Genomic DNA, 72,089 nt, shown 5'->3' on the forward strand with positions numbered 1-72,089 from the left:
ATGCCAGTAGCCCGAGCCTAAATCCAACGAAGAGAAGAATTTAGCGCCTTGCAAGCTGTCTAGAGCGTCGTCAATGCGCGGTAGAGGGTAGACGTCTTTGCGCGTTATCTTATTAAGACGGCGATAATCGACGCATAACCGAATGGAACCATCTTTTTTTGTGACGAGAACCACCGGTGATGCACACGGGCTATTGGAAGGTCGAACGACGCCGCGCTGAAGCATGTCGTCCACGTGCTCACTGATCACCTGACGCTCCTTAGCGAATACGCGGTACGGGCACTGCCGCAATGGTGCGTTGGAGCCAGTGTCGATGTGGTGGCTGACAGTTGACGAGCGACCCAGAGTGGCTGAGCGACATCAAAAGAAGAGCGGAACTGGGCAAGCAGGTGAAGAAGCTGGGAGCGCTGCTCGTAAGTAAGGTCATCGCCAATGAAAGGTGTGACTAAGTCAGGCGATGGCGGAGCAGACGTGGAAAGCGCACAGAAGTCGGTGAGCTATGCATACGAAGAATCCGGCACGTCGGTTATAAAGATGTCATCAAGAGGCTGAACACGGCCAAGTGCTTCGCCGCAAAGAGCCATCAGGCCTGTAGGAAGCGGATTGCAGACAACGATGGCGGTGAAATCGGCTGAAATATCAAGCGCGGCGAAAGGGAGGGGAACGTCTTTGCGGGTCATGAAGAGTTCTGAAAGAGTGAAGAGGACCGCGCCTTCAGAGACAGCGCCACAGAAGACGGGAACAACGACAGACGAGTACGGCGGTATGGCGATGTCTTCTCGAAGAACTTGCTTAGCGGGAAGAGAAGCGGCGCCGACGAGGGGCACGTCACACAGAGGCGATAACTCGACTTCAGCAAGTGCTCAATTTATGATGGCGTTGCTTCGCGAAAGAAAGTCCCACCGAAGTATCACCTCCTGGGAACAGGACTGCAGAACCACAAACTCCACAATACCGAGAACTCCCTGAATAACAACTCTAGCTGTGCATGCTGCAGAAGGCTGAACTGGCTGGGTGCTTGCTGGGCAAAGAGAAAACCCAGAAAGTGGCGTCGTAACTTTTCGTAATGCGCGAGAGAGGTGGTCCTTTAGGACAGACATGGCTGCTCCAGTATAACTTAGCGCAATGGTTGTTACGCCGTCAACAGTAAGGTCGACAACGTTCGAAGGCGACAATGGAGGACTTGTAGAGATCGATGTCGACGCAGTTCTTGCCTCCTGAACTGCGGCGCTTAGTTTTCCTTTGGCGAGGGTGAAGGGCCCTGACGCATGGGGGACAACCAGCGGCGACCCGGGGAAAGTGAACGACGTGTAAGGACCGGGCGCTCGGCTAGTGGCCTGTTCGACTGCCGACTAAAATAAGTGTCGTGGAAAGGCTGCTCCTCGGCGTAGGGAGCCCGCTGCACAAATTCATCAGAGCGCAGCATGCGGCGGCGGCAGAGTCATACAATATGGCCGGGAATACCACAGGCATAACATGTGGGCCTGCTGTCTTGCGTGCGCCAAGGTTTAGTAAAGGCAGGAGCAGGTCGATGAACGGGATTATGAACGGGTGGTAGTGGCCGTGGATGTAGCGCAACGGGTGGTTGACGAGGGGGCTGCGCGGCGACGGATGCGTAAGTAGCGCGGCGGCAGGGTACTGCTGATGCTGCATTGGTAGAGCCTCAGCAACTTGGTCTTCAATAACCCGCCGGAGCGTAGCAGCGAGCTGTGTAGGAGGCTGTTGCGGCAGTGGCTCCTGCTGAAGTAGCTCAGTGAAGGGGTAGCAGAGAAAGCTGACGTGCAACTTCTTCCCGCACGAAAGCTTGGATTTGTGTGAGCAAGAGGGAGCGATCAGAGAAGGCTGTCATGGAAGAGAGGGCCTCGTCAGCCACTGAGGGACGGCTGGTCAACTCGTGCTGCCTCCTAAACTCGTCGTAGCTTTGGCACAAGTTTATGAGCTCTGCTACGGAGCGCGGACTCTTCTCGATCAACATTTGGAAAATGTCGTCGGTGATGCCCTTCAAAATGTGCTTCACTTTGTCATTTTCGGGCATAGAAGCATCCACACGTTTGCATGGGTCGAGAACCTCTTCGATATACCAGGTGAATGTTTCACCGTGTTGTTGCGTTCGCTCTCGTAACCACTGCTCGGCAGTGGTTACGAAAACTGCAGTGAAACTGGTCTTGAACGCGGACCAGGACTGAAAGTCAGCTTCGCGATTTTTAAACCACAGGTGAGCCACTCCCGGAAGGTAGAATATGACGGCATTTAACTTGGCGGTATCATCCCATCGATTGTGCAAGCTCACCCGTTCGTACGTAGCCAAGTAGTCATTGACGTCCTTTTCATCTGTACTGCTGGAAACCGCTAGATGGCGTTTCGGGACAGCGCCAGAGCAGGAAATGGGGGGTGGCGGCGAAATCGGCTGGGGAGAGTCAGGCATGACGGGAGGCAGAGTCCGAGACCGGAGTTCCCGGGTGTAGATGTTCTTGAATACCCCGCACCTCCACGAATTGTAATGGGTGCACTGAACACTTCCGAGGGTAACGTCTCTTCGTAACCGAGGAGGCAGGTGACGCAGAGAAGGAACAGCTGGTTGGCCGAACGGCTCACACTCGTGCTAAGCACTGGCGATCCGGCTGACCCACTGGTTGAACAGCAGGCATAGAAGAGACGATCTGGCTGGCCTTGTTCTTGTGCCCTTCTTCTTCATTACAAGGTAAAAAGCTCTATCCTTACTTCAAGTCAGACCTCTCTGAGACGTATGCTAACATGCTCTACGAGCTTTCCGAAGGAATTAATTTTTATTGTCACATGAGCAAAAACGAGTGATCATGCTCTTTTCTGCTGTCTTGCTGGCGCCACGGCAAACTGCTTCGATGTCTGTCGATGAAAAGGGTATTCAATATCTTGAGCCATTATTTTCAAAATGATAGCGCAGTGTTCGCCCTGTGTACAAGCGATGCCTTTGATTTCAATGTTATTCAGCCTTCTGTATTGCTGCATGTCTTCATTCCTCTTGGCGAACGCTTCACTTTCGGTCCTCACATCTTTGTTTTAATTTAGCAATGCATCGACAGTCGTCCGCGCTTTATCATATTGTTTATTCATGTAACTCGCACTCTCACCCAGAGACGTAAGGTTACCAAGACCGTGGTCATGAACCTGCTTTGCAATTTTAAAAGAAAGGTTTTGAACAATGTTATCAAATATATTATTCCGCAGTTATTCAAGCTGCTCAAATTTTTTAGCCAGTTCAGCAATTCAGGACATGTGTAAAGCATTGGCCATAAGCGAAGAAACACTACTGACCAGTAGCCGCAGGTAGATGCACAAAATGGCAGCAGTCGAGAGCTACGTTCATTCGTTTTGTCTCCCTGAAGCAAGGCAACGCAGGCACAGTGGCTCCAAGCGGGAGGCGCAGTAGGGAGCACGTGCAAACAGGAGTGCAGCTGCACGCGGAAGAAGGCTACAGTGGAAAGGCAGATATTTGGAAAATACGTGCTAATTCCGGCAAACGCTGCTCCGAAGTACTGCTACGCAGTAAGCTATAAGCCACAATAAGATTTTAGGTGAAAAAGGCGAGGCGAGTCAAAAGAAAGCGCAAATGACGTCGGTGAAAAAAGCCCTAGTATTGACATTGCAGATGCGTGAGGGCGAGGGCTCTGCACCCCCCCCCCCGACACCCCCTCCCCCCGCTGGTATCTTCGGAGGATTGTCAAGCTCCAAAGTCCCCCTGGCCATCCCCCGTATTCAGTGCCTATGTAGTTGGACATCGTTGTACGCTCTGAAATCAGATGTATCGGGGTGTAAGCGGATTATATGAAGCTTATCGTGGTGCTGATAAGTAGTAATGATGTCGGCGACAGTTGTGGAATTCGGCACTACAAGAGAATTTAATGGTAGAACACGAAGAAGGGTTTCTTCTTGCAACGCTGAAAATGCCCCGCAAAGGTAGAAACCGTGGATAACCACAGAATACCTTAAAATGATTAAAAAGACAGCAGTCCTTTATAACTCGTTTATCCAAACCTGGACAGCGCATGATCTTGCGGAAGGTAAAACATTCCGAAACCAAACTGCATGGTTTCTTCGTCAGGCGAAATAAGGATATATGGAAAAACTGTTCAATAATGAATTATTAGGGAGGGGCGATCTTGTTTAGCAATAGATTAAACCAAATTATCATTCGAGGTACAACTGCTAATGGTGTGTTTGAACATTCCGTTGACAAAGAATACGGGAGTGGTTAAAGCCGCAGGTAGACAAATTCAATAATTACTTTGTGTATCTGGTTGATGCAAATGTTGATCTCATCAATGCGAAATGCCTTCACTTACGGGTTGTTTTCAGTGCCTTCTTGTCACCATGCAATTCGAATGAAACCAGGAAACCGAACTGCTATATTCCATTATTAGCGAATAATCACGACGAAATGGTGGTAAAGCCTTGGGGCTTTACGTAACCGTAAGTCTCTTCACGTCCATGACCTCGAAATTTTACCAGTTAAACAGATAGCTGATGTAATCAGTCTTGTGTTGAAATATATTTTTCATTGTTTCAACGAAGGTGCAGTATTCTCCACAAGAAAGCAAATTGCTATAGCCACGGTTATAATAAATAAGGAGACAAAAATAATCTATTAAGTGGTCGCCCTCTCTGCATTATACCTGTCTTTTTCCAAGTGTTTCGAAATGATAGTAGGTAGAGGAATGTCTCGAGTTGGTAAACAACATAACATATTACCTCCCAGTCAACATGGTTTCTGGAAAAATCTTTTCACGGAAACCGCGCTTCTGGCCCAAAAGCAGCTAATGGTAGCGTCCTTAGAGTAGAAACTTGTCTTTTTTGGCATATTGATTGATTTTCCTAGAGCGTTTGACCGCATCTATAACAAAATGTCAGCAAGGCTCGACAACTTTGGTTTTCGAGGAAAGCTCCTTCAAATAATTCTGTCTTACTTAACTTCAAGAGTACAACAGATAAAAATAAATGATTCAGCAGATTTTAGCCTCTTCGGGCGTTATGCAAGGTAGTATTTCGGGACCACCTTTTTTCCTCATTTGTGTTAATGACATCACCTGCAAAGCCAGTTTCTCACTTTTGGTAGTAATACACATGACATGTCTTTACTCTTCAGAGTCGCACATTTTACAGATCTTGAGCAACTAGCGTCCCATTATTAACACTGTCTTGTAGGGTGGTGTAGATACAATTGTTTAAAAATCATCACTGAAGAAACCAAAACCGCGCTTCTCAGGTTTCGCAACAAGCTGCCTTACTCTCCGCCACTTCATGGATGGGTACGTCACTGATCCATACAGATTCATCAGTCGAGTAGTCTAGGTGTCATCTTCAATGGAAATTTATTATGGAATGATCACGTCGAATTAGTCGTGAATAAACTTTCAAAGGTCGCTATTTTCTGTCTACTGAATTACTTCATGCCGAAGCGTAATAAAGGGCCCCTCACCTCGCACAAAACATAGGCTATACGCCATAAGTGTCCATACGCTCTAGGGAGCGTTCTGCGGCAATTTTTTTCTTTCAAATTAGCTCAACAGTAGCTGAAAGAGAATATTTGAGTGCAGCAAATCCAGTATTTTATTAGGCGAGCTTCACCGCAAACATTGAACCTCGCTCCACTGGCCTGTTTAGCGTCTGCCAGCGAAAGTCCGTCCCTGCGTTTTCTGATGCCGGAGTTCGAAGTTCGTATAATGCATACGTCACAGGCATCGCCTTCATTCCTTTCTTCACCTTAGTTTTTGTGGCGCGATGCATTTCCGCTGGCGAAATGCATCGGCGAATGGCGGCGTAGCGTACGAGCGGTTGCGATTGTCTCTGTTCGCGCAGCGCGTGATATTGCGCGCTGTGCACAAGGAGACCTGACTAGCGGTATAAGTCAGTGCTACAAGAAATCGGAGGTAGGCATAAGCATATCAAAGGGTATGATGGCGCGCTGGTACGCGGTAGAAAATGACACAGTGTCAGTGTCTACGCGCACGACTGCACGACGTGGAAACAAACAGAGGAAACGGAAGTACATCTTTTTACTGCGGTGCGAAGTAAAGCCAAAACACGCAGACATTCGGTTTGTGTGTTATATATTTCTGTAAGCTTATTTTGTGTATTCAAGCAGCATATTACAGAAATAACATATGTTGCCTTGAATAATTATCGAATTGACGTGTGACCACGAGCGCCGTCACTGCACAAACCCACGTACGTGGGCGCACTAGCACGTGTACGTCACTCTCCTGCGTGGAGCGCGGCGGCCGCGAGGTGAAGAAAAACCACGTTCGCTTTGAAATTTCCGATCTCTCTGTGGCACGTAGCGATGCAATTCTTTGCACAGACGATCGTTATCGCGCATTGCATGCTCTGCGCTTGTCAGCTCAAACGGGATGACCTAGTGAGGGACCCTTTAGGCAAATGTTGTATAATACACACTTTTTCCTGTTGGTAATTATTCCTTTCCAGCTTCGCGTTCCAGAAATTTTTTTTTTCTAATATCAAGCGCTGGAAATGGCAGGAAACTCTCAAGAGCAGCAATCTCCACATTCAACTCCAGGCTGTCCAGAGGGCCACCGACATTATGGCGGGACTTGATCTCCCGGTTCCATCGTGGGCGGAGCCACCGACTTCATCTTTGGGAGCGTTCGCTTTTGGCTCCCCAAGATCTCAGTCCCGCAGGACTCAAATAAAGTTCTTGTCATGTCTTGTCAAGCGATGTCATCTCCTTTAAAAATAGGTGTTGGAAACACTGTGAAGGTTGCGCGGATAGAACACCTTGATCCGATCTTTGAGCCAAATCGTAAAACCCCCTTCCCCGGTTGTGCGAAACGTTGCTCCTCTGACAGTATAAATCATGTGTTATGAAAAAGCAATTGTTTGACGTTGCAGCTGCCTGCATTTAAACGTAAACAGCCTATGTACACAACACAAAGAAATTTGAAATCGTCTGTACCTCAGACCTTTTGAAATAATTGTTGTCAAATGCTGCGCAATACTCTCCCGCATTTATTAAACAGGGAATCTGAATCAAAGTATCTATAGCTGAACAATGTCAACTTTTTTATCTTGTGTTTGTTTTGCCAATGTCTTTTTTTTCCTGAAAGTGCTTTCACGCTGTTTTTGTTTCTATGTTCTCGTGCAGCATTGCCAAGCCTCTGTAGTGTGTGTCGGCCTCGCCTCGCCTTCTCGCCGGCTTTTTGGCAGTGCATCCAACCTTCTTATGAAGGTAAATAAATATATTGTATTCCAATAAAGTGAGAACTCTTCTTTCTCCCTTTCTCGCTCAGTGATACGTGCTGTCATGAATACTTAAATGACGGCTGGTAAGGGTAGGTATAGAGCTTCTTCACGTATTCTCCTCGCGGCGCACTTTTACACTGCAGGCAGTCTGCGGCTGACTAGTCTGCAAAGGAGCTGCCGAAGGGGCTCACCCGCTCACGGGCTCTCTTGGAAAGACAGAGGTGTCACACGCACGATGGTACCAGGGCCGGCATCACGGCGAGAACCGCCAGGAGCGGGACCGGCACACCCAGCAGCAGCTGGAGGATCGCGGACACGGACGCCCATAGTGTCACCGCCGACCACCGGAGTGGCCTCGCAGCAAGCAACCGGATTTCAAATGCCGGCGATCCCGGGCTGCCCCCCGGGTCTGGAATACCTCACGCAGATCGACCAACTTATCGTCCGCCAGTCTGTAAATCTCGTCAATAGTACGTGTAGCTCTCCACTGTGGACGATTCGCGGGCCAGACATAGAGTTGACAAAAAAGGGCGCTAAATAACAGCACGTGAGGTAAGGACGGACAACCACCATGGCTAACCACGAAGTGGTCATTGTTTCAACAGCATATGTAGCTATACCACTTCGCAAGAAAAACACGGGAACACGGGAAGGGAGCATGAGTAGACGGAAAACATGAATGTAAACACTCCGATATGAACGATATTTCCTTCGGAAGGAGCGAAATCGCAAGGAAAGTTCACGCACACAAACCGACTCAACTGAATGTTGATGGCTTCAGAGATTATCCGGTGTGTGCTCGTCATTAGTTTGGCAGCATGACGCAATATTAAAGAAGTAAGGTGGTTAACACGCACATTCAACGCATTGCAATGACAAGTGGCTGTTTTTATCGCCTTATTTGAGTGTTCGCGGATACGGTCTTTCGCGCAACGCCTCGCTTGTTCGATATAAAGATGTTCTCATGAAAGAAGAATCCGGTAAACGACGTTCCAACGGCACTTAAAAACTTCTGTCTATGCTTTTCTCCGCAACTCTTTTTATTGTCGGTCCTAAGATTGGCATTTTGTGACTGTCAACCAAGATTGTTTGGGGAAGTGAACAACACCCTAACGCCTCAACTCTTGAATTATAACTCATTTAATTGGATCTCTGGAGTTCATATCCGTGGCTTTGTTTTTTATTTACTCCTTTGTTACTTGGAAACGCTTACCTATTGGTGGCCTTAGTGCCTTGCCTTCCAAATGAATTGCAACTTCTGAAATCAGCCTGGTTGGCGATCACAGCTGTGAATTTTTGAAGTTTTACTACGATGGAAGCATATACCTCGCGGTGGTTTACTTGCTTCCGTTTGGTGCTACGGTCGCATTTCGAAAAGAACTTTAGCAAAACGGAAAATTCGGTGAAATTGTATACCATGGCTTGGAGGACCTTTTAGCTTCACCTTTAAGAGTGGAAAGCGATAGCACTCACAGATACATGACTGCTTCTCAGGCTTCCCGGCAAGGACACTAATGCAACCACAATGTTTATCGGGAAACGCTGTCGGCGAACGCTATGCACGAAGGCGAGCTTTCTGGTAGAAGAGCGACATTTTGGCGTTGGCAGATCCAGGAGAATTTGAACAGCCACGCCAGGAGAATGAAAAAAATTTTTTGTTGGGCGCTTTTGATATTAGGTCTTAGAGGTTTTGGCATAAAGGGCATGCGTTGTCGGTGTTTTCTTCCAATACACTTCTTTGTGGAATGCCATTCTCAGTATTCAGGATAATAACTTTGTCTAGAGTGCAAGACAAGGTATGAGCAAAATTAGTGATACAACAGAATGGCAATATAACCAGCATATAGCGCATGTCATAAAGGACGGAAATGTAAAAATGTTTAGCATGATTTTTCTCTAAGGACAACTGCAACTACGCCGACGCCAGATTTCCAGAAAGACGAGGCACTTAACGCTATCCAAAAGTGTCTTTTTTTTCTTATTTTTAGCTGTGGCTGTACGCAAAAGCATGGTCTCCGGCTATTTATTCCTTCTTGCCTTCTTCAAATGCAAAAATGTTTTTAAGTCCTAAACTACAGAAAATACATTTATGTCAAGCGTTGACACGGGTCCCGAATGCTACTGATCACTTCACCTGTGTGTCCGCTAGGTTACAATCACATGACGGTGATTAGAAAGTTGGCAGTTCGGATGCAAAGAGAAATTGGTCGCGCGGTACATGCCAACTCTAGTAACATTGCGCTAGTTTTGTGCATGAAGCCGGTAACCCGCTAATCCGTAGGTAGAAATCACAATAACGGTACTCCAGAACTCTAATACACATTTCGGATGTGTACACGCTAACCAATGAGATATCGCGCAATCTTCGCACTTGAGAACCTGTTACACTTTGCGAGACTACTACTTTGGCAGTGGTAGAGGCTGTGCGCCTGTTTCACAGGGCACAAGAGGCAACGCTCATATCGTAACGATGTTGTTTGCCGCATAGAGCACGTTTTGTTCTTGAGGAGATCGCGGTGCGCACGGTGAGAGCTTGCTCTTATCGCGCAAATCAAAGAACGGAAGCATTGGCTGAAATTTGCTGATTAGACTTGTTTCGCCCAAAGGGTTTCCGACACAAGATGAAATGCACGAGTGCAAACACCAGGTATCGCAAGCATATATTGTAGCAATGCAGCGGGCGCTTACTAGACATGAGGCAAAGGAAGACGGGCATCTGGGCTTCGCCCGAGCTGGTTTTCATATTTGTCTCTGGCTGCACTGCTCTAGTAAATATAATGTAAATGTTTCCTTTGTGTGTGTCTGTCCAAACATATTTCGTTGGAGGTTTGCGATTCCTGTTATCTGCACGGAGCTCCGCAACGGTCGCTACATCGAGCGCGTTGCCATGCCTCCCGCAGAGGAGACTCCGTCAGCATCGGCTACGACTGGTTACATTAATGCAGTCCTGACGCTTTCCCACGCTCGCGACAAAGGTCTCTTTTCCGGCTTTCACGTCGAAAAGTGGATAACGCTTTAAGAACGCGCTAGCACTAATAACCGGTGGGATCCAAACATCATGCTCGCTAACGTCGTTTTTTACCTCAGTGGCACCCTTCGTGTGTGATACCGAGCACACGAAAACAAGTGAACAAGCTTGAACATTTCCAAATATAAATTCGCGAATTAGGTTACCCATTTGGTCGCGCAGTCAACGCGAAAGAGGCCCTTGTGACGCGTGTTCAGAACCCCACAGAGCCGTATTTCTTGTATATTTCTTGAACTTATTGATTGGCCAAATATGTCATCATCATGCCGCTCCTCTGCTGAATTTATTATCTTAACACTAGATTACAAGCTAACCCAGACAGTCGATCAACACACCCGTGGCCCCAACCTCCTGGATTTAGTATTAAGTACCACACCTGATACCACCGGGCCTCTTGCTTACATTGATGGCATCAGCGATGACAAAATTCTTCAATTGGACATTATTATTCCACAAGCATGCTATCGGGCTCAGAGTGCTAGTATTAGATATTACCATAGAGCCGACTATAAAAATATTACTGCTGAATTGGCTTTCTTTCTTAGTGAAGAGTTTCTACCTTGCTTTAATTCAAGATCGGTAAACGACAGCAGGGAACTTTTTAAGCAAAAATTAACAGGTCTGGTAGAAAATTACGAGCGAAAAATTGTTATAGCAAATGACAGACCACTCCCAAACCTTGGCTGCGGATGTGCACTTCTGCCGCAGCCGCCACGGGGACGTAATCTTTTTGGGCGATGGAAGCTGGTCAATAAACCCACATGTGCTACTTGAATGTATCAATCTTGTCGGATTTCTGACTCTCGTTACGTGAATAACGAGAAGGGGGTTCCCCGAGGGGACCAATATTCTTTAATGATAGTATAAGAGGCGAACAATCAAAGACACCAAGGACAACACAGAAAATTACTTCTACTTACTAATTGAATTAAAAACAGATAAATCTTTAGAATTGAAAGTGGGTAACGAAACAACTACCACTCGATTCATTACCTTTATTTTGGCTCCGAAACTTTCTCTACTTGCGGCAACAGGTCACTGTTGCTGATATCCACTCATCGCTTATTTCTGACGTTACTCCTGGCGTACCACAAGGCAGTGTCCTTTGTCTTCTTCTTTTCTTAATTTTCATTATTGGCCTTCCGCAAAACATATAATCGCACACAAGGCTTTTCGCAGACGATTGCATTTTATATCGTACGATAAAAACATCTGATGACCATTTAGTATTACGGAACGACCTTAACCTTGTCTGTTCCTGGTGCAGTACATGGCAGATGACCCTTAACTCAGACAAATGCAAAGTTATGTTCTTCTCGCGAAAATAACCGAATTCTCGCTTTTTTAGGCCCTAAATAACACCGTCATACCTCCGACATTGTCCTACAAGTACCTTGGCATTGAACTTACAACTCATCTTTCCTTGAGTACTCGCATAACAGCTATCTGCGCAGGAGCTTCAAAAACTCTGGGTTATCTTCGACGGAACTTGCGTAAATCCGCTGCTACCGTTCCTAAATTAGCATATCATACTTTTGTTCGCCCACAGTTAGAATTTGCGTCATCAGTATGGTCACCACATCAAAATTATTTAGTTGATATGCTAGAATCAATTCAAGACAGAGCATCGCGCATCTTCACAAGCAACTACGACAGAACTTGCAGCGTAACTAAGATTAAAGCAGATATCTCACTCCAGCCACGTGAAACTCGTCGCACGATAATTTTTCTTTGCCTTTTCCATAGATACGTTCATAGTAATCGACCTCATGTGCGGCCGCTTGAAGTATCAGCGCGCGCTTCACGTCGCCTTAACAATAGCCACTGTTTCAAGCGGATATTAGGCCATAGACAGTCATTTAACGCATCAGCACTGCCTCGTGCGATAACCGTATGGAACAGCCTTCCTGATTACATTGCGTGTTTAACAAATCGTGATACCTTTGGGAAGAATTCCAAAACTTCCTGTAGAAACATTGTATAAGGATGTTATTGAACTGCTTTCCTTCACTGTTTTTCACACTTGTATCGTTGTATTTTTTGTGTGTATGAGTATATTACTAGGTTTACGCTGTCTAAATCTTAGCCAAGACAAACATGTTCTTGAACTTTGCTTTACTTATCTTGTGAGTGCCTGTATTGATATTTATATTGTTTACTCTTGTTGAAACACTTACTTTGTGTCCCCCCTTACCCAATGCCCTTAAATGGGCGTGTAAGGTACAATAAATAAACCTACATGACGTCTGAGCTTTTTACCCCAAAGCTAACGACAAGACGTCTGTAACAATGTGGCGCACATATTGAAGGGTATCGCAGACGACATCTCCAATTTACAGGTTCCCTGCAAAGTTTCTACTATTGACTCCATCATCAAAGAATGTCGCCGCATCGAACAAGCTAAGAGCCGACATAGCACGCCACACATCGTGCGCCTGCCAAATAACGCTGTCACGTCGACTGGTGAGGAGCATGCTCATCGTCCTACGTACCCTGCATGCAGCCCTTCCCTCACGGCCCTCCTCGTCGCCGACAATTTTTTACCACCAAATCCCGCAACGCGTCCCACTGGCGCATCTATGACAACAGGCCCATCTGCTTCCACCGCTGCCGCATTAGCAAGATCGCTCGTCAATGCTGCCACCATTTTCTAAGCCCCTGTCCGGCATATAGCAGTGTCAATTTCTATACCTCTGCACCTGATGCTCCCGATGCTTCCTGCCAGAATCATACTGCTTCTGACGCCTCTCCTCCGAATAATCACTGTGGCCGATCGGCGTCATCCCGACGTGGTCAGTCTCCTTCGACCCAGCCCCTTTGATTCTTTGTCGTCATACATTTGTCCCCACATCCGCCCAGAAAACTAGCAAATGCAGCTTCAAGAAGTGATGATGCAATGTCGATCTGGTCCTCCAATCCACTTCTTAATTTGTACATGAACCAGAACCTTCTTGAAGTTGATGTCGAAGCCGTTGATGACACTGCGCTGATCTACAAAGGTGCCCACCTCTCCAACATGAGTCGTACAGGCCACGTACGTACAGGCCACGTACGCATCGCAAGCCGCCACACTGCTGTCCTTTTTACCATAATTTTCCATTGCCCGCAAAACCTCATTCTCTGTGTTGCTTTCCTTTTCTGCGCATTCGGCTTTCGCTGACTGCTCCCGCTGCTCCCTGCGCCTAGAACTATTCTTTCGGATACTTGTGGTGCAACCGCCATCCGCTTAAGTCCCACTAGCTTTGTTAGACGGCCGCCCAAATAGTTATCATACATCGAAGTGCCGACTTCTCCGTGTGTTGCTGATCTGTAGTATCTCGATGATCATCTGCCAGACATTCCACTGAACTATGTGGTCACCGTACCTCACACAGTTCTGACTATCACGGCTAACGGCGTTTGCATTCCTGTCGTAAACTCTCGTCTAGAAAAGCAAATTTGACACCCGGAATTTGCTTCGGCCAGCTTCAGCCCCGAGATTACCATCATGTGGCGCCGTTCACAGCCCTCATTTCGTCTGAGCCTGCCAGGTTTCTTAAGTCTGCCTCTTATACTGATGCCAATATAGAGAAAATGCTTGCGATGGGCATTTTACTTGCAAAAGGCGAGGACCTTTAGCATGTTTTGTTTTCCTACAGGGATATCATCGCCTTTGACAATTGTCCCTTACGCCAGCTGCTTGCTGTCAAGCATCGTTGTTATACTCGCGATGCTGTTCAATGTTACGGTATACCATATTGAGTATCTGTCGGAACGCCCGTTAATCGAAACTGGATTAACCAAATGCTTGGAAAGAACATCATTGAATCCTATTAGAGCCCATGCGCGTCACCGGTAGTGTTGGTTCAGAACAAGGATGGGACATGGCAATTCTGTGTGTATTACCGCCCTCTGAACAAAGCCACCAAGGAAGGAGTCTACCCGCTGCCACGAATATACGACGCCTTTTACTGTAGCTACCGTGCCAGCTAATTCTCCTCTATTGCCCTTCAATCGGCATAGCGGCACATCGGCGTCGACGATATGGACGGAGTAAATACCGAATTTATAACACATGATGCTCTTTTCCTGATCAATTTATGCTCTTTAAGATTAGGTAATGCGCCAGCCACATTCAGCCTATGACAGACTCCTTGCTTCAGCGTTTGGGCGACGTAATTGGGTTTTAACCAACAATATACACTCACGTTGAACGTCTCTCAGCCATACTTGGCGTTTTTCTTAAGGCGAGGCTGCAACACTTCTCATCGAAATGCCGTTTCGGCCGCAGCCAAATCGCGGTTTTCGGCTATCTTGTCGGTGCTTCTTGAGTACAACCTGACGCAGACAAAATTCATGCCATCCAAAACATTCCGGTATCGAATCGCTCCCGATCATCACTCACTTCGATTCTAAAGCCCCAACCTAATTGCGTACGGACGCTAGTGGTCATTGTGTATGCGCTCTCCTAGCCCAGCGACAGCACGGCCACAATCGCACGATCGGTTAGGCCAGCCGTCTCATCTCACCAGTAGAGCGCAACTGTTGTGTTACTGAACGGGACTGCCTTGGTGTTGTTGGTGCAGTTGCCGAGTTCCGTTCTTACCTTTACAGCCGCCCGTTTTCCGTGGTAACCAACAGTGATGCTCTCTGCTCGTTTTCCTCCCTCAAGGATTCCACGAGTCGGCTTGGTCGCTGATCTTGGGAGCTCCAAGAGTTTTCATGCTCTGTGATTCACAAGTCCCAACGCCTGAACCAAGACGCGGATATTTTGTTTGTTAAGCCATCGACTGCTCTGGCGTTCCTGGCATCAAAAATGCCGTTTGTTTTCTTTGTGTCACAGCTCCTCCGATTCTTATGAACAACGTCGCGATGCCTCACTCAAGCGCTGACCCAATGTTTTGAACACGTGGCCGACGACACTTCCTTACGCCTCTAGGCTCTCCGGGATAGTACTGTGTACCGTCGTAATGTTCATCCCGTAGGTCCCAATACCTTCCTCTGCATCCCTATGCACCTCTGTACGACCGTTCTTAAGGAACGTTATGACGTGCCCACCGCTGCACATCTCGGAGTGTCTCGAACTTAGGACAGACCACGTCACCGCTTTTTTCTGACCCCGTCTTACACTTTTCTGTGCGACGATATTTCGCCGCATGTGAGCCATGTCAACGCCACTCGAAGGCGTCCTGCTTCACGCTACACTGTAAAAAAATCCAGGCTTATATAAGCGTTCGTTTGCAGTGTTCTTACACGCCTAATCTAAGCATGATATTTTTCCACGCTTGCCAATAACGCCTGGGTCACGCTTAGTAGGCGTGATAAGGACTCCTGTTCTCACGGTTATTAGGGCGTGACGAATCTCCACGGTGAGGAGGCTGCCCGAGGGGGAAAGGGGATGGGGTGATGAGCATGCCGCATGCTCCCTCGCTCCTTCGCTCTATGGGTTGAAGCTACGAAGACACACCGGCTTATGTCGGTTTGGGCACTTCGGCTGCTTCTATGAAGGGAGCTTTGCTCACCAAGCTCTTCGCAGTCATCTTTAACTTCTGCTTCGCCGTTGCAGAGTGTGGCGACCCAAGACGCTATCACAGTGGCAGCATGCCGGCGAAGTAGAAACTGAGTGTGCTGCTGTGAGATTGCGGAAGACGCTTCCGCCGGTGACACAGAAACTAATCCACTAAGAAGGGGCTTCGCTAAGCCCTGGCACATTTCAACAACGCCAAGGAATGTAAAACGTAAGCAATCCACTTGGTACGCCCTTGCACAAAAAGACGAATGCCCTCTGAACCGTGCTTGTAGCGCCCGCGTTAAAACATAGAAAGCCTTGTGCAGGATAGGGACGTCAGGACAAAATTTACCACATTAAAATCATCCTTCTAGTGCATTCTTTCTCCAATTGTCGGTCCAAAATACATAATCAAATTCTTTTTCACCGGCCGCATTTTATAACAAAGGCGAATTTTCTGGGGACCGAAGAAAATATGACGCACATATTTCTCCCTGGTCAAATATTTTATTCATAACATTGATTTCCAAAAAATGTAATACAATGAAACACTGATGTTTGAAAACAAATCTTACAGAGTTATAGCATTTTCAGATCGCTAAGAAAGCTTAAGCCTTTATATGAGCTCAGTTAAATGAGCTATGCAGTGAACAAATGCTTTAATCTTGTTTGCGCCCATGATACTTCTTTGTTTGTTCTTAGCTTGATAGTTGTTTGCACAAAAAGTGGCCATTTACTGCCGGATATTCTATATAATACATAAAATAAAGGCATAGGCACATCACTAGTGCCATTTCTAGGGACGTGTTGTCACTGATTTCAATTCTCTCCTGCTCGCAGCCGCAGATACTAAGCCTTGCTTACCACAGGCACTGGCAGGTGTTATAAGCTCTCTTAGCGCTATCTGAAAAAAAAATGTCTTAATACCCAAAGCATAATACTTTAGAGGTGAAAATATGTTTCTTTTAGACAAAATTTGGTAACGAAGACCGCTTGCTCTTTCACTGCTTTAATGCTGATTGAACTATATCTGAGATTTCTCCGACTGACTGGTCTTAAGATGTTGCAGTTTGGAAGTTTTTTGAAGTAGGCGATATGAAGAAGAGAGTGAACTCACCGCGGTAATGACGGCATGCATTGCAAGCCTGGGTCACTAGCACGCTTCTAAAGTGAAGTATTAACGTTCAGACAATTTTAGTACTTTTTATATGATCAGAAGGAACTATTTCAATTTTTTTTCATTTTAATCAATCTTAATTCCGAACTTGCGTTCGCTTTCAAATGCAACCTGAAAAACAAGCCTACAAAGTGCAAAACGCATTTCTCTGAGACATATAACAGTAGATAACTTTATTCCATCATGCTCTCCACAAAAATAAAGTTATAAAATTTGAGCGCATCTGGCAACGCATTAGTTGAAGCGTTTTAATACCCAATAAAAATTCGGTAGAAGAACGTAGTTACGCCTAATTGCCAGCCCAATGGAGATGGAAATTTTGACAGGAATGACATTCTACGTGAACTTATCAAATATGAGCTCTCACTGCAGTCTTAAATATGTTTGCAGCTGAAAATCAAGCGCTGCAATGGCCAGAGTATATTCATGTTCATTGAATACTGTCACACTTCCTATACTTAAAGCCCAAAATGTAAAATATGCGGAGCTGCACTAGACAGATATCAAAATTCAGAGTGCAATTTAGGTTGAAAATTAAGTTGCACATGTAGTCGCAACCTCACATGCGGCGCTTCTGAGATGAAGGTTACTATCAGTCGACAAATAGCTGACAAAATTACGAATTTTCACTTTATAGGCAGCCGTATAATATGAGCAGCATATGTGACAACTAGGCGGCGTACAGGGCAAAATATATTGCTGCGCCACCGGCAGAGTTCCAAATCATGAGAAGAAGCGCGGTGCAAAATGCATAATGACAACTCCCAGCTAACCACCCTTGGCGGAGGCGAAATGGCAGCGGGCAAGAAGAGAACCATGAGCTAGCGAATATAAAATAGAAACACAAAAGATTTGGTACTTCACACAAAACTGAACAATTCAGAGGCATTCTACAGTCCTTAGCTGAAACTTTTTAAAAAAGCACGAGGCTGACTACTCCCTATTTAGATCAAGGCTACTGCTCGCGTAAAAGGTTCCCGCTTTCCAATAAAGTCACCATTACGGCAAGTTTTGCACATCCTACAAGCACATAGCTTAAATCAAATGAGAAATAGGCAGTTAGCCGCCATTAAATGAAAGCGAATCTTTACTAATGTTCTTTCCTATATGTTTCAATCATCCACGAATGGCAGGTGAGGGACCGCACCACATCTATTATCTATATAGAAATGCTGCTCTGGAGTCATCAGATGGCGGTAGATTCTCTATCGTAAACGCTCATAAACTCGGCAAAGTGCACAATGTATGCATGCACCACCCGCGTTGTACACTATGAATGTCTGTAGAAGTGAACATGGCGATGCACACCAACTCTGACAATTAGACCGCAGGCTCTGTGCTGCAATAACGAACGTCGCATGTGGCAGTCCGCTAGAAAATACACACCAAAAATGGTCAAAACACCCCGGTCTCCTTCAACCTCCCCAAAAAAAGTTTCGTATTCCTCGCAGGGCAGTGAGAAGGCCCAGAGTGTTTTTACTGCACGTTCGACGAAGACCACGGGACATATCACGGATCCCCTATTCGGATTTTTAAAGCGTGATGAAAAGTTCCCGCGCAAGCACTCCGCGGGATGTTAAGCGTGTCATTTGCGTTTCTCACGCGTGTGCGGCTCGCTCAGTCTCGCACAAGACCAAACCATAGGACGCAGTCTTGTCCTCACACTTACATGAAGGAATGCCATGCATATTTTTGGTCACGTGGCACTTGAAACGTCATCCTTGCCTCATTTAGATGCGCGTAACGCTTAAACTTGCAGCATAGCGTGAGAATAAGCATGAATTTTTTAAAGTGTAGGTGCGCGCAGCCACTTCAAATCCCGGTAGAGCCATTTGATTGTGTTGTCTTGGACCTCCTTGGATCTTTTCTGGCATTGGCGTCGGAAAACATGCTGCTTGCTGTAACTTTTGGCTACGCGACCAGATGCGCCATTACAAGCGCTCTCCCAAGCGGCTGCGTGACAGATGTAGTAGATTTCCTACTACACAACGTCACTTTGATGCATGGAGCGCCACGTCCGATGCTCACAGACCAAGGTCATACCGTCTTATCCAAGGCCGTTGATGGTATTGTCACGTGGTCGTGACGTCAAAGAACACAGTAGCAATACCGTGAAAGGCAAAACTAGCTTTTATTGGGCGAACCTGTGCCCACAAGACAGGCTACACCTAAAGCACAACGAGAGCGGCGAACACAATAGGCGATCATTAAAAATCTGATCGGCGGGTCAAGCGCGTCGGTTTTTTTACAGGAGTCGTCGAATGTTCCAGACTATTCGTTCGGACACGCGTTCCTTCCACAAAGTTCTACACCATTCGCATCACGCGATGAAATCGGATAACATAAGGTTCGGCGACAACAGCCAGCGAATAGAAGCATCGATAACTTGCCAGAAACTTCGGATACATGCAGGCGCGTCCTGCGCTGTGCGATAACACATGTTAGGAGGCGAAACGTGGTCGCCCGATGAAGATAAGTACACGTGTCATTACCCCCCTCTTAAAAAGCATCGACCCGATGCTGCAAAGAAACGAAAGTAATATGAAAAGCACCCGTAGCAACGGAAACAACAAAATAAGGAAGTGCGTCAGCGTCCGTGAAAGGGTTTAAGGTGCACAACGTGGACCACTTCAGATCGTGCGCGGCGCCGCTGTGAATGCGAAATTCCGTCAGGCGCGACCTCATAGTCCAGTGCGCCAGTACGTCGGATGATGTTGTAGAGTCCGAAATAACGTCGCAGTAGTTTCTCACTGAGTCCTAAACATACCCAAACATGGTCGCCGCGCTGGTACTCGACGAAGCGTCGTTGGAGGTTTTAGTGTCGGCTGTCGGTACGCTGCTGGTTCTTGATCCGTACGCGGGCGAGCTGTCGAGCTTCGTCGGCACGCTGGAGATAGGTAGCGACGTCAAGATTTTCCTCGTCACTGACGTGTGGCGCATGGCGTCGAGCGTCGTCGTCGGGTTCCTGCCGTAAACCAGCTTAAATGGCGTGATCTGTGTTGTTTCTTGCACCGCCGTTTTGTAAGCGAATGTTACGTACGGCAGGACCGCATCCCAAGTCTTGTGCTCGACGTCGACGTATGTACATTGCTAGCATGTCGGCGAGGGTCTTGATTAGGCGCTTCGTGAGACCATTCGTCTGCGGATGGTAGGCAGTTGTCCTACTGCGACTTGTCTGGCTGTATTGCAGAATGGCTTGCGTGAGCTTTGCTGTTAAAGCCGTTCCTCTGTCGGAGGACTTCTGGGGCGCCATGTGGCAGCAGGATGGTCTCGACGAAAAATTTCGCCACTTCGGCTGCAGTGCCTTTCGGTAGAGCTTTAGTTTCAGCGAAGTGGGTGAGATAATCCGTCGATACGACGATCCACTTATTCCCGGAAGTTGAAGCCGGAAACGGTCTCAACAAGTCCGTCCCGATCTGCTGAAAAGGTCAGAAAGGAGGCTTGATCGGCTGTAGTAATCCCGCTGGCCTTGTCGGTGGTGTCGTGCGTCGCTGACAGCCTCGGCATGTCATGACGTAACGGGCGACATCGGCGGTTAGGTGCGGCCACTGATACCTTTCTTGTATTCTCGATAGCGTCCGGGAGAAACCGAGATGCCCAACGGTCGGATCGTCATGTAGGGCGTGCAGTACTTCTGGACGCTGTGCCGACGGAACAACAAGAAGGTAGCTGGCGCGGACTGGTGAGAAGTTCTTCACGAGTAGGTTGTTTTGAAGCGCGAACGAAGACAATCCACGCTTAAATGCCCTAGGGACAACGTCGGTGTGCCCTTCCAAATACTTGACTAGGGTTTTTAGCTCCCGGTCTCCTCGTTGCCATTCGCGAAGTCTTCCGCGCTTAAGGAAGGCCTCGTCATCCTCGTCATGTTGCGGTGGCGGGTCAATGGGGGCGCGTGATAGGCAATCAGCATCTGAGTGTTTTCGTCCAGACTTGTATGTTACAGTGATGTCGTATTCTTGTAGTCTGAGGCTCCACCGTGCCAGCCGTCCTGAAGGGTCCTTTAAGTTAGCTAGCCAACACAACACAATGTCACGTGGTAGTGACGTTAAAGAACACAGTAGCAGTACTGTGAAAGACAAAACTAGCTTTTATTGGGCGAACCTGTGCCCGCAAAACAAGCTACACTTAAAGCACAACGATAGCGGCGAACACAGTCGGCGATCGTCCAAAATCTCATCAGCGGGTCAAGCGCGTCGGCTATTATACAGAAGACGTCGAATGCTCCAGACTAATCGTTGGGACTCGCGTGCCTTCCACAAAGTTCTACACCATTCGCGGCAGGCGATGAAATCAGATAACAAAAGGTTGGGCGACAACAGACAGCGAATAGAAGCATCGATAACTTTCCAGAAACATCGGATACATGAAGGCGTGTCCCGCGCTGTGCGATAACACTTGTTAGGCGGCGAAACGTGGTCGCCCGATAAAGATACGTACACGTGTCATTATCAAGCACGTCTGCTCTATCTAGTATCAGCTTACCACCTCCTACCATCGAGAAACCAACTGCCTGACCGAGCGATTGAACCGGAGCCTCATATTTATGCTTAAAAATAGGTTTCTGCGATCACCGGAATTCGGAATTCGCTTTACCCTAAATATGTTCCCTTATCATTCTTCTCTTTATGACAACGCCGGCTATTCCGCGTTCTGTCTCTTATATGGCCATGAACTCCCAACAGAAATAGACACCTTGCTGTTATCAATTACGAACTCTACAAGTGGTGGCATCACTCGCGCTGACCACGCTCGAAAACTGGAAGCGTCGCTACGACATCTGTCATCGTGACGTGCAGATTTAGTCGGGTGACCCAGCGCTGCTTTGGTCGCTTTCCTCACGAGCAGCTCTTTGCAAGAAACACCTGCCAATTAGAAAGGCCCATATCGCATGGTTTGCCAAGTCACTGATGTTAGCTGCGAAGTCGTTCTAACTAGCGTCACAACATCCTCCGCTTCGGCCACCAGTGATATAGTCCACGTTGCCAGACGCAAGCACTAATGCTCTCCCATTGCCCCAGTTGCCTAAAGGCCAGAATACATGGAGCGAATATGCGATGAATAGTCGGCGTTCGACGCCCGGCGGCGTACGCGCGACGCGCAGCGGCGGAGAAAACATCGTTCGCCGCCGATACAGCTGGCGCAGAAAAGTTCGTCGGGCGGCGACGATACCGGAAGCGTCAAACGAGCGGCGCCCCAAAGCGAGCCAATCAGGTCTCATATCCACCCCGACTTCCGACTAGGCTTCCCCGCTTGTCCGTGTATCCCGATCCCGCTCTATCGCTCACGCCGGTCTCCCGCTTTTCGTATTCATGGCATCCAAAGCGGCGCGGCTGGAATTTAACAAGTTAATAACAGCCATGGTTAGACAAGCTCACGTGCGCTACTTTCGGGTCTGCTTGCTTCGGCCGCGCGCGCGTTGAGCCACAGAACAGAGCCGCGGAGTTGGAGGAGTTGGAAGTTGTTTACCCGCCCAGTGTTGCCGCAACGCATAGCATCGCCGCTTTCTTTAAACTACATCGGCACATGAATGTCTCAAACACATAAAAAAGACTAGAAATCATTTCTAAACAAAATTTTACGCGTTTTTAGAGTGTTCCGTAATTCGAAAGCGATAATAATTGTCGTTAAAGTTTTTTTTTGTCATGTGTTTCACGACAGTGCATTTGCCTCGTCTAGCCACACTGATAACAACGCAGCAACTCGCCGGCGGCGGCCGGCCTGTCTTCGCTCCATGTAGCGCAGCCCGACGAACATACGGCATCGTGCCGCGGCAGATTTTCTGCCGCCCGAACTTCGTAGTAAAAGTTCCTTAACGGGACCATGACGGCACTTTTGCCGCCGCGGATTGGGTTGTGATACGACAGGTGCGAGAGCAAGCGGGTATAGTCCATAGTCTGATTGACATTAGGAGAAACAAATATACCTGGGCTGGCCATGTAATGCGTAGTTTGGATGACCGGTGGACTAGTAGGCTTACCGAATGGGTGCCAAGAGAAGGGAAGCATCGTCAAGGATGGCAGAAAACTAGGTGGCGTAATGCAATTGACAAGTTTGCAGGGTCAGGTTGGGATCATTTGGGGCAGCACAGAAGTATTTAGGTATCGCTGGGAGATGCCTTCGTCCTGCAGTATACATAAAAAGAGAATGGTGTTGATGATGACAACAGGCGCTTAAGACACATGGCGCAAGCGAACACGAAGACGGACACCTGAGCTTGGCACGAGCTCGTGTACATCTTGTCTCTTACTGCGCTTCTCTAGTAAGTAAATAAAGAATAGTTCCTCTGTGTCTCTCCGCATGTAACAGTATAATAAATTGATCACTGGCCCCATGACTCTTTGGGCCTTTACACTCTATCTTTTTATTCTTGGACGCCGCTTTGTTGGGCTATCAAGTGAACAATTTCTCAGTTTTCTACAAAGTGACTTCGAATAACATGGCTGTGGAACATTTAACGCATTCGTGAAACAATTTACGGCTATACAAATGGACTGTATAGTAACGTGAATTCGGTTGTGGTTGACAAAAGATGGCAATGCTAACATCCGAACACAGCGGCACTCAAAACGCTTCCGTGAGAAACTCTATACTGCCGCCGAACGAAAAGATGGGTAAGTTAATTAGGGATCATAATATGGCCTGCACCTGGTTTGTCACCCGTGGTCTTCTTTATTATCAGCATGTCTTTTCGCACAGCCCACAGCTCGAGTGCACATTGTCACGCCGAATACCCCTGGACAAGTTTCTGTGGCAATGAAGGGAAAGCTACGACAGCTGAGCTTCTGCAGATGTTTTAATGCGTGAAGTAGTAAGGCTGCTACCTGACAAGTACCAAATGCTACGTGAGAGGATTTCGCGTTTGCCAACACACACCGAAGGAAAAGCCTCCAAATAGGCAAACTTCAATACTAAGTCATGTCTTTTGTCTTAATTAGGCTTTGCAAATAAGTGGCTTTTGTGTTCTTTTCACCAGGTTAAATTAACGTGGATGAAAATGCGTGGCTGTTTTCTCAAGTGCTCTCGCTCGTTCGCGCTTCTCCTCCGTAGCCTTCCTTTCATGGCAACAGGAAGTTCTGAAGATAGGTCCATTGTCAAAACTGACTTCCGAATTTAACTCGAACCAGAGCTCAGCAAAATAAATCTCTCACCAAGATGACAGCAGCCAGCACACTCCTCGATGCCTGAAAATTTAATCTCCGAAATCGGAAGCGTCGGCTCTTCATATACGGCTATTCATATGCTCACAACAGCGCAATCAGTTGTGCTCGTACAAGTTTTAGAATACAGCAATAATTGTGTCGCGCAAGTAATCTGATCACACAAGGAACGTGCAGCTAGAACATAGGCAAGAGAGATAACCAGCGAAACTTCCCATATATAAGGGAGCGCCTCCCGCTGAGGAATAAATATAAAATTTCCTTTAAGAAGATAGACCCTGTTACCAGGAACATAGGTAGGTGTACGTCTCTTTCTTCTCCTCCTTTCAGTCTTTTCCTTCGCACCTTGAATTAATGGACGACTACACTAATGAACTTTTGGAGTGAGATGCCTGGACGAATGTTCGCAGAGTCGTAGACTACACTTGCGATCATATGTTCAACTCGCGCAGTGCTCATGCCGAACCTGGCCACGAGCGAGTACCTGGTGACGAACACCATGGACCAATTTGTCTTCAAGGCGACTGAGGACTTCGACTTGGCGTGCCAGGGCGTGGGCCCCAGGCGGCCCTTCCAGATGGCGCTGCACGACTCCCGCAAGGCCGAAGTGTTGCGGCTTGTCCGGCCACTTCGCTGTGATTCGTGCCTCTGTTTTTGCTGCCTCCAGGCACGTGTATATCGCCAACGTAGCGTAAGGCTATAGTTCGGTTGTAGAAAGTGTGCATACTCCGTTCAGAAATGCGGAAACTTTGGGCCTTTCTATCGCATCCCCACGATGCTCTCTGGAGCTATCTGCACGTCACAACAAGAGCAACGATACGGATGTAACTATCCGAGACCCCGGCTAAAGAATTGCAGTAACTGAATCACTTGCGTTAGATCTACCGTGATGTAGTCCAGAGGGGAGCGAGGCATGATGGTCAACAGGGGGTAAGGAGAGGAGGCGGAGTAATGCTGCAAACGGCCAGGTCACGAAATGAGTAAAGAACAGCGCTGGCACTCTTAGCTCACAGCTCCCATACATGGTGGGCATGTGCGAGAGGCAAAAGACAACGCAAGAAGGAAAGAAAACTACTACCTGACACCGCAGCCCTTGCGGGTAAATTTAGGTTTAGGGTATGGTACGGTAAGTTTACGTAATTTCCGAGCCGTACAACAACAAACCTCGCTAGCTTCATGGCCTACTCATAGGAAGCTTTCGAAGACAGAAGCCGACTTCTCAAAGTGTTGTTCCCAAAACTTTCAAAACCGGTGTTTCTTGACCTTTTTTGCTTTGTATCGGGGCTACCTGTCAGACCACATATGTTTTGTCATTTCCAACGAAGCGTCCTCAATCACGCCCATAGTTACCAGAACTGTGTAACAGGGCTCTGTGTACCGCTTTTCTACCGTCTCTGCAAATGATTTATCCACACTCGTAAAGAACTTACTTCCGTTATGCGCATGACAAACATATATGTATTTTTTTAAGTTCGCAGCCTTTGTGAGTGAATTTTACTTGGAAAAAAGGCATCCGCAGTTGCGATGAGTGCGTGTAAAACAAACTAGTGCAAAATGGCCGAAAGGCTTAAGTGATGTCACATACAGGCAATACAGATGAGTTGCATAATGTTTAAAAACAGCGCTAAAAACCTGCGCCAGACAACAGAATCGAGAATGGGATTGATTGATTATTTGAAAACATCTTTATTGCAGCCTATTCGCAGAACTCGTTGGTGGGCCGCCTAGTCCGGTAGCCCACTGGTTACTGCTGCAGCGCTGGCCCTCCCCACCAGCCAGTGCTGACGGTCAGGATCAATCGCTGAGCAGAATAGCCTACCACTGCTCATTTGGGGGATTTGGAATTGGGTCAACTATGGGATTAAATTGGCAAGCCCACACCATGTGGTAGAGGTTAGCTACCTCTCCACAGTGTGGGCATCGCGGGGAGTATAGTATAGTATAGTATAGTAAAGTATAGTGTAACTTAGCTGGCGTAGGGTATGTATTAGTTTGTAGTCTCCTAAGAGTGTTCTCTTCCAACTTATTGAGGGATTAATGTGGTGTTGGGTACTCCTTCCTGGCTGTTCTGTATGGTGCGAGATTGTCAGCATACACTGCTAAAGCAGTTAGGTCGCAGCACCCTTCACGGTCATCAGGGGGAGACACCCGGTATAGAAGAGCTGGGCATGCCTGTGAGCGGCTTCGTTTCCTCCTGGTACTTACAGGTGACCGGGAAACCGGATGACTGAGGCTTGGCTGGGTGGATGCTTAGTCAGCAATGACAACCCTCACGTGTGAATTAATCCATTATTGAAGTTGCGACAGGCGTGCTGGGAGTCAGTGAGCACATCGGCGTTGGGATTAGATGCTATAGCTAATGCAATAGCTGCTTGCTCTGCGTAAGTGTGGTTGGATGTTCTCATCGAGGCGCAATTCGCCATCGATCCTGAAGGCGTTGAGACCACAATAGTCATCACTCCATTCTTTGGCCCTGCGGCGTCCACATAGAGGGTTTTAGGTTGCTCGTCCCATTTCTTTTGCAGGGCTTCACCTCTTGCTTTTCTCCTTTCGATGTTATATGCGGGATGCATGTTCCGCGGAATGGGGTACACGTTGATGCGTCTCCTCACATCACGTGGTACCTCTTCCCTTTGGTCTATCGTATAGGGCAGATTAATATGGATCTTTCCGAGGAGATCTGTACCTGGTTTTGGGAGTGCGAGCCTATTAAGTTGTGACAGGCATTGTGCTTCCCACATCTCTTTGAGGGTATTTTGTACTCCTAGAGCCGTGAGCTTTCCCGTTGGCATGGAGTTTTGTAGCCCCAGTGTCGTCTTTTTGGCCTTCCCGATCAGTGTCTCCAACTTTTCAGTTTCCGACTTGGATAGTTAAGGAATGCCGTCCCGTACATTATCCGAGAAATCACGAAAGCCTGCACTAAGCGGATGGCGTCCCTTTCCTTCATGCCGTGGTGCTTAATTCTGATACGATGCATCATCCGGAGGATTTGCTCGGTAGATGTTGTAAGCTAACAAGAAATTAGCATACTTCACAGACGTTTGAATATTTTGTAAGCAGCACTCAAATCAATTTCATGACCTATTTCTAAAAATGGCATTGTTGTTAGGTAGAAGGGAGGGAGCGGGGGAGGTATTGTCATCCAGCAGCAACTGCACATTTGGCTACTGTCCATAAGGGGAACTGACGCTCGCGGCTCAATATCGCACCCCATATATGAAGAACAACGGGAACGCAGTGCGGAAGGGAGAGGGGGTGGCTTCGACTCCGCCAGCAAGTGCGTAGTTTGCGAGGCCGCGGTCGGTCGCATGCGCAGTAGCTTGAAGTGGACGTGCAGACGGCTCGTTCATTTGTGCACGCTGTGCTATCGCCGTTCTTGCGTCGAAGCGATGTGACGAAGGTCATTTCGAACGCTGCTGCTGCCGCACTTGCTCGCATCATTGTTTTGAAAGCGAGTCTCCGCGCTCATGAACTGCAATGTGTTCATGTTTGTTTGTGAGCGCTGAACACTATGCTTGTTAATTGTATTAGTAAAAGAAAGTTTCCAAGTTTTTACGGCCGTTAAAACTGCTATCCTTACTTCGTGTAGCTGCGTACGAATTTCCTATCGCAATCGACGATTGACCTTTTACGCGAACCTGCGAATTGTTTGGAAATGGCAATTGTATAGAATGGGCTCTTTTATTCCTGTTTGTTGACATATATAGGGATGCGTGTGATCATCTTTAAGCGCTTTAGAGATTTTTAGAAATCAACCTTTAAAGATAACATAAATAGCCTTTAAGCTAGGTTATTCCGAAGCTGTCATAATTTGCACGTGAAATAATAACGCATATTCAACGAATTAAAAAAATTGGCAGTTATCGTGGTAATTTAAATTTATGAATTGTATCCAGATAGCTTGCCCGATATATCAGCTTGGAATGAATTTATAGAATGACACCAATTTGCAGATATGCGTTATTACTATACCGCCAGGATGCACGGCTTTTCCACTTACATATTTACCAGAACGGAGTTTTGTGCACTGAACACAGCCTTAAGTGGTACGCCCATGTATTTCGTCACACACGAATCATATCTTGAAACTTGTGTCTTCCTGGATATTCATTCAAAGTGGTATGATACGTCTTGCAAAGTCAGCGGCTGCAAATAGTAAATTCCAATGAGCTGTAATATAATTAAAATGTGAATACGTGAGCCTTCCTTAAACAGTTGAATGATTGTTTTCATTTCTCGTACATGTTCCCCTATTTGAATAATCCAGTTCAAAGACCATAATAATGCTAACTACTCAAAATTTTAAAACTTGAAAAACATAACCCCGTGTATGTCTGTATACATACGCCTCTACCTTGAAACCCGTTTTTCCCGGACACGTTAATAAAATGGATTATCATCGTGATTATGATCGTTATTACTATTACTATACTAAGTAGCTAGGTAAGAAAGTATCATAGGAGCCCAGTGAAGGTTTCAGCAGACCTAGCAAAATATCTGTAGATATTGCTTATCTATAATAAAGAATAAGATTAGTAGTATTAGTATTATAGGACCTAGCAGAATTCTCGTTTTAGGCTTAATGTGTTAGGCTTAGAGTGCGCAGAGTTTCCCACGATTTGCTTATGATTTCCTTTTGTTCTTGCCTATTTTTTGTAGCTTTATTTTGGAAATATGCGTGCGCGAGCTCTTGCACATTAGGGTTGCTCTAAGGCATAGTTAATAAATTATTACTATTATCATTCGCTTTCTTCTCTGCAGAAAATGGACGTCCGTGATCATTCAGGTGCAACGATCGGCTCCCTCAGGATGCAGTGCACCCTGCTATATCCGAATTTTTCAGTGCTGGACAGCGAGAAGAACGCTATCCTGCTGATTAAGGGGCCCTGCTGCACAAGATCCATCTGTTGTGAGAACGTGAAGTTCGATATCGTAACCATGGACGGCGTCACGAAGATTGGCGCGATAACGAAGCTCTGGGGTGGATTGTGGAATGAAGCCTGCAGCGTAGGTGAGCGCTTCGCGGTCACCTTCCCCTTCGATTTGGACGTCAAGGTGAAGGCCGTGCTGCTCGCTGCCGTCTTCCTACTCGTGAGTGGTTGGTTGATTGATTCTCCGATGTTGGGGCGTTGGAGCGCTAACAATTTAGACGACCTGGTGATTATTGCTTGCACTGAAAGCTTAGTGCACGACCGTTCTTGCATTTAGCCTCGATCCACACGCGACCACCGCTGCCGTGGAGTTGAACCGGCGATCTCGTGCACAGCAGTGGAACACCACAGCCAGCGAGCGGCCGCGGCGGGTAACTGCAAGTGGATGGGAGCGAGCTCACACACACTCAGACCATATCGTCAGATCTTGACAGTGGGCGAAAAAACACATCCTAACAACACTACTCGCGGAGGGCTATCCCTGAAGGGGCAGCATTGTCCGTAGCTCACTTTTCTGAAAACAATGACTTTCGGGTTGTTCGGAGAGAGTATAGCACAGTTAGCGTCGGCTGGTCAGCGTTTCAGCACAGTGCCGAGCACTCGACGCCGTGAGCCCGGTGTCAGGAACGTGTTTGGCCGTAGTTCGAGCGAAATCTCGCGAAAGCTCTTGTAATCTCCAAAAGTGTACGACCGAGAATGCCGCCCCTGGAATCTTACACCTATTACCGGTGTCACTATGGCTAGCTACTACAATCATTTGCGAGTTCCCACTGAGCGTCTTTCCGCAAGGAACATTACTAGAGGTTGCTCTCTATTGCCTGTTCGTCGCCCACTAGGCTGATATACATACAGCATCCTTTTAGTGTTTTAGTGCGTTAAGATTAAGAGCGTCAACGTGGAAAAATGTATGCGTGTGAAGTACGGGAAACCGGTCATGAAGTAGAAGTAAAATATGTATTGTTACAAGGTGTGAGGCGTTTATTCAGAAGGCTCGGCGTGAAAGCATTGGATGGGACGAGACCTCTAGGCCGAACATTGGACGTGCGGGCAACTAGTGTGCATCAAGCTACCATCCTAGTAGGCGTGCCCTCGCACCTTTTTCCCTCTCACCTGCATCATATGGAACATGACGGCGACATGGACGGAGAAAATTGGTTTGCAGTGTCCGCATAATTGCTATCACAACAAATCAGGAAGAAAAGAAAAGGTAGTACCGTTTCACATAATTTTCCTAGATGTAAATGTGGCACCGAAATGCTAGGCACAATTTCGACACTTGTTGCGCATTTTAGTAAGGAACCTGTAGTCGTGACGGTGCTCGGGCAAACCGGACGAACAGATTATAGCAGTGATGAGGTTCGAATGTGAAGGTCGTGTGCTCTGATGAGTGTCGGAGGCGCGGCAGACTGAAATGGAAAATTTCGCGGCAGTACGGAACGCTCTCTGGGGTTGAAGTGGCTGCGCCTCCCGCTGGCGGTGCTCCTCGTCGCGCCAGCGTTGGGGGTCTATGTTGTGCAAGCACGTCCGTTTATTCAGTAACCCTACCCCCTCCCCCTCGAATTGCTTAGCGTAATTTCTACTTTCCACAGAGCTTCAAGATTCTTTATTCTTGTTTATTATTTATAATAAGCAACCTGGCTGCACCCTGACATTGCCTACAATGACATCGCTTCCTTTGAGGACAGCTATATTAGATACGGCTGTGATCGCAAGGATAGAAGAGGCGGCGGTGTCCTTTTGGCAATTAAAGAAACAAACACTTCACACATCGTTAACACAAATTGTGATCTAGAGGTTGTATGGGCCGTATGTATAAGCTACTCTGCGAATGTCTTGATTAGTATTTGTTATTTGTTACGGCCCTGCTGACCCCACTCACTGCTTCACTAATGAACTCCAGTCTAGCATCGAGAAAGGAACACATTTCGACTATCTACACTTTTCTTGGCAATTTATGTCTTCCTATAATTGACTGGCCGCAATGGTCTCCATCATGTATTTCCTCAACAGATTTCATGAAGCTGCCCATAGAATACAATGTATCCCCGATTTTTCGTTAGCCGACTCGCGGCACTAACCTATGAGACCAAATTCACACGAACGCCCCCGAGCCTACGGGGGAGGTTGTACGTCTAGACGGTTTTAGTGATCACAATTTACTCCAAGTAACCATTAGAGAGAGAGAGAAAAATTTATTTACAGAAAGGCAGAGAGGTCGGCCTGGCTGATGAATGTTGATGGTACAAGGAAGAAATGCGTATATACAAATTCACAGAGCTGTGCGCTCTCTAAAGCCCTGCGTCCAGCCCAGTGGCTTGGAGAAAAGCTATAGCGGCTCTTGTTACCAGGGCTGCGCTGTTTGCATTAGGCCAAGGACCTAAAAGAAACTCGTCCGATAGCGCTCTGTCGTGTATCGTTGCAATGGAAAAGACAAGTTGCTGTCGTTGTTGCGCGTAGGCGGGACACACACAAAATATATGTTCAAGTGTTTCTGGCACCTCACAGCATTCACAGTTTTAGCTAGTATCACTGGCAGCTATCATATGTCTATAACGGTTTGTGAATGCGACACCAAGGCGAATCCGGTACACTATGCTCGTGTGGCTTCGTTTGAGCTTGTGAGGCATACGAAATTCAATTTCTTGGTCCCATTTGTGTAATAGCTTGTGTCGTCGATCTGGTTGGGTCCAGAGTTCTAACGTAAAATTGCGGTTTACGCGACGAAGTAGCGCGTTTGTGTCTGTACGTGAGAACGGAATGCGTACTTCACAGGCACTATATAGAGCAATTTTCGCTTCAGCGTCCGCCTGTTCGTTCCCGATCAGGCCACAGTGTGAGGGTATCCACTGAAAGGTGACGTTGTGGCCATTTATAGTTGCGTGGCCGAGGCGTTCTGTAATGTCTATAGCCATGGAATAATACGGGCCCCGTCTGATGACACAGTCAATCGTTTGAAGAAATGGCTTGCAATCGCAGAATATCGTCCATGCGTGAGGAGGCTCCTCGGAGAGAAATCAAAGTGCCTCCCGGATAGCAACAAGTTCTGCGGCAGTTGATGTTGAGCTATGGTCTAGCTTAAACCGCCGAGCGATGATCATATGTGGAATGACGAAGGCTGCAGTGGAGGCATATGGTGGGACAGAGCCATCGGTACACACGTCTACAGTATCTCCGTACTTTGCAGAAATGTGCCACAGAGTGAGTTGCCTGAGGCAAATAGATGCAACGGATGACATTTTAGTAATTCCAGGTATCTGCAATGTAACGACAGGTTTAGGCAGAACCCACGGGGGTATTCTTGGAATACAGGCGGGAGAAAATCTCGATGGCAAAACGCTTTGATGGAGCGATATAGTCCTTGCAAAGCTGGAACCAGGGTGGGTGGCAGGGAGCGATGACAGAGGATGGTGCCTGTGTCGGGTCAACACGAGAAGGTACATTCGAAGAAGCACGCAGTACAAGCCTACCCCAATAGGACAAACACGAGCTTCCGCTATTGTTCTATTGATTGACGTGCATCGTGGGAGGCCTAAACATGAAGAACGGTAAAAAGGACACCGACCACTGAATGAATACAAGAAAAGACGTTTCGGCTCCCTTGACGGGAGCCTTGTTTACAATGAAATCACGGACGTGCGATACTATGTTTATATGGCTTTAAAATATGACGAAAGCAGCGCCTGTAGATGGGGGGGAGGGTTCCGTCATTCCGGTTGAGGGTGCTATCTGCCATTTAGATTAGGAGGGATTCCAAGTGGTGTCTTGACGTCAAATTTCTTTTTTTTTCTAATATCTTGGCGTTATCCCTATCAATCATGTGGCCCAAGTGATCTGCATGCTCTGCCAAGGCGTTTGAGGCGACTTTTTTCTTTTTGACATCGTTAACATGCTGCTTCAACCGCTGTTCGAAATTGCCTGTCTCGCCGATATATACGCAGTCGCTGTCTTCACATGGAATCCCGTAGACGATGCCAGGAAACTTAGTCTTTGGAAGCTTTGCTTTCACGTTTACCAGCCGGTGGCGTAATTTTTCGGACGGCACGTGAGCTACCTGGACGTCATAGCCGCGTAGAAAGCGGGCTAAGCCCTCGCTCACACCGGGCACATACGGTATGGGGGCGCGTTTTCTTGGGAGCACAGAGTCAGGCCTTGGGGGCTGAGACAGATGGCGTTCCACCGAGTTCAAAAACGACCTCGGGTAGTCACACGCCGAGAGATTACGGTGCACCTCTTGTAGATCGGCAGCCCGGCTTTGTGGCGTTGTGCCGATGCGCTTGGTTCTGCCGACAAGAGAGGCTACTACCAATCTCTTCTCGTTCTTCGGGTGCACTGAATTAAAATGCAGATACCTGCCTGTGTGTGTGCTCTTTCTGTACACGGTAAATGCCAGACTGCACCGGTCACGTTTCACGAGGACGTCCAGAAAAGGAAGCCCGCCGTCTGTTTCTTCCTCGACTGTGAATTGGATAGACGCTTCAATACTATTCAAATGTGACAAAAATGAAGTAATTTGTTCTCGTTGAATTATACAGAACACATCGTCTACGTAACGTAGGAAGACTCTGGGCGGCGAGTTGAAAGAGGCGAGTGCTCGACGCTCAGGCCATTCCATAGTGAAATTTGCAGTAGTTACCGAAATGGAGGCGCCCATCGGTGCCCCATGCACTTGCCTGTAGAAGGTGCCTTCAAAAGTGAAGTAGGTATTCTCCAGGCAGAACAGGAGGAGCCTCTTCAAGTCAGGAACGTCGATGGGCGTCCTTTCTGGTAGGGTAGGGTGTGCACTAACGGTTCGTGCACTAACGGTTCGGCGCCCCTTCTGTGCACTAACGGTTCGGCGCCGGCGCTCTACGGTTTGCCAAAAATACATAAACCTAACGTCCCGATGTAACCAATTGTTGATTTTACTCGCTCTCCGTTTCATAAACTGTCCAAATACCTTCATAAGGTTCTTTCTCCTCTCGTTGGTAGAGGCAGCACGCACGTTCGCCATTCTGAAGACTTCATAAGCAAGATTCGTCATTTTACTCCCGACGATCAAGAAGCGCTTGTCTCGTTCGACGGCGTGTCGCTTTTACAAGCGTTCCTATTCGACTCGCCGCGAAAACTTGCACCGCCGCTACAAGGACGCCCATCGCCGTTCCTGACATGAAGAGGCTCCTCCTGTTCTGCCTGGAGAACACCTACTTCACTTTTGAAGGCACCTTCTACAGGCAAGTGCACGGGACACCGATGGGCGCATCCATTTCGGTAACTACTGCAAATATAACTATGGAATGGCTTGAGCGTCGAGCCCTCGCCTCTTTCAATTCGCCGCCCAGAGTCTTCCTACGTTACGTAGACGATGTGTGCTGCATAATTCACTAAGAAGAAATTCCTTCAATTTTGTCACATTTGAATAGTATTGAAGCGTCTATCCAATTCACAGTCGAGGAAGAAAAAGACGGCGAGCTTCCTTTTCTGGACGTGCTCGTGAAACGTGACCGGCGCACTCTGGCATTTACCGTGTACAGAAAGAGCACACACACAGGCAGGTATCGGCATTTTAATTCAGTGCACCCGATGAACCAGAAGAGATCGGTAGTAGCCACTCTTGTCGGCAGAACCAAGCGTATCTGCAAAACGCCACAAAGCCGGGCTGCCGACCCACAAGAGGTGCACCGTGATCTCTCGGCATGTGGCTACCCGAGGTCGTTTGTGAACTCGGTGGAACGCCATCTGTCTCAGCCCGGAAGGCCTGACTGTGCTCCCAAGAAAACGCGCCCCCATACCGTATGTGCCCGGTGTGAGCGAGCGCTTAGCCCGCTTTCTACGCGGCTATGACGTCCAGGTAGCTCACGTGCCGTCCGAAAAATTACGCCACCGGCTGGTAAACGTGAAAGCAAAGCTTCCAAAGGCTAAGTTTCCTGGCATCGTCTACGGGATTCCATGTGAAAACAGCGACTTCGTATATATTCGCGAGACAGGCAATTTTGAACAGCGGTTGAAGCAGCATGTTAACGATGTCAAAAAAAAAGAAGTCGCCTCAAACGCCTTGGCAGAGCATGCAGATCACTTGGGCCAAAGGATTGATTGGGATAACGCCAAGATATTAGAAAAAGAAAGAAATTTGACGTCAAGACACCGCTTGGAATCCCTCCTAATCCAAATGACAAATAGCACCCTCAACCGGAATGACGGAACCCTCCCCCCCCCCCCCCCCATCTACACGCGCTGCTTACGTCATATTTTAAAGCCTTATAAACATAGTATCGCACGTCCTTGATTTCATTGTGAACAAGGCTCCCGTCTGCGGAGCCGAAACGTCTTTTCTTGTATTCTTTCAGTGGTCGGTCTCCTTCTTTTTTTTCCTTCTCCATCATGCCTCCCGACCAGACGGGCTTCCGTCAAAACGTCTACTTAAGGCCTAAACATGTGCGCAATGCTTGAGCTTGAATGCTCTCGAGCGCGCGCACACAGCTAAGTCCCATGCTTGAGAGCGCCGGGATGCTGTACCGTATATACGCTACGAATAGTGCTTGGTACAATTGTAGTAATGACGACTCCGGGGGGCCCCATCTTGCTCCTGCAACCACGCGAAGGACGTGAACAAAACTCTTCACCTTTGACTTCAGTGCGGCTATGTGTCTTGACCAAGATAATCCCTGGTCTATGACTAACCGAAGGAATCTGTGGTGTGTAACCGTAGGTATCGTTACTCCGTTAACGATTGTCGGATACCTGGCCTTTTGTTTTCAGCTAAATGAAATCACGGAGCATTTTTCTGTTGAGAGCTGGAGGCCTTGACGCCGCAGATACTTTGCTGTGATTGTCACTACACGTTGAGGCCTAGTACGCATTTGGGGAAGGGTGGCTCCAGATGTCCATATGCATATGTTGTCCGGAGATGCGCCAATCTTCACCGTGCTAGGAAGTTCGGTTGCAAGGCCAAGTAACCATTAGTGTTCCTTTAGTCTTTGCGGTAGAGACAGAAAAGTCAATACGCGATTATAACAAGGGCAATTAGGCCGAAATTAACAGAGAACTTGATTCCTTCTATAACCATATACTTATTTCATAGTTAATAATCAAAATACACTTATTTTGGGTAATGATCAAATGCAGGCTATACGCGTTCTTCGAACGCACGCCTCTAGTAAAACGAACAGCAGAGAAAAACAATCCACGGTTAACCAAAAATCTTCGTAAGCTCCGAAATAAGAAGCATCTATTTAAAACCGCAACACGTTAGCGCAACCTGTTTGCTTGGGAAAAATATAACAACTGCTCAAAAAACTACGGCCAAGCTCTTTCTGCTGCTAAAGATAAACATTTTGATCAAGACCATCCATCGCTGCTCAAATCTAACCCCGAGAAATTCTGCCTAATTTTGTCTCCTAATAGTCACGATAAACACATCACCTTGCACACTGCTAACGGTGCTCCGCTTTCAGAAAACGAGTGCCCATCAGTTTTCCATAGTTTATTTTCATCCATTTACCGGATGGAAAGTGTAGATGATCATCCAGAGTTTACGGATCCATACTACATTATGTGGCACCCATAGACACGACAATTGATAGTGTCGGGCACTTGAATAACCTCAAACTCTCCACTTCAGCTGGTATCAATAATCGGTTCCAAATTACTAAAAAATACAGTTGCGGTTTCAAGCAAGACTCTATTTCACGTTTTCCAGGATTCTCTAACTGTTCAGACTGCCAATGATTGGAAGACAGCCAAAGTAGTACCTATATTTAAAAACGGCAACAGAAGCCTATTTCGGAGCTATCGGCCGATTTCAATAATTTACAGTTGTTGTAAATTGATGGAACATATTATCGCGTCGCGTGTTATCATATCCTGGAATTTGATAAGTTAGATTCTGGAATAAGTTAGACTCCTGGAATCTAATAAGCATTGGTTCAGAAGAGCTTTGTCTTGTGAGACGCAACTACTAGACTTAACGACAGATCTGCGCTTTTATATGGACTGAACCTTACAAACTGACTGCATCTTTATCAATTTTTCCAAAGCAATTCACCGCGTACCCCATTCTCGCCTCTCTATAAATATAGGCGCATTCAAACTTGATTCACTGACCCTATTTTTGCTCCTAAGTTTTCTTTCTAAGAGGCATCAATTCATTGCCGTTAACAAATATTTTTGTCATTTTGCAATGTTTCGCCGGGCGTACCACAGCAGTGCGTACTTGGTCCCTTACTGCTCCCTATATAATAAAGACCTGCCCAATGACATATTATGATTCATGCTCACATTTCGTGATGATTGCATTATATCTCGCGCCATCACCAGTTCTACAGACCATCAGACTCTCCAAGATGAGCGCAACCTACCTACCGATTGGTGGTACAAATGGCTAATGAATGTACGCGCAGATGATTGCAAAGGGGTGCAGCCGTGGCGTAGAAGTATAGCGTCCGCTTCGCGCGCAAGAGCACCATGGCTCGAACCCCGGTGCCACACAATTTTCCACACGATCAAAAAAAAATTAAATCCGCCTGTCGATAAATTTGCATTAAGAGGCCTGGAGTACGTGCCGCCTGATCCCGGACACCAGAACCAATAACGCAATCCCTCACCAGAGCAGGATTGGCCACCCTTGTGCAGTAATTGGCCACAACCTCGTATATGAATACAACAATCAAACTTCAGCCATAAGTCCCCAGCAGCTGCGAAGCAACTGACCACGGCAGTCGTTAGACCTGTGACGCAGCAGAGGGTGCGAAGAATCTCTGGGTCCGGACAGACAATCATTGGAACCTCAACCTGGCAATGTTTAACTCTAGAACGTTATCTAGTGAGGTGAGTCTAGCAGTGCTATTGCAGGAATTAGCGGGCAACAAATGGATATGTGATAGGGCTGAGTGAAGTTACGAGGACAAAAGAAGCATATGTAGTGCTAAAAAGCGGGCACGTCCTGTGCTACCGGGGCTTATCGGAGGGACGAGAATTAGGAGTCATATTCCTTATTAATAAGGATATAGCTGGCAACATACAGGAATTTCAAAGCATTACCGAGCGGGTGGCAGGTCTTGTTGTCAGACTTAATAAGTGGTACAAATTGAAGGTCGTTCAGGTCTAAGCCCCTACATCCACTCATGATGACCATTAAGTCAAAAGCTTCTATGAAGACGTGAAATCGGCGATGAATAAAGTCAACACAATATACCTATGGGTGACTTAAATGCCAAGGTAGGCGAGAAGCAGGCTGGAGACATGTCAGGGGGGTGATATTGCATAGGTTCTAGGAATAGCAGATGAGAGTTATTAGCAGAGCTTGCAGAACAGAATAATATGCGGATAATGAATACCTTCTTACGCAAGCGGAATAGCCGAAAGTGGATGTGCAGGAGCCCGAATGGCGAGACTAGAAGTGAAATAGACCTCATATTCTGCGCTAACCCTGGCATCATACAAGATGTCGATGAGCTGCGCAAGGTGCGCTGCAGTGACGTTAGGAAGGTAAGAACCTGAATTAGCCTACACATGAGGAGCGAACGGAAGAAACTGGTACATAAGAAGTCGATCAATGAGTTAGCGCTAAGAGGGAAAATAGAATTCCGGATCAAGCTACAGAACTTGTATTCGGCGTTTACTCAGGAAGGGGACGTTAGTGTTGAAGCAATGGGGAACTTAGTGTCGAAGCAATGAACGAATATCTTATGGGCATCATTAAAGAGTGCAATAGATGTCGGTGGTAACTTCGTTAGACAGGATGCCATTAAGCTATCGCAGGAGAGGAAAGATCTGATTAAGAAACGCCATTGAATGAAAGCATCTAACCCTACAGCTAGAATAGAGCTGGCAGAACTTTCCAAATTTTACAACAAGCGTAAGACAGCTGACATAAGGAAGTATAATACGGATAGAATTGTACATGGTCTCAGGAACAGAGGAAGTCTAAAAGCAGTGAGGAAATTACGAATAGGAAAGAATCAGATGTAAGTGCTAAGAGACAAAGCCGGCGATATCCTTACTAATGTGGATGAGATAGCTCAAATGGCTGAGGAGTCCTATAGAGATTTTTACACTAGCAGTGGCGCCCACGACGATAATGCAAGAGGGAATAGTCTAGAGGAATTTGACATCCCACAAGTCACGCCGGAAGAAGTAAAGAAAACCTTTGGAGGTATGAAAAGGGGCAAGACAGCTGGGGAGGATCAGGTAACAGCAGATTTATTGAAGGATGGTGGACAGATTGTTCTACAAAACTGGCCACCCTGTATACGCAATTCCTCATGACCTCGAGCGTACCAGAATCTTGGAAAAACGCCAACATAATCTTAATCCAAAAGAATAGAGACGCCAAAGACGTGAACAAATATAGACCCATAAGCTTACTGTCCGTTGCCTACAAAGTATTTACTAAGTTAATCACAAATAGAATCAGGGACACTATAGACTTCTGTCAACCAAATGACCAGGCAGGATTTCCTAAAGGATACTCAACAATAGGCCATATTCACACAATCAATCGGGTGATAGAGCAATGGTGGGAATAAAACCAACCCCTATATGTTGCTTTTATTGACTACGAGAAAGTGTTTTATTCAGTCGAAACCTCAGAAGTCATGCAGGCATTACGGAATTAGTGTGTAGACGAGCCTTATGTAAAAAATACTGAAAGATATCTAGAGCGGCTCCAAAGCCAGAGTAGTCGTCCATAAAGAAAGCAACAAAATCACAATAAAGAAAGGCGTCTGGCAGGGAGATACGATCTCTCCAATGCTATTCACAGCGCGATTACAGGAGGTATTCAGAGACCTGGATTGGGAAAAATTGGGGATAAAAGGTAATGGAGAATACCTTAGTAATTTGCGATTCGCTGATGATATTGCCTTGCTTAGCAACTCTGAGGATCAATTGCAATGCATGCTCACTCATCCGGAGAGGCAAAGCAGAAGGATGGGTCTAAAAATTAGTGTGCACAAAACTAAAGTAATGTTTAACAGTCTCGGAAGAGAACAACAGTTTACGATAGGTAGCGAGGCACTGGAAGTGGTAATAGAATACATATACTTAGGGCAGGTAGTGACGCGAAAACGGATCGTGAGACTGAAGTAATCAGAAGAATAAGAATGGGCTGGGGTGCGTTTGAAGCCATTCTCAGATCATGAACAGCAGGTTGCCATTATCCCTCAAATGAAGAGGGTGCAATAGCTGTGTCTTACCAATGCTCACCTGCGAAGCAGAAATCTGGTGGCTTACGAAAAGGGTTCTACTTAAATCAAGGCCGTAGCAACGAGCTATGAATGAAGAATGATGGCTGTATCGTTAAGGGATAAGAAAAGAGAAAATCGGGGGAGGGAATAAACGCGTGGTAATGACATCTTAGTTGAAATCAAGAAAAAGAAGAGGGCATGGACAGGAGACGTAATGAGAAAACACCCGTGTACTTAGTTTTAGGTGCCCGTTAAAGAACCACAGGTGGTCGAAATTTCCGGAGTGCTCCACTACGGCGTGGCTCATAATAAGAAAGTGGTTTTGGCACGTTAAACCCCATAATTTATTAGAGGCTCTCCAAAGTAGACCCGCTCACTTCATTTATTAAAATTAAAATTACCACTGAAGCGTGATTACACAGTCAAGTAATCGCCGTGACCTAGCTCACTTGTGCTTATTTCATAAGTACGGTGTATCTGTTTAAGTGAAATCTTTTAGGCATTGAAACGTCACCGCACATGTCACGTAGACTACACCATAACCTAAGTTTCACGGGCATATACGGCAATACTTACGTATTTTCCTCATCGCCAATTCCAAGTGCCATACGGCTATGATAGCCGTTGTTAGATACGGGACCATTTCCTGAGCCTACTTCGAGTTCCCCAGACCACATCGAATCGCGCCACAGCTAATTAAGGATCGCAGAAACACGGATGCCACACTCCTGAGGCACGGCACGTGCAAACAAGCTCGCGGACCCCACTTCGTGTGCAGTCGGTGGAGCTATTCACTGCTTGGCTCTTCCCGAAAGTGAAGGGAAGGCACCCTTCCGTCCTGGCACTGTTGCGGGTAAAGTGGGTCCCGAAGAAAGACGGCTGTAATGCGCCGTGACAACCTGGCGGCGTCGCCCGCTACCCTCCATGGTGACGGCGCATTGCAAGTCAGCAAGGCAAGACCGCAGAGAGAAGAAAGCCCTCGGAGAAATACCCGAGCAGCGACTCTCTTCGCTGTGTGTGACTCCATCGCACGGTGGCCTACCATTGGCCGAAAATGGCGACACCCGAGCGGGCTCTCCCATTGGCCGAACGTGACGTGTCTTATCGACACCGAAGGGCTTAAAAGACGCAGACCGGGAGCAGCAGGAGAGCATTCCTAGAGCATCCCTTGCTTCATCTCTCTCGCACTTCTTGCGACGGGCCGCAGCGTCCAAGTTGCAGTCAGCCCGTAATGACTCTACGACTATTAATGGACTCTCACTGTACACAATATAAATAAACCTCCCAAGTTTTTCATCCCGAAGTCCTCCTCAACTCTTACAACTGTTTGCTAGCGGTGGGATCACCTCTAAATACATCAACTGGTGGCAGCGCTACGGATCAACCTTCGTCGAGAGAAATCCTGAGGAACCTGTAACAGCGAAAAAGAGCCTTCGTCCAAAGGAGTCGCGAGGAACGGGGAAGAGCGAAGTAGAGAGAGCCTTCGTCGAAAGAGGTCCTAAGAAACTGGGAGTAGCGAAGAAGAGCGAGCCTTTGACCCAGTGACTCCTGAGGAACCGGGAACAGCGGAACATTGAACCAGATGGCAGGGTGCTGCAACCGTAAGTGAGCGCGTGGTTTTTTTTTCCTTTTGATTCGCCAGACTCAAATGTTGTGTGTTCATTTTGATAATTCTGGGAATCGAGAATTTGTTGCATTGTGTATTTGCACAAATTAAGGAAAACAGTTCTAACCAGCCATTGGGGCAGCTGCCATGGATCTTAGAAGGTTGACGAGGTTAGACTTGTTGTTGGTGTGCGACGATTTGGGAGTTGAGGCGGACGAACAGATGAAAACGCCAGCTATCATAAAGGCGTTTCAAGATAGTGGCAGTGATGAGGAAAGCATTGAGCTTGCTTGGGAGGTGATACAAGAACCAAGGGAGCGTGAGCGTCGTGAACGTGAGCATGAGGGTCGGGAACGTAAGAGTAAGCGTAAGCGTGAAGAACGCGATAATGAACGGAAGCGTGAGCTTCAAGAACTTACTCTTAAGTGTGAGCGTCAAGAACGTCAGCATGAGCGTCAAGAAGGTGAGAATGAACTGAACGAGAGTATCAAGAACGTAAGCGTGAGCGTGAGCAAAAGTATGAGAGAGAGAAGGCAGCATTGATCAAACAGCTACAATATTTTGATCAGTTAATGACACAGAGACAACGGCTGTCTGAACATTCTGTAGGCAGTACAGAGCACAAGAATGATGAAGTGTCTAGCGAATTTTCGCTAGAAGCCGACGAGAAGAGTAGTGCTTGTGAGATTGGCTGCACATTCATAGGTGAAGGGAAAAGGCTAGCTGCTAACGATGCCTTAGTGGCAACAGGGGCCGTTAAAGGCCGCAGGGAGAGCGACGAGGTACTGTGCCAATAGATGACTGTAGAGACAGCTAGGCCAGCTGCGAACAAATTGGCACAGTTACGGCGCGTGGGCGTCGCTTGTAATATCAGCGAGGTTGCTAGTGAAGAAAAGGGTACTGCTTACCCGACAGACGCGAGCGCCCATGTCAGGTCAGATCTGCGTGCCGAAGTGATGTGCGAACTGGACGATGCAGTTGAGAGTAGTTCTCAGGATGGCGAGCTCCGTAGCTCAAGAGAGGACAACTGCATTGTTCAGGGATCGGTGCAGCTCTCCGCCAGTCTAGGTAGCCTAGATAGGGATGATTCAGTTAGTAATCATTCGGACTGTGCGCGTGAGACAGCGATCGATACTGACGCGCTGTGTGCTGATGCACAGCGTGAGCTGGGCAATGCAGTAGAGGGCAGTTCGCAAAAGTGCGAGTTGCATAACTCGAGTAAAGCCTGCTGCATTGTTCAAGAGTCGGTTGAGCTGTCCGCCAGTCGAGGCAATGTGAGAGTAGATTTAAATGTAAATCACTCAGACTGCGCGGGTAAGAGACCGATCCGGGCCGACGAAATGTGTAACGGCCAGCACGAGGCGTGAGAGAGCGACGTGAAAGATAATTCACAGAAAAAGCGCCGCAGTAAGAAGCGCCCTAAAGATTGGAATGCCGTGACAAATGTAGCGCCGCCAAAGACGGTGAGAGACCCAAAGACACAAAGACACAAAGAAGCGCAAGGGGGCAAGACGAGAGCAGGCGGGGAGTAGTAGCGACGCGGTCAATCGAGATTGTGATGAAAGAGGGGCGCCAGGACGCAAATCCACATCGAATCGCACCACAGGTAATTAAGGAGCGCAGAAACACGGATGCCACACTCCTGAGGCACGGCACGTGCAAACAAGTTCGCGGACCCCACTTCGGGTGCAGCCGGTGGAGCTATTCACGGCTTGGCTCTTCCCGAAAGTGAAGGGAAGGGGCTCTTCCGTCCTGGCACTGTTGCGGGTAAAGTGGGTCCCGAAGAAAGACGGCTGTAATGCGCCGTGACAACCTGGCGGCGTCACCCCCTACAATCTATGATGAGGGCGCATTGCAAGTCAGCAAGGCAAGACCGCATGGAGAAGAAAGCCCTCGGACAAACACCCGAGCAGCGACTCTCTTCGCCGGGTGTGACTCCATCGCAGAGGCGCCTACCATTGGCCGAAAATGGCGTCACCTGAGCGGGCTCTCCCATTGGCCGAACTTGACGTGCCTTATCGACACCGAAGGGCTTAAAAGACGCAGACCGAGAGCAGCAGGAGAGCATTCCTAAAGCATCCCTTGATTCATCTCTCTCGCACTTCTTGCGACGGGCCGCAGCGTCCAAGTTGCAGTCGGCCCGTAATTACTCTACGACTGTTAATGGACTCTCACTGTATATAATGTAAATAAACCTCCCAGGTTTTTCATACCGAAGTCCTCCTCAACTCCTACACCGCATATAGTCATTGCTTAGCATAGTTGTTGAAGATAACGCTCAGAAATTTTGACAGTCACTTATTGCTCATATAACCAGCTAACCTTTGATCCTCCTAAATAATCACGCATAGTGAAATTCTCTCCGGGGTTCTTCGGTTGTTTGCGCAACTACACATGTGCACGTGGTGTTTCCGTATTAAAAAAAATAAATTACTAGTGTTAACTTGTCAGTTTCTTTTTATGACTAACTTTTAATTTGTATGTACACTTTTGACGTTACTTTTCTTGTGTTTTATGTTAATGACTGATATATTCGGCGCGGCAACCACCCCATGGACAGAAGAATTGTATCTCGCCCTCCCCCCCCCCCCACACACACACATGTATCGTATCTTCCATAGCGTTACTATTGCTCAGTTGTCGAATGATTTCCTTGGTTACCGTTTCTTGTGTATGTATCTATGAAATTTGGCCATCTATCGTTTATACATCTTTTGCTAAGGCCCTTTACTCAAATGCCGCATCTGGTCCGGCAAGGTACTTTCAAATAAATAAAATAAATGTGCTTTCACCCGCAGCCAAGAAGACATTACAACGCCGTGTGACGTTGTATTGTTCAACTTGGTAAAGCAATAATGGCAATTTCAGCAGAATATCTTTTGAGATATATATTAACAAAGACGACAACACATTAACCAATAACATGGCCATCAAAAATAATACGCAAAGCAATGATAGTGTAAGCAGAACTGTAAAAATATACATAAACAATATTCAACTGTATAAATCAAGAAACTATGGACAAGAAAAACAACACCGGCCGGCCTTTTGTCCTTTCAAGCATGTTTTACTGCTTCCGGCTGTACACGCTTGCAAAAAATTGAAGTTAGTAGAAGATAAATGACCAGATCTGCCACCTTTCTTTTGAAAATACCCTGGTTTGCCAAAACCTGCCTTCAACATCACAGCTACCGTTCGCATTGCAGAGTAAGGCGAGTGCTGCGTACACTTCCTGGTGAATTACCGCCGTTTAAATTTAGGCGACGTCCGTAATAATGTGTCATTGTAGCACTGAAGCTGTTGACACGGCTGCTGTAAGCGCAATGAGGATTCATTCACTCACATCTGCCGTGGTTGCTCAGTGGCTGTGGTGTTGGGCTGTTGAGCACGAGGTCGTGGGATCGAATCCCGGCCGCGGCGGCCGCATTTCGATGGGGGCGAAATGCGAAAAGCCCCGTTTACTTATATTTAGGTGCACGTTAACGAAACCCAGATGGTCCAAATTTCCGGACTCCTCCACTGCGGCGTCCCTCATAATCAGAAAGTGGTTTTGGCACGAAAAACCCCATATTTCACTTTTTTTTCATTCACTCGTAGCCGGCTGGCTCTCAATTTATCACATGCCAGTTTTTCTTTCAGTGCTGAGGGCAGGTGATGTACTACATATACAAAGTCTGTGGGTCGGGCAGGAGCATGTCATGCAGTCCCCATCAGATGCATTAATTACGCCTCACAGATAGGCACAGTTTCCGGTAGCCACAGTTGCGAGGATCACGTATCGTCTCTAGGTGGCCGACTGTACGAGGAATATCTGCTTGATAATTACATCTCGATCATCGGAACACGTTCTTTGCTACAACCGGACTGCAGCACTTGTGGTTTCTGAAATTCGCAAGTTGTGAGCTGTCATCTGACCGAGGAACATGTTGCGCATGGCCGGAACAGAGAGCAACAATTAACTGCTCACCAACGCGTATAAGACCACCGACCAGGACGCTCCTCTTTAGTTGCTCCGGCAGCAACACGTCGTTCAGTCCCATGAAATCTTTTTTCACCTTACAAGATTCCGCAGTTTCCACTAAAAAAAATATTACAAGGACCACATTTCAGTCCTACATGGCCTACTGTAGCAGTAATATCAGTTTGATATTTACCCCTGGGTCATAGCTACAAGTGCATTGCCACAGCCAAATTGGAGCACGTTTGCTTTTTACAATTCGCAAGTCGTGAGCTATCACCTGCAAGATGACACCTGCTGCGCATGGCCAGAAAACACGGCGACAACTACCAGCTCAACAACGCGTACAAGAACACCGACAAGGAGGCTTCTCTTTAGTCGGTCCGCAAGCAACATGTAGTTCAGTCCCGTGAAATCTGTTTTCTTTTTCAGCTTACAGATTGTCGCAGTTTATGATATACGCTATTGCAAGGACCACGTGTCATCCCCACATGGCCTACTTTAGCAGCAATATCTGTTTGATAAATACTTCTCGATCCTCGGTACACGTGCTTTGATACCACCGGATTGGAACACGCGTCCTTTTTACAATTCGCAAGATGTGAGCTTTCACCTCACCGAGGGAAACTGTTGTGCATTGCCAGAACTCAAATCGACAATTACCTGGTCGCCAACGTGTATAAGACCAGCGACCAGGCGCTCCTCTTTTTAATCGGTCTGACAGCAACATGTAGTTCAGTTCCATGAAATCTCTTTTCACAGCGAATCTGTGTACGTCTACCCCAAAAGAAAATTTTTGTATCGTTGTAAGCAAAAAACCCCCCATGCGTCGGCCGATCACGAAGGTAGTGCAATGCCGGCCCGACCAGCGGTGGAGGTGAAGCAGGCGTTAAGCAATCGTAATACGTGGGCCCATCTTGAAAATAGTGCAATGCCAGGGTGACCAGTGGTGGAGGTGAGGCAGGCGTTAAGCACTCCTAATACGTGGACCCATCTCGAAGATAGTGTAATGCCAGCCCGACCAGTAGTGGAGGTGAAGCAGGCGTTAAGCTCTCTCTGTACGTTGGCCCATATCGAAGATAGGGCAATGCCGGCCCGACCCGCGGCGGAGGTGAAGCAGGCGTTAATCGCTCCAAATACGTGGGCCCATCTCGAAGATAGCGCAATGCCAGCCCGACCAGCGGTGCAGGTGAAGCAGGCGCTAAGCATTCCTGATACGTGGGCCCATATCGAAGATAGCGCACTACCGGCCCGACCAGCGGTGGAGGTGAAGCAGGCGTTAAGCGCTCCAAATAAGTGGGCCCATCTCGAAGTTAGCGCAATGCCGGCCCGACCAGCGGTGGATGTGAAGCAGCCATTAAGCGCTCCAAATAAGTGGTCCCATCTCGAAGATAGTGCAATGCCGGCCCGACCAGCGGTGCAGGTGAAGCAGGCGCTAAGCATTCCTAATACGTGGGCCCATATCGAAGATAGCGCACTACCGGCCCGACCAGCGGTGGAGGTGAAGCAGGCGTTAAGCGCTCCAAATAAGTGGGCCGATCTCGAAGATAGAGAAATGCCGGCCCGCCCAGCGGTGAATGTGAAGCAGGCGTTAAGCACTCCTAATACGTGGGCCGATCTCGAAGCTAGTGCAATGCCGGCCTGACCAGCGGTGGATGTGAAGCAAGCGTTAAGGACTCCTAATACGTGGGCCCATCTCGAATATAGCGCAACTGCGGCCCGACCAGCGGTGGAGGTGAAGCAGGCGTTAAGCGCTCCAAATACGTGGGCCCATCTCGAAGATTGCGCAATGCCGGCCCGACCAGCGGTGGATGTGAAGGAAGCGTTAAGGACTCCTAATACGTGGGCCCATCTCGAATATAGCGCAATGGCGGCCCGACCAGTGGTGGAGGTGAAGCAGGCGTTAAGCACTCCTAATACGTGGGCCGATCTCGAAGATAGTGCAATGCCGGCCCGACCAGCGGTGGATGTGAAGCAAACGTTAAGGACTCCTAATACGTGGGCCCATCTCGAATATAGCGCAATGGCGGCCCGACCACCGGTGGAGGTGAAGCAGGCGTTAAGCGCTCGAAATACGTGGGCCGATCTCGAAGATAGTGCAATGCCGGCCCGACCAGCGGTGAAGGTGAAGCAGGCGTTAAGCACTCCTAATACGTGGGCGCATCTGGAAGATAGAGAAATGTCGGCCCGACCAGCGGTGAATGTGAAGCAGGCGTTAAGCACTCCAAATAAGTTGTCCCATCTCGAAGATAGTGCAATGCCGGCCCGACCAGCGGGGAAAGGGAAGCAGGCGTTGAGGACTTCTAATACGTGGGCCCATCTCGAATATAGCGCAATGGCGGCCCGACCAGCGGTGGAGGTGAAGCAGGCGTTAAGCGCTCCAAATACGTGGGCCCATCTCGAAGAGAGTGCAATGCCGGCCGGACCAGCGGTGGAGGTGAAGCAGGCGTTAAGCACTCCTAATACGTGGGCCGATCCCGAATATTGTGCAATGCCGGGCCGACCCACGTTGAAGGTGCAGTTCGCCATTAAGGGGACCACATACACAGCTTCGCTGGTCATACTTCATAACAGAGTGGAGAGGCACTGAGCTTTTGCGCCTCACAGATTGCTGCAGTTTACGGTAAAGACTATTGCAAAGACCACTTGTCATCCCTACATGGCCTACTGTAGCACCATATCAGTTTGATAAATACCCCTCGTTCATCGACGCATGTGCTTTGCCACAACCGCACTCTAGCACGTGTGCATTTTACCATTCGCAACCCGTGAGCTGTCATCTTTTCGGAGGAACTTGCTGCGCGTGGCCGGTACACACAGTGACAAATACCTCCTCGTCAACGCTTATAAGACCAGCTACCAGGACGCTTCTCTTTAGTAGGTCCGGCAGCTAGATGTCGTTCAGTCACGTAAAATGCATTTTGTCACTCTCAGGTTGCTGCAGTTTCTGGTAGAAACTATTGCAAGGACCGAGTTTCCTCCCTGCATGATCTACTATAACCGGAATATCAGTTTGATGAGTACCCTTCGATCATCGGTACATGCGCAATGGCACAACTGAACTGGAAGAGATGTGTTTTCTAGGATTGTGAAGTCCTTAGCCGTCATCTGATGGATGAAATATTATGCGCATGACCACACTACACAGCGACATCTACTTGTTCCCAAAAATTATAAGACCAGCACCTGCTTCCCTTTAGAGGGTATGGCAGCGGCATGTCTTTCATTTCAATCAAATGTTTGCGTCGCGCGTGAGAAGCAGTCTTTAAATAGGAGTATTGTTGTTGTGTGTCTGATTAGGAGTATTTGAACGTATGATGGGGGGGGGGGGCAGTAATGCGTATTGGTTTAGGATATTGCTACATGTATGCGGCGACATGGAGCCTAATACAGGTCCCACTGAAACAACACAAATCCTAGCTGACCTTCAAGCCGGCCAAGTTGCACTGGCACTGAGTTAACCCTGAGTTACAGGTTCGCAGCATTCGATGAACGTTGAAGTCAATTAGGATTGACGGAAGCTGCCATCACCGACGTAAGCGAGCGCGTACAAGATCTGGAGTACGCAGTCACTCAGCTTCAGGAAACTGCGGAAAACTTTTCGAAAAGCGGAAAGCTGGAAAACCGGTCGCGACGTAACTTAGTAATTTATGGTCTTACACAACCACCTGCCAAAAGCACTGATCAGCTGCTTAAATTAGTGACTGTTCTTTTGCCAACTAAGCTGGAAATCAAATGTGACAACACCGAGCGCTGCCACAGACTTGGGAGACCTAATCCGTACAAATAATGGCCCATGATTTTACAGTGATGGAATGCAGCACCATGATTGAAATACTACATGACACGCGTAAACTAATAACTTCGAAGGTTTCCATTAGCGAAGATATTTCTTTTAGTGTGCGCGAGATTAGTGGCAAGCTATGGAAGCACTCAGTTGATATGAGAAAAAAATTCCAACGAGGCACGATTGAACTATGACTCGCTTTAACGTAGATATCAATGGCCACACTTGGGACGATGCGAAAAAATGTATTGTCAAGACTACCAGAACTCTCCTTACCAGCAGTTACAATTGACTGCAATCTAACTGGAGACTGACGTTTTTATATATAATTGCGCGTTTTGTACCAAATAAAACTGAACACTAAAACTGTTTTGTGGATTGTCGCGACGCAGCTTTTGTTTGTTTAACAAAAACTTGGCTGAGCGATGTTATTTGCTATGTTGAATTTTCGCCCTCTGGATACACGGTTCCACGGAGATCGGCCGGTTGGTCGATGTGGCGGCGTGCCACTCTTTTTCGTAAATGGTATCAAACCTTCCGCACTTTTGGGACTTCCAAATATTGAATAACTTTGGGCCAAAGTTCCAATCGGTGGCATCCAGGTGGTTTTGGGTGCCATATACCGCCCGCCCAGCTCTGGCGATATGTTTCGTACCGTTTGTGATTACATAGTTAAGCACATGCTCAGTTTCTGTAGGCTGTTACGTTGCGGTAATTTTATTGTCCAGCGTATAAACTAGAGCTCTGTTTCCGTATCTGGCCGTGACAAATTATTACGCGAGTCTTTGATTATCATGGATGCACCATTTGACTAAATTCAAGTTCTAGCTGTACCACTCATGAAGATTCCACCTTGGATGCTGTCTTTGTGAATGAGCCAATTTTACGTAACTACTTTGAATGTGAAACTGATATTTCTGATAAGAATGCACTCTCCGTTGCATTTATTCTGGCCATTGATGTCGTACGGCTTATTTTGAAAACTGTGCAAATGACATTGCTTTTACTGATTTACTGGCAACACCTTTCAATCATTGTAACGTCAATATCTAACTTGGGTACTTCTGCAACAATGCCCATAAGTGCATTTTGAAAACTGTTCCGCAAAAATGAATAATACGTAACTTGAAACACCCCTCATACAGCACATCTATCATCCAACTTAGGCAATGAGTCAAACAGCTTCAGAAGGGTCGGAACTGCCCGCCAAACAGTCAGCATCAGTCAACATTAAAATAAAAAGTAATACAATACTTATATTTTAACAATACATTCGTTACGCCAAGGAAGGTAATCCAGTGAAATTTTAGAAAACAGTTAACCCTGTATCCCCAGTTCCGTCTATATTTATTATTGACGACGAACCTTGTTCTGATCCATGTTCTATATCTGTAGCATTCGTCAAACGACTTTAAATCTGTTTTCTCTCCTACGATGGTACGAACCCAAGTTCTAGAGGACACGGTACGGCCCAGCCCATCTCTGATACCCAATTATCCAAAAGAGGCATTCTTATCCTTCTGCTTAGTATGGGCATAAGAGTAATAGGCCAGCTGGTGTACCAAATGAATTTTTAAAATGGTACTCGGAATGGGTTTCACATTACCTAATCACTACTTTCCAAAGGTCGATTGAATCATGCACTGTTCGTCGTCTCTGCAAGATAGCCGCTGTCATCACGGTATATAAGTATGAAAACAAGCAGATGCTTCCAAATTGCACACTATTTCTTTAATTAAAACATGCCTTAAGTTATTAGAGCATATATTCCATGAGCATACCAGCAGGATTTTAGCGATATTAGCATTATTGCCAAGTTGCAAACATGGGTTCTCTGCTTGGCCACTCAATTGTCACACTGCTCATCGAATTCAATGATGCTTCGTTACCACTAACCACTCGTGAACATATAGACGTTATCTTTATAGATTACGCGAAAGGATTTGACAGTTTGCCACAAAAAATTATCGTTAATCTACTCTCGGTTCTTAAAAATGAGGAAATACTTGAGTGGCTGACTAGATCATTGGATTCGAGGTCTGAAATTGTTCCTCTTAACAAGCTCACTCGTTGTCAGCTACAGTTCACTCAGGTGTCTCCCAGCGCTCCGTCTTGGTGCCACTGATATCCATTATATATATATATATATGTATATATATATATATATATATATATATATATATATATATATATATATATATATATATATATATATATATATATATATATATATATTATCTTGATGTGCATGTTCTTGTAAAGATTTGACAAAGCATGCCGAATCACTTTTTCCATGCCGCAATCGATATCATGTTGTACTTCATGTACAATCATAATGCCACGTCAATGATCTTTAATGCATATCATTTATCGCGCTTAAGTTATATTTCCTGCTGTACTTTTTTTCTAATATTTGCAATTGTACACGTGCATGTACTACTGATTATGCCCACGTGCGCATGCCCACAAAAGCGGCTGCGCGCTTGCATGTGTGTTTATTCTGACGAAGGCCGTGCCACGGCCGAAACATTAAAAACATTAAAGATGCAATTTTCGTAAGTGTGCACCTTTGTTTCTAAAAGTACCTATGCACCGGACCTACAACTTCTCATTGAATTATATATATATATATATATATATATATATATATAGCGTTTTGGGTTGATTTTTCGACTGGAGCCACTCCTTCCTGTCAAATGTCGGTGAATTTTAAACAAACAGCGCCAATGGCGGCTTTTCACCAAAAAAAATACCCTTTGTATTTCGCTTACAGTAACGGAAACTAATACGTCAAGGGCGTCAACGAATTCAAGTGTCTTGGAATCATCACTTTCACGACTAACTTAAGATGGCCCGAGCACATAAAACTCGTCTGTTCAAAGGCGTTTTATAGGCTTATTTATGCAAACCGCACACTGAAACATGTCGCTAAAGAGTGCAAACTCACGGCTTACAAAACACCACTCCGAACCCTCCTTGTATACGCCCTTATAGTCTGGTGCACTCACCATAAATGCGACATAAACTTGAAGCTGTACGAAAGAAAGCGATGCGATTTATAAACGGCAGGTACCATCATCATTTCCCACCCTCCTCTCATGCTCAGCTATTGCCCCTAAAGTTTCTGAATCAGACAGGCACATGTGGTCGTCTTATCGTGCTGCACAGCATTGTCAGATCTCTTCTTGCCCACGTGCTTATATTTATCGTCACGAGCTATGTGCACTGAAAGAGGCACTCAGATTTGCTGAATCATTTCCCGCTTATGTCGCAAGTGAACTGCTTTAAATTTACTTTGCTTTTGTTAGCAATTCAGTTCTGGAGCAAGCTTGATGGATCCGTTTGACGACTGCCCCCGGACCAATTTTCTGCGGAAGTGATAAAATATATATCGTATTACTATCCCTTAGTATTCTCACGTTTGTTCTGGATTCTGTCAAACTGTTTTACCTCTCTTGTGTGATCATTTAGCCTGTTATATTCTGTAAAGTCTTGTCGCATCTTTTTAGTTTTGTATTGAACCCTCCATGCTAGGTGTCGTATGGAGGCCGGAAAATTTCTAAAATAAAATAAATATTGAAGCAATAGGTAGATTAATCTCAACACTGTGACATATATTGACCATGCCCATAAAATGCCGCCAATGTAACCCATTGTTCTTCTCAGACTTCCATTTATTCTTTCCTTTTATGAAATGCCGAAATGTTCATAAAGCTGTTTGGAGTAGAGAAAGTAGGAATATTGAGTTTTACCCGAGAACATAAGAGGCAATAATACATATGCAGTGGCGACTGTCTCCTAATGAAGGGTATTCCGGTAAATGATACAGTGGGCATGTCTACGAATACTCTAAAGAAAGAAAAAAATTAAACAGACCGGCAAGAAAATTTGAAGGCATCTTCAGAAAACCATAATATTGATGACTTGTTAATGTACTTTGATTAGATCTATTTTAACATAGGCTACTTTGAAGCGAACGAATGATGTAGCACAGCACGGCAATATTCTGCGATAGCACGTGTACTTATCTTCATCGGGCAACCACGTTTCGCCGCGTAACAAATGCTATCGCACAGCGCGGGACGCACCTACATGTATCCGAAGTTTCTAGAACGTTATCGACGCTTCTAATCGCTGTCTGTTGTCGCCAAACCTTATGTTATCTGATTTCATCGCTTGACGCGAATGGTGTAGAACTTTGTGGAAGGAACGCATGTCCCAACGATTAGTCTGGAACATTCGACGTCTGCTGTATAATAGCCGACGCGCTTGAGCCGCCGATCAGATTTTCGACGATCGCCGACTGTGTTCGCCGCTCTCGTTGTGCTTTAAGTGTAGCCTCTTTCTTTGACGTCACGACCACATTACATCTGGTGGAGGTGCTTTGCGTTCATGTGCCGGACGCCCCCACAAAGCCGTGACCCAAGCCGTCACGCGGAAGACACCAACGTCTCCAAGAACCAGCGAGGTAGCCGCAGGCTACAAGGACTGCCCCCGGAGCTCGGACTTTTGCCTGAGACGACTAGGAAGATGGCCACTAAGTCCACCCCAATGGCAGCCCCAGCGTCCCCCGTCGTGCTGCAGCAGACCAGGGAGCCTCCGACGTTCCGCGGTTCAACTTTCGTAGGGCCGGAAAGCTGGCTTGAGACATATGAGAGAGTCGCTACGTTTAACAATAGAAACAGCGACGACAAACTGCGATATGTCTTCTTCGCATTGGAAGACGTGGCCAGGACGTGGTTCGAAAACCGAGAAGCCACCTTAACGACCTGGGAACTTTTCCGTAGCCGCTTCCTGCAGACATTCGCAAGCGTCGTGCGCCGAGAACGAGCCCAAGCGCTATTAGAAACTCGGGTGCAGCTACCTAATGAGAAAGCCGCGATCTTCACGGAGGAAATCGGCCGTTTGTTCCGCCACGCCGACCATGAAATGCCCGAGGAGAAGGAAGTTCGCCTACTCATGCGTGGTGTGAAGGAGAAACTTTTTGCCGGAATGGTACGAAGCCCACCGAAGACCGTCGACGAGTTTCTTCGCGAGACCACCAGCATCGAGAAGACAGTCGAGATGCGAAACGGGCAATCCGACCGCCGCACGAACTCGACAAACTACGCCTTAGATCAGTCACTGGCCACCGACGACCTACGCGAGAGTATCCGAGTTGTCGTGCAGAAGGAGCTACAAAAGCTGTTCCCATCATCACAGCCTCAAGTGACTTCGATCGCCGACGCCGTGCGTGAGGAGCTCCAACAACGACTTGGAGTAGCTCTGAATCGCCGCAGCCCGAGCCGCAAGTGATGACCTACGCCGCCGTCGCACGCCGTCAAGGTCCCCCTCCGCGACCGCGCCAGGGCCCTGTCACGCCGCAGTTCCGTCGTCCGCCGCCGCCAGCACCACCACCCGTCGCCCAGCGCACCTACGCGAGGAAGACGGACATTTGGCGCGCTCCTGAACACCGCCCGCTCTGCTACCACTGCGCAGAAGTGGGTCACGTCTATCGAGAATGCCCATACCGGGAGATGGGACGGCGAGGTTTCGCCGTGAACGCTCCGCGCCCGCAGCAAGGTGAACGCCCTCGCGATATCGCCGACTACCTCGCCGCTACTCAGTGGAGCTCTCGACGACCGTCGCGTTCGCCATCACCAGGCCGCTACCTGTCGCCGCAGCGGTGACCATACACTGGCCCAGCCCGGGGCCGGTCAGCGAGCCCGTAAAAGCAGAAACCGATGGAGGTGCGGATGCTGTTCGTCGAAATGACGAAGATCCTCCGCCGCCGACGAAGACACCGAAGAAACTACCTCGACGACATAACGACACGCCGCCGTCCCGAGGAAGTCTGGAAGCAAAGAATACGTCGACGACGGAAGTCGACTTGACGACGCGACGTTCCAACTTCAGTTCAACACGACGGAGCCGTGATCAAACGCCGAGACCTAACTGCAACGCCTGACAAAGAACCACCGACCTCGACGTGCTTCGCAACGGCCACGCGTCACCGCCTGAGTGGACACAGGGGCCGATTACTCCGTGATGAGTGGACACATCGCCGCCCAGTTGAAGAAAGTTAAAACTGCATGGGAAGGCCCTCAGATTCGAACCACTGGAGGACACCTCATTACGCCGACTGGAATCTGCACGGCAAGAATTACCGTTCATGACGGGACTTACCCTGCCACCTTCGTTATCCTCCAACAGTGTTCACGAGACGTCATTCTCGGCATGGACTTCCTGAACCAACAAGGCGCAATCATAAACCTGAAGTCAAAATCGATAAAGCTGTCGGAAGATCAAGCGATACCGCCGGAGAGCTGTCGTAGTCACCACGCCTTTAGTGTGCTCGAAGATCAAGTGAGCACCCCTCCTCGCTTCAGCATTGTTACCTCGGTTGGCACCGAAACGCCTGCTGACGTAGAAGGCGTCATCGAAGGCGACTAACGTGTACTGCTCGACCGTGAAACCTGCGTCGCAAGAGGGATCGCTCGACTGCACGAAGGAAACACGGAAGTGTTACTGAAAAACTTCAGCTAGGAGTTCAAGCTTATCAACAAGGGCATGACGATCGCATAGATCGAGAAAATTCCGGAAACCAGCAATGCGGTTGTCCTCTCGGATTCTACCGCATTTACCCCGACGACCGTAGTTCCCGAACCAGACTTCGACATAAATCCAAGTCTCCCCATGATTAGGCAGCAACAGATGAGAAGCTTACTTCGACGATACAAAGAGTGCTTTCCGACGTCATCAAGGATTCGACAAACGCCAGTCGCAAAGCGTCGCATAATAACCGAAGAGTGTGCTCGACCTCTCCGCCAGAGCCCATATCGAGTTTCTACCCGAGAACGTGAGTCTATTAGGCACCAAGTCGACGAAATGCTACGCGACCACATCATCCAGCCGCCCAAAGCCCATGGGCATCTCCTGTAGTTTTGGTGAAGAGAAAGGACGGAACCCTACGTTTTTGCGTCGATTATCGTCGTCTGAACAAGATCACGAAGAAGGACGTATACCCCCTCCCACGAATAGACGACGCATTGGATCGGCTCTGCAACGCTAAATACTTCTCGTCGATGGACCTCAAGTCTTGCTATTGGCAAATAGAAGTCGACGAAAGAGATCGCGACAGACGGCCTTCATCACCACAGACGGCCTCTACGAGTTCAAGGTTATGCCATTCGGACTGTGCTCGGCGCCTGCAACGTTCCAGCGCGTGATGGACACGGTTTTAGCAGGACTGAAGTGGTAGACCTGTCTCGTTTACTTAGATGACGTCGTCGTCTTCGCCGGAAACTTCGACAATCACCTCAGGTGGCGTGCGACAGTACTAGAGGCCATCAAGTCATCAGGGCTTACTCTGAAGCCGGAAAAATACCGCTTCGCTTACGATGAGCTTCTGTTCCTAGGCCACGTAACCAGCACATCTGGTGTCCGTCCAGACCCGCAAAAGACAGCTGCCATCGCACAGTTCCCGTAACCCATCGACAAGAAGGCAATGCGTAGATTCCTGGGCATGTGTGCCTACTACAGGCGCTTTGTCAAGGACTTTTCACGCATCGCTGAGCCGTTGACACGTCTAACTAAATGGGATGTTGAGTTCAAGTGGGAAACGCCGCAGGCCGACGCGTTTAAAGAACTCAAACTACGCATGCAGTCGCCGCCGGTACTTGCACATTTCGACGAGGACGCCGATACCGAAAGCTTCACTGAAGCCAGTAGCCTAGGCCTCCCTACCACTGCCTACCACCCGCAAACGAATGGTCTCACGGAGCGCCTGAACAAGACCCTTGGCGACATGATAGCGTAGTACGTCGACGTCGAGCATAAGACGTGGGACGCGGTCCTGCCGTACGTAACCTTTGCTTACAACACGGCTGTGCCAGAAACAACTCGGATCATGCCGTTTAAGCTGGTTTACGGCAGGAACCCGACGACGATGCTCGACGCCATGCTGCCGCACGTCACCAACGAAGAGAATCTTGACGTCGCTACCTATCTCCAGCGAGCCGAAGAAGCCCGACAGCTCGCCCACCTACGGATTAAAAACCAGCAGAGGACCGGCAGCCGACACTACAACCTCCGACGACGCTTCGTCGAGTACCAGCCCGGCGGCCGTGTTTGGGTATGGACCCCGATACGCCGACGAGGACTGAGTGAGAAACTACTGCGACGTTATTTCGGACTCTACAAGATCATCCGACGTACTCGCGCACTGGACTATGTGGTCGCGGCTGACGGAATTTCGCATTCACAGCGGCGCCGCGCACGATCTGAAGTGGTCCACGTTGTCCACCTCAAACCCTTTCACGGACGCTGACGAACTTCCTTATGTTGTTTCCGTTGCTACGGGTGCTTTTCATTATTACTTTCGTTTGTTTGCAGCATCGGGTCGATGCTTTTTAAGAGGGGGGTAATGAAACGTGTATTTATCTTTATCGGGCAACCACGTTTCGCCGCCTAACAAATGTTATCGCACAGCGCAGGACGCGCCTGCATGTATCCTAAGTTTCTGGCAAGTTATCGATGCGTCTATTCGCTGGCTGTTGTCGCCGAACCTTATGTTATCCGATTTCATCGCGTGATGCGAATGGTGTAGAACTTTGTGCAAGGAACGCGTGTCCGAACGAATAGCATGGAACATTCGACGACTCCTGTAAAAAAACCGACGCGCGTGACCCGTCGATCAGATTTTTAATGATCGCCTACTGTGTTCGCCGCTCTCGTTGTGCTTTAAGTGTAGCCTGTTTTGTGGGCACAGGTTCGCCCAATAAAAGCTAGTTTTGCCTATCACAGTTTTGCTACTGTGTTCTTTGACGTCACGACCACGTGACAATATATATATATATATATATATATATATATATATACGTGTAGGACCTACCACAGCTGAGGAGGGAATAATGCCATGGCTATGCAGCAATGCCGGTCGTGTTTGGTCTCTCGCTCGAGGTCGCTCGGTCAGTTGGCACAGTGGTACATCCGTGAAAAGTGGTAGTATAGTGAACGAGCGAGCGAGCTGGAAAGTCTCCTATAATGTTAATATGTGCTTGTCCAACGCGACTACCTCGTACGTGATGACGTCACAATACTTATACACCTCATTGGAAGCGACACTGAAAGAGGTTACGAAGGAATATTCTTGTTTGTGTACTTCTTTAAGCGAGTTGGATGTTTCATTTTGTAGGAATCCGAGACGTGATGTGAGCAGTTAGACGGTACTAGTTTCTAATGCCTGTTTAACTTGAAATCTGTTTTACGCAGCAAAACCGCAATTTGATTATAAAACACGTTGTAGTGAAGGATTCCGGATTCATCTTGACCGCCAGGGGGCCTTTAGCCTTCTCCAAAAGCTGCGGACTCTGATATTTTTTTTTTTATTTCTCCCCCATCGAAATGCGACCGCTACGCTCGGCATTGATCCCTCTACCTCGTGCTTAGATACTGCTTAGAAGCACAACACAGTAGTCGCTAAGCCACACGGCTGGTTTGTAATCCTGGTGTTACACGGGTAAATTTTGATCGCGACCGAGCCCGATTAGAATCGGCTTTTTTCATCACGATTGGCTTCTCCCAGGCTGAAGAAAAATTTCATTCATAACGGGTTTGGTTGGTATAAGAAGAAGGGATCCCATCGCGATTGAAAAGTTTCATTCGAAACGGGCTTGATTGCTATAAGAAGTGCTGTGTGTGACAACTTGTGTAAGTCGATACCTAATCTCTTTTTCTGATCTAACGCCAAAAGCCGTCGACCACTTAGGTTAGCATAAACTCACTAACTGGACGTGGTTTTGTGACTCTGCGCAGGACTCCATATACTACGAGGGCGGATTCTGTGCGACGTGCTGGAATTGTGCCTGTTGTCTAACCTTCAGAACTCGTTATACTTGACAACAGGTTAGACATACGCAAAAGATTCCAAGTTACAACAGACATGAATGCTGCGAAAATAAAATCTTAGGAACAATGTCTAATGCCATTGTATTCAAATACCGTCAAATTAATAATGCAATGTGCCTAACGACTCAATACAAATAACATTTCAAATTCGAGTGATGTTCTGAAAGTATACAAATATTTTTTGTGTAAAAAAAAACGTTATCCAACGTGTACAGCATTATAAACCAACAGCAAGCGCACAAAGTCAATCACACATGCAATTTGGGTGCGTAAATCCTAAATAAAATGCAAAAGAAAGTGCGGTAACCCTGAACATGACAAGCAAGCTGTTTCATTCAGTGCGCTTGTGCGCACTCTTTCTGTCACACCTTCCCTCTCCCCTTATCTTTTCTTTATATTCCCGAGCGTGAATAAACCCGGCGTTCTTCGGCTGGAACGACTGTCGCGTTCCATACGGGAGGGGCGTTGCCTCCGCCGGTCAACCATCGTAAGAGAAAGGAAATTTGAAACACGGACATGGATGCACGCAAGTATATATGAATGAATGCAAAAAACAAAAAAAAATAGTTCATGAAATGATATGCGTATTCTCAAAACAAATTATTTTATTCATGGGAAGGTATTGCTCATTTAATCAGCTCATTTCAATTTCAAAGAATGTCTTGCCTTTTTAACCATTCTTTTATTTCCTTTATAAAGGTACGTAAAGAAGAATTTAAGAGCACAGATTTACTGTATCTGTTCATTCTTTTTGTGGACTGATGGACAAATGTGTCTGTCACGTAATTTCTCCTTGTGTTTCGTGTGTTTTATGTGGTGTGCCTGAAGAATTCTGAACGGTTACGTTCAAGACATTTTGCACTTGGGCTTCTGTTCCGAATTTCTAGAAGTTGCTTAAATTCTATCCTGTCTGCACGTAACTTATCACGTTTTGGTAAGAATGGTGTAGTTATTCGTTGGAAAAAAAGCGATAGTAAAATGGAAAAATTCCTTTTTGTTAGCTTATCAATGTGGTCTATTATGTTGTGGTGCTTGTACCCCATAAAAATACTTTGAAGCAAAATTTTGAATGAATACATGCATTATACAGTTTTTTCAGCCATAGAGAGATGATGGGTGCAATTCTGTAGGTTACGTCGACATTTTTTTAGTTCACTGCACATTAAATTTGCATGTGTATTCCACGATAATTGTTCACTAGAATGTGTTCCCGAAAATTTTGTTGCTTCACATGTCTGATAAGTGAATTGTTAGATTTTCCTTGTATTCTGCGCGAATTCTAAATATAAGTTGTTTTATTTGCGCTCAGCTGGCGTTTGTTCGTCATCAACCAATCAGATAACGCAGATGTAGACTCATTTACACACTCCTGCAATTCTGTAGTGTTATCGGCTGTAAAGAACCAATTTATATCACCTGTATACATTTCAATATATCGGGAACCTGGCAAATTTATTATCAGTCACGTAAATTAGAAATAATACCGGATCTAAGTTTGAACCTTGTGGGACATCTTGCTGTAGCATAAGCATGTCAGATGCAGTAGCAACCAGCTGAAATGTTTTACTAGATACATAAGTTTTGACCAAATCATTAGCAAGCGCTTGTACTGCGTGCGTTTCCAATTTTTCACTCAGAATAAAGTGGTCAATGAAATAAAATGCCTTTCTCAGATCGAAAAAAATAACAGGCTTACCGTTCATCTTCTATCTGCAATATTTGTGACCGTTTGACCTTTAATATCCAACATAGCTTGCTCCGCTGACTTCTTCAAAGCCGTGTATTGACATGGCGCATTCATATTGCGTTTCGTGCAAGAATATACAGTCTTGCATAGGTAACACTTTCAAAAGGCTTTTGAAAACAAAGCAAACTGCAATCGCCCGCTAATTTGACAATTGCTCTAAGCGTCCTCCACTCAAAATTGGCCGGACGCGCGTATGTTGAGCTCGTCTGGAAAGACGCCTGGATAAGAGACAAGTTTATAACATGTACGAGGGCTTGTCTTATTTCGTGTGACACATAATTAACCGAAACGGGACTCATACCATCCACGCCAGCGGAAGCATCATGCCTTTCTTGAATACCTTCATCAAACCACATACTTCAAGACAAGGTGATTTCAACAAAAGTGAATTCGACTGACGTGGTGTAAAAAATTGTTACTGTTTCCAATTTCAACGTGTGCAGGGTTCATGTCAGTGTTAATAAGATGCGTGTTCATGCAGCTAACCAATTCCGCACGTTCTATGTTGCGCCCATTTAAGTATGCATTTGCGGATTAGTGAATTTCTTCCTGTTACTCCATCAACCGCATCCCATACTTTTTATTCGGATAATTCCTATACTCGAGAAGATGCGGTCATAGTAATAACACTTGGCTTTCTTTAAATGACTTCGTAGTGGATTTAAAAATTTTGGTAGATCACGAATAGGTCCGTCTGCCGCGTGCGCATCAAAGTGTTATACATACCGTCTTTCTTTTTGATGCGTTCGTAAAAGTATTTGTCGGCCCAAAAGTTGCACGCCTTTTAAGTATTTTCCAGAAGCCACTGGCTGAGGTGGAAAAGCCAAGTCATAGCACGCGAGTATATTTCGTGGAAACGGAGCAAACGCTCTACATCACATGTGCCTTGCCAGACTGTGCACTGGAGTAGACATAAGAATTGCTCTAGGGTATTCTGTATGAATATTCGCCGAATTTGCCGTTCGCTATCTTTGATTTGCTGCGCAGAATTTGTCGGTATAAGACAAAACGCAGGTAGATGGCCACTTGCGTGTGCTATGAGTAATACTGACTTCACATCGGATTCTTTTAGATTCGAAACGTATATGTCTAAAGATGTTGCGCTATTGACTGTCAACCTTGTTGGTGAAGTAATGTAATTTCTGCCGTCATAACAAGAAAACAAATTTTAAATTTCCACAGGACCATGTTTTTTCGGTAATGAAGTCAGCTTTCACATGCCTCTTAAATGCGCATGTCTTGCCATCCGATCGGCTCAAAGGTGATAGCTCTTCAATAAAACTGCAAAATGCTGCCTTATCTCCATTTACGTGTCTATATAGGATCTTTTCACTAGCTTTATTTATGTGCACGGTCAAACATCTACATGTTTAGCAATGATAGGAGACTTAGCAATAATAATTCATTTTAATAATATTTGACTTAGACTGTTACCCCTCCGCCTGCCTTACTTTCTCTTATATGATGCGACCGATACCCACACAGCTATCTACCAGGATTATTTGTGGTTAGCCGCGTTTCCGTGAAAAGTACACCAAATTTATCGGTTCATCACTGTAATAACTCATTTGGTCCAACTTATTTTAGGGTCATAGTTTGTCATCAGGTTACTTTAAATATGTCCTAATTAGTGGTGACGCAACAAATTGCCAAGCACCACGCCATTTCCAGTCTAGAGATAACAAAAATTAAACTATGGCGTTTTACATGCCAAAACCACTGTCTGATTATGAGGCCCGCCGTAGTGGAGGGCATCGGAAATTTTTACCGCGTGGTGTTCTCTAACGTGCACCTAAATCTAAGTACGCGGTTGTTGCCACATTTCACCCCAATCGAAATGCGGCCGCCGTCGCCGGCATACGAACCCGGCACCTCGTTCAAAGCAGCCCAACACCATAGCCACTGAGCAACCACGGCGGATCGTAGTGCAGACACATTGCCACTTTGTTTCTCTTCTTTTCTGTAAAGCAGACCTAGAAGCTTGCCACAAATACTCGTTAAGGTCCTCCGTGTTGTGGGAGGTGAAACCAAGACCTTTTGATGTTAGCAGTTTTTTTTTTATATTTACAAGGTTTGTTTTCGCTCTCGGCACGAAACGCATGGCAATCTTTTTGACGCCTGTCTTTATAGTGGAGACCCAGTGACACGTGTCAACTTCGCTTTCAGAAATACTGTCGCCAATCGCAAGCCAAATTCATTTTATCACTGTCATGACGTCATTACCACAGGGCACGCCTTCAATATTAAAATTATTGGCTCTTTAATACGGTTCTAGTAGGTTTATTGTATGCACCAACATTTCTTTTTTCAGTATTACGGTTATCGTTCAGCTTGACTAACTCCTTCATCTCTAACCTCAAATCAGCCATATCTAATGTGAGACCCTCTCCTCCATCACATGCCTTGGAGCGAAAATGCACGCTGTCATTCATCTGTCTGAGCGCCGTTCTCATGTCCCGCTTGAAGGTCTCTACCGGTCGGCACAATTATTTCCCATCCATTTCGTCTAACAAGCTCCGATCACAAAACAAGTATACATGAGCATCAAACAACCCGTTGTTCAGCAGCAGCGCACAGGACAATATATTAAAACGCTTAACTACAAAGCAGTTAACTCAGCTGCGAAAGCACACGACAGCTATAAGCGCAGTACCGACAGTGCGCTGCCGCCGAAGTGTAGGCTCAGCCAGCCGTTCCTTCGTCCTTTGTAGAGGCATGTTGACGCCCCCTTCTGGAGGATAGCTATCGTAGCTTCGCATATCCGTTGGTGCCTCCGGTTTGCCCTCAACCCGTCCTTCGCTTCTTATAGCCAGTATGACTCTAACAGATGCTGTACGTTTCATCTGAAAGCAGACGATATATACTACCGTAATACAGATAGTGCGCAAGTGCCGAACTGCAGCATGTGCCAGCCGTTCCTTGGCCTTTTATAGAGGCACGTTGACGCCCCTTTCTAGAAAATGGCCATTGTATCTTCGCACGTTACGTCGTGCCTCCGGTTTACCCCCGGGCAGCACTTTCGCTTTTTTCTTGCCGGCATGGAGATAACAGATGCTGCGCGTTTCCTCTGAAAGCAGACGATAGCTATCAGCGCAGTACAGACGATGCGCTGCTGCCGAACTGCAGCCTGTGCCAGCTTTTCCTTCGCCTTTTATAGAGGCACGTTGACACCTCTTTCTATATAATGGCCGCCGTAGCTCCGCAAGTCACGTGGTGCCTCCGGTTTGCCTTCGTGCCACTCCGACGCTTTTTCTTGGCGTTATGCCGATAACAGATGCTGTAAGTTCCATGCGAAAGCAGACGATAGATATGAGCGCAGTACAGACGGTGCGCTGCTGCCGAACTGCAGGCTGTGCCGGCTGTTCGGTCACCTTTTATGGAGGCGCGTTCACGCCCATTTCTAGATAATGGCCGCCGTAGCTTCGCTAGTTACGTGATGCCTCTGGTTTATCCTCGTGGCTCTCCAACGCTTGCTCTTGCCGGTATGAAAATAACAGATGATGTACGTTTCCTATGAAAGCAGACGACATATATTAGCGTAGTACAGATAGTACGCTGCAGCCGAACTGCGAACCGCCGTGGTTGCTCAGTGGCTATGGTGTTGGGCTGCTGAGCACGAGGTCGCGGAATGAAATCCCGGCCACGGCTGCCGCATTTCAATGGGGGCGAAATGCGAAACCCCCGTGTGCTTAGATTTAGGTGCACGTTAAAGAACCCCAGGTGGTCGAAATTTGCGGCGTCCTCCACTACAGCGTGCCTCATATTCAGAAAGTGATTTTAGATACATTTTATTTCTCTAACAACGAAGTACAGGAATGAGAGAGGACGGAAGGGAAAAAGCTGCCGAATGCAGCTTGAGCACCCCTAATCCCTACAGAGCAGCTCTGTGGTGAAAAACAAAGGAAATGCGACAGGTTGCAAAGTATACACAGAAACAGAATCCAAAATCACAATAGTCGTAATCTATTGCATAGTTGTAATTTTCCACGTAATCTATTACATTGTCATGATTTTACATAATTAACGCAATTATACGATTTCTACGCAAATTCCCATTACACAATTCTAACGGTAGCGTAGACAAAAATACAGGTAAATAGAATTTATTCAAGTCCGCTACAATGCATTGTCATACAGTTACACAGGTGAGCTATTCGTTCGAAGGCTCGAAAAGATTTATCAATTCCATGAAAGTTTGTGTAGAAAGCAACCTAAGATAAATATGATTACCTTCGAGAACATTTAAGTACCTAGGCAGATTGTACGATAAAGATTGTGTGCGGTATTTGGTGCGAGTTAACGGTAGGGTCCATGACATAGAGTGACGTACATCATATGTAGGTTCATGACGTACAAGCTGAAACATTGTTAGCATAGGGTTATTGTTCGTTGCTACAGCAGTTTTGTAAATGCAAAGTAGTTTGAACACATACAAAGTAGTTATGCTTAAAATATTGAACTGCCTGAAATATTCTCTCGTGGGAGCATCACGCGGTATATAAGCTATCAGCCTTACCGCACGCTTTTGTGTAATTAGAAGGCGCTGCTTATTGTGTTGTGTCGTTGTACCCCAAACTGTGTGGCAATAAGTAGTCACAGGCGTTATGTATGAATTATAAATGAGGAGTTTAACCTGTGTGGGAAGGGTTAACCCATGTTTACATAAGACTCCATTTAACCTGTTCATTTTACCACGCATATTTTCAATTTGTAGGTCCCAATTGAGTGTCTCAGAAAATATAACACCAAAAGATTTTATACTGGATAAAATACCAATCTTGTCAGTACCTAATAATAGTTCGATATCGCCACTTGCTACTTTATTGTTTTTTCTATATCTCGCAGCTTTTGTTTTATTCGTATCAACTTTAAGACAATTTTTATTACACCAGTGACGCAAATTTTCCAAAAATTGGTTGCCATGGATGGATAACTCAGCTATTGTGTTTCCTGTGGCAAGCATTGTAATATCATCAGCGTAAGCTACGAGATGAACCGGAAAGGGGGTATGAAAAATGTCACTTATATAAATTAAAAACCACAAAGGCCCTAAAATGCTTCCCTGTGGTACACCGGATAAGATTGGCTCAACATCTGATGAGGTTTCATTGAAACACACCATCTGTTTACGGTACTTCAGGTGAGACTGTATTAAAGCAAGACTGGTGCCCCTAATGCCATAGTGACTGAGTTTCTGAGAAAATAGAAAGTGGTCAATTAGGTGAAATGCTTTGGGTAAGTCTATATATAGCCCGAGAACAAGAAGCTTTTCTTCAAAGGCGGATATTATAATTTCTTTTTGTTTAGTCAATGACATCTCAGCCGATGTCTGTTTTCTAAATCCAAACTGGCTGTCAGAGAGGACAGAATGCTTACTTAGAAAGTTAGTCAACAGGCAATGAATAATTTTTTTAATGCTTTAGAGAGTACTGAAAGAATTTATATTCGTCTGTAATTGGAAAAGTCAGAAACAGATCCACTTTTATGTATGGCAACAACATTTGCGATCTGCATTTGTTTTGGGAAGACGCCGGTACCTAAACATAGGTTATAAATATATACTAGTGTCGGGGCTAATACGTATATTACAAATTTAAATGGTTGGATTTGAAAACCATCTTTATTCTTGGATTAGCTCGACTGGAGGTTCGAAAACTCGAATATTATTTCAGATGCAGTTGTTGGAAATATAAATAAGGTTTTGTGAACGCTTGGTGCAGCACAGGCATAACCGACAGGGACATCTGGTGCAACACAATGTGATTTTGTAATATTAATGAAAAACCTATTAAATTGGTTGGAAAGTTCTTTTCCGCACAGAACTTCGCCTTCTTTTTCAATGAGAGCAATAGGACGGCGTGACCGGAAGTTAAGCAAGCGTGTTAGCGTTTTTTTGGCACGTGAAACCCCATAATTTTTTTTTTCAGCCGAACTGCAGGCTGCGCCAGCAGTTCTTTCGCCTTCTATATAGGCACGTTGACGCCTCCTTCTAGATAAAGGCCACTATAGCTTCGCATGTCACGTGGTGCCTCCGGTTTGCCCTCACGCCGCTCCTAAGATTCCTCTTGCCGGTATGAAGATAACAGATGCTGTACGTTTCCTTTGAAAGCAGGCGATAGATATTAACGTAGTACTGATGGTGCGCTGCTGCCGAACTGCATCCTGTGCCAGCAGTTCCTTCGTCTTTTATAGAGGCACGTTGACGCTCTTTAGTCAACTCTACACTGTAAAAAAATTCTGTCATTATACGGAGGATTTCCGTCATTATACGGAGAACAGCAGGTAAAAATGCGGAAACTATGTCATATTTCAAAAATACGGCAAAATCTGCCCTTAATATACGGTAAGTGCTCTACGTTTTAAGCTTTACGGACATTTTCATTGTAATCATATAAAGGCTATACACTGTTTTGGACGAAACAGACGGAATTCTGTATTTTTCTTAGGCGAACACCCGTATTATTGTGAGAAAATTTAAGCTGTCTGAATGAGCGCTCGTACACAAAGTTTTAGCTAACAATATTTTTTTGAACACGCAAACTGTACGCATTATGCAGATGCGTACAAAATGTGAGAGCCAGCCTTCTACCAAAAGCTGCTATAACAGATCGTATAAATATATATATACGCATCTTCTATTCCGGTCACAGTTTGCCGCGCATATGGGCCTTGTAACGCTGATCATATGCGCAAATATATGCGTGTTCTCGCAATGTTCTCAAATTAAGCGCTTTGTAGGTAAGAACACAGCATATATGTTTAAGTGAAGAGCCGTGGACATACGTGCATATGTAAACAAGCTTGCAGCATTCAGGTGCTGGTGCACTGAGAATGACATTGGTGCTCTATACGCCAAAAATTGTGCGCACTCTAAATCAGTACCGAAACGCAGGGAGTGGTATAATGACCGTAACGGCATTTACATTTTGCAACAAATGGTCTCGAAGGGGACTGGCGGCCTATAGATCCAAGTACAACGGTCGGATGAAATTTTCGAATGCGGCAAGCAATTAACCCAAGTGTCAAAGGGCATGGCTGAACTGCAACTTAGTTGGTTTAACTCATTCCCATAATATTTACAAAATATCGCGTCTCTGACAATAACTGCCCATTCATTGAGACAAATCGATTACGCATAATCTTCACTGTTCATGTGTTAATTCTTGCGATAAGATGTAATCGCTAACATTTGGCGCTTCATCTTGAACCAAGACCGGTAAGCGCGCTCGTTCTTTTACGGTAGAATAATGAACGCGAACATGCACCGACATGTGTGTGAACTACTGGAAGGTGACTGAAGATGAAGGACCTATTACCGTGCTAGTACTGTGTGTACTGTCAAAAAGAAGAAAAAAATAATACGGAAAGAAAGAATGCCCAGTGCCGAGATGTAACCATTCAAGCTTTATTTCTTTTTGACCTAGAAGGCAACACCATTAGTTCCATGTGCTTTATATATGGGTAATGTTATGACACAACTCATTATTTACTCGTTCACAACATGCACCAACCAACCCAAATTATCACTATACTAGAGCTTATGGACGCATCGCAGTGCACTGCTTTGCACTTCATTGTAGCACAGGGGTTTGCTATCCCCAGTAGCGAACGCTTTGGTTGACCTCCCTGCTTTTCTGCTTCTTGCATTCTCTCTCCTTTTGTATAAAACGCACTAACTTGTGGTAGAGAAAGCGTTCTCTTCTTTTATAATTCAATTAATTGTCAAGCCATTATATTGCAGTTCCAGTAACTAGAGCACAAATGCGAAAACGAAAACGATTCTGTTCTGTTCTCCGCGCTCACAGAGTGCGGCACCAGGGGGCAGCGCGCGCTGTGCGTCCGTTAGGAGTGGCAGACGGAGCTGCACATGTGTAGTCAGCCGGAATTTTTCGTGTCGTGTTGTAAATGTTGTTAATTTGCCGTAAATATCTCTTGATTTGTACTCAAGAGTGGAGCAAGACCCCAAGGAAGAGAGATTGACGCATCGGGAGCGAAGAACAGAAACGATGGATGGTTACGCTGCTTGGGTCTCGGCACGTTCGAATTGGCAAAGTTCCGAATTTGTCGCTGTGTTGTGTACGCTTGTGCGCTCGTCATTTGCCATCATCGCGCGGAGATATTTGCGCTGGATATCTTTCACTTCGTGTACAAAACTATGCGCGCTGCGGCATCGAAGAAGTTGTCCTGTGTTTGGGTGCACGTATGCGCTTGGACACGGATAGCCTGCTTGCTCTCAACGGGTGTTCAACAGTCTACGCGCGCTCGTAACTAGCTCATGAGGTAAGCGCATTTTAATCTTATTTGGTTTGCATAACGTAGGTGTTAAAATGGTGTGTGGTAAGCCGGTGCCGCGAACAGAAATATTGTTTCAAAAGACCACTGTGCAACGTCTGAGGGCAAAAATGACGCATGAATGGGGAAAGGGATCACCCTATCTTTTCAGATCGATTCCAGTCGTGGCGCGATCGGCTCGATCGCAATTTCCGTGATGTACTTCTAACCTTTTGCTCACTCGCGTTCACAGCGTAGAATAAAACTGCGTTCAGTTGCGCACTTGTATTGACGCTTGTATTGGCTTGAGAGCATACTGTATCCGATACAAGAACTTCTGTTAGAATACGGAAATAAACGTTCGCGGCAATAGCAGTCGCTCACTACCTGTGATCGTTACTTTCTTGCTTGGGTGCACGTTTTAATTGTGACGAAAAAAAAAATTTCCTTGCTCTGGCTGCTCTGCTGTGTTTCCTTGGTGCAACTTTTTGCGGTGCAGCAAGACGTGTTGCTTCGAATGATGTCTGGGCAGTCAAGGCATTCGTGTCAGTAAGCAAGCAGTAAACGGGGTATCAGTGCGAAAAAATTTGGACATACAAGAGAAGCGAATGGTATCATCATAGACTTTTATTTTACGAATATTTCAGTTATATTACTAAAGCGGAGAGTGGATATGCATGAGTCGGATTGTATTGATACTCAGCAAAAACAAGGTAACTTATCGTTACTAATCAATCCTTTTCTTTTACTGAAAGGCAAGCTGCTGTTGTGCTGGGGCTGAGAAGCGGTCTGCTGCCTGCAATGGGTCCATCTCTCTCATGTTATCGCAGTATTGTAGCTCTCAAAGTGAGTGGATTTTTTTCTCTTAGCTATTTGCTACCTGAATCATGGCCATCTACTTAGCTGTGTAGGTGATTACTGTTAGTGACATTGGAGTGCTGGTGGACAAGCACTCCTTTATGATTGCAACGCATATGACAGTGCAGCTGTGGCAGTATGCGAAGGTGTTAATCTATAAGCCAAATTAGGTTCTTTGAGGTAATATGTTAATATATTGATGACATTGGATTGTGGTATAGCAGGCAAAAATGCTAAACGAGGAGAAGTAATTTTAATTTGTACTTGGTAAGATGTGCAAGCAGTTCAGGCTGTTATACATTAAACGGGACATTTGCATATGTCTTCTACAATGCTGCGGTCCTGAATAGCTTCAGAGTTGAGTGATACCATTATAATTTCTCTGTAAAGCATGCAGCACAGTTTAGCATTGGGGGAGGCTAGCATCAACAGGCGTCTGCTTACTGTGAAGTTCAAATGAGGCGTTACTGTTAGGGTGACTATATATAATTTATGGTTTCATTCTAATCTTGTATGAGGCAGACATAGTTTATTTACCCACTTGGTTAAACAATAGAGATGTAATATCTATGTATACAAGTATTACCCATTCATTTATGCCATTTGGACAATGGCAGAAATGCATGGGTAATACTTGTGTACATAGACATTACATCACCATTGTTTAACCAAGTGGTGCCCCTGCATGCTAAATTTTACAGGGCTAGTATTAAGTAATTTCAACTTTTGTTGTAACATTAAGGCACCTTTTATATTATTAGAGATTGCCACCATTGTGTACCATCTTAGTGTGATATTTACACTAAATGTATTTGACTTTGCTATAAAACTCTGCACAGTGGTGCATCATGAAATTTGTTATATAGTTTCTGGCCTCAGAATGCACTTCACGTTATATTCTTGTTCGTAACAAGGCTATAATGCAGGTTTCTCTCCTTATATTTTGTGGCACTTCAAACTGCGGCGAGCTAAACCACTGGGCAGCAATACTGGAATCGCTACTGCTTGTGCAGCTGTCTACAAACACAGACAAGGAATACATAATTGCTTTTTTAGCGCAAAACAATGGACACAAGAAAGAGGACAGAACAAGGCGCTACTCTAAACTGGCATTACTTTATTGCGTCCCTCATTTGTAGAGAGCAGAATCTAGAAGAGCATGCGCTGTGAACACCATGTGCAGGAACCACCAACATCTGATCACAAGAGCACACTCATGTGACAGAATAAAAAACAAACCATATTGAGCACTGCAGAAGGTTAAAGAAAGCACACTAATGCACTGTGACCCCAATGACTGTATGAAGAAAGCTTCCGATAACTCTCTGGCAGTGGTATCACAGCTCTTTTTCAAAATCGTAGTATCACGACACAATGCGAACACAAGCAATCCATACCAACAGGCACAGGTACCCATTTGGCTCAACATTGTAAAATATGGAAGTGCAAAGCCATGTTTCGTGATACTACGATTTTGAAAAAGTGCTGTGATACCACCGCCCGAGAGTTATCGGACGCTTTCTTCAGACAGTCATTGGGGTCACAGTGCATTAGTGTGCATTCTTTAACCTTGTGCAGTGCTCAATATGGTTTTTTGGATCCCGTCGCATGAGTGCGCTCTTGCGATCAATTGTTGGTGGTTCCTGCACATGATGCTCACTGCGCATGTTCTTCTAGATTCTACTATCTATAAAGGAGTGAAGCAATAAAGTGATGTCAGTAGAGAGTAGCGCCTTGTGCTGGTCGTCTTTCGTGTGTCCATTGTTTTACGCTTAACAAAGTATTTATGGATTCA

The 72,089-nt window shown here is 46.5% G+C and overlaps 1 protein-coding gene across 1 annotated transcript; it reads left to right on the top strand.

Annotated features, from left to right (window-relative positions):
• The first annotated feature begins 7,388 nt into the window (after positions 1 to 7,388).
• Positions 7,389 to 59,466, top strand: LOC126517694 (phospholipid scramblase 2-like). Its single transcript, XM_055064394.1, has 4 exons — positions 7,389 to 7,706; positions 24,539 to 24,753; positions 28,848 to 29,177; positions 59,326 to 59,466. Exons 1-4 carry the CDS (start codon positions 7,472 to 7,474, stop codon positions 59,407 to 59,409), a joined length of 864 nt encoding a protein of 287 aa, XP_054920369.1. The 5' UTR covers positions 7,389 to 7,471; the 3' UTR covers positions 59,410 to 59,466.
• The last annotated feature ends 12,623 nt before the right edge of the window (positions 59,467 to 72,089 follow it).

Source organism: Dermacentor andersoni, chromosome 11 (genome assembly GCF_023375885.2).
Source record: "Dermacentor andersoni chromosome 11, qqDerAnde1_hic_scaffold, whole genome shotgun sequence".
Lineage (NCBI taxonomy): Eukaryota > Metazoa > Arthropoda > Arachnida > Ixodida > Ixodidae > Dermacentor > Dermacentor andersoni.

Excerpts from the sequence above, each read along its gene's own strand:
- LOC126517694 (XM_055064394.1), top strand. The coding sequence starts at position 7,472 with ATGGTACCAGGGCCGGCATCACGGCGAGAACCGCCAGGAGCGGGACCG. Across the intron at positions 7,707-24,538 it reads GTCTGTAAATCTCGTCAATA|TGCTCATGCCGAACCTGGCC; the intron begins GTACGTGTAGCT and ends CAACTCGCGCAG. Across the intron at positions 29,178-59,325 it reads TCGCTGCCGTCTTCCTACTC|GACTCCATATACTACGAGGG; the intron begins GTGAGTGGTTGG and ends GACTCTGCGCAG.